Source organism: Lactuca saligna, chromosome 1, assembly GCF_052625555.1.
Source record: "Lactuca saligna cultivar CGN05327 chromosome 1, ASM5262555v1, whole genome shotgun sequence".
Classification (NCBI taxonomy): domain Eukaryota; kingdom Viridiplantae; phylum Streptophyta; class Magnoliopsida; order Asterales; family Asteraceae; genus Lactuca; species Lactuca saligna.
Window position 1 is genome coordinate 64,895,650 of NC_136417.1, and position 72,089 is coordinate 64,967,738.

Genomic DNA, 72,089 nt, shown 5'->3' on the forward strand with positions numbered 1-72,089 from the left:
TTCATAAAAACGACGGAATTCGGTTTTAAATATATGGCGAACAATGTATCAGTGTGAATGCCGACCATATATATGCTGCCGTGTGGACTTTATGATCGTCAATTATCAATAAATGCATTTTGTTTTTTCTCGAGACAAAATTGTACACCAACATGACTCACTTGCATATCTGGCAGTCGGTAGGCATAATTGAAAGAGTAAATAAATGAAAATAATAAAATATATTAGTAAAAGAAGATGACTAAATTTTTTACCAAAAATGATGATTTTAGTTTTCTATAGCAAAAGATATTGTTTTTATATCTTGATGTTTAGTATAATCAATACATTTAAGTTTTTAATATGTTTTACAAGTTTTTAATACATACATAAGGTTAAAACACCATTGCGTTTGTGGTTTGGCCGATTTTATAAGATAATTTTGTAATGATCCCCTCAGTTTTTTAAACTGCATTTTAGTAAATATGTATTCACTTATGAATAATACCTCCCCTCTCTTTGGTCTGCCACCACCTCTGACACCGCTGTCACCACCACCCCGTCAATGAGATGAAAGTGGTCCTTACCTGAACCCGAAAAACTTAGAAACCGGTTAATGGAATTTAGTAGAATCGGATGAACCGGTTACGGTTCGATTCCAGGTGTGAGAGCGGGTTTAGTGGGTCTAAAAGCGAAATATAAAGATAGGTAGGGTGGATCCGGATACAGTGGATCTAGAACAAGAAATACCGAATTTTTTTTTTTTTATACTTAATGTTTTGATATCTTATGTTTAGAGACGTGTATGTCACTCAATAAATAAGATGTTTTTGGAGTATAAAACTAAGGTCAACACTGAACTACAGTTTAATAAGTAAAAGCATCAATCCGTTTTAAAAATGGAACCATATCGCCAGTAGCGAATCTAGAACACAATATCACGTGGTTCCCAAATTAAGTACAACCGATAAAAAAATCAAATAACACTTGTGAGGGGTCGGGTCGGGTCGGCTACGATTTACTGAAATATAACTGAAAAAACCGATTAGCCACCACCAATTAAAATTTAAAAAAAAAAAAAAAAACGACTGAAATGTAATTGAAAAAACCGAACGATTTAATGAAAAGTTAGTTGATTATTACTGTATTGATACCTTATTGTTTGATAAAAACTATATCTTATATTTAACCATATATATTTAGTAGCACAAATATCTCATATAACTTATTTTTTGCCCATTTTAAAATGGTTTTTTAAGACACTTAAAAAAAAAACGAACTTAAGATAGATTCTATATTTTTTCTAAAGTAGTTCTTAATTTTTATGGTATATATAACATAAATGAAATTTAAATTTTATATAGGTCCTAAACCACTTTGTCATAAGCTAGATACGCTCTTGCATATGGCAAAGTAAATTCACTACTTTCATTCCTATAGTTTGCTATTATTTGTGATGACGATACCAACTTAGATTAATATCTATATGAGTTTTAACCCAATATGATTTTTTTTTTTTTTTTTTTTTAATTTTTACTTCAAAATTTTAAATAATTGTATATGTACAATATATATATATATATATATATATATATATATATATATATATATATATATATATATATATATATATATATTGGTAAAGTGAATATACCTAACAACCTTATATAAGTTTAAGTACCTAACCACATCATACTACGTAATTTTGTATCATATATGCATTGTAATCACCCAAAGTTCTTAAAATTCAACCTCATAACTTGATTGTTTTCAAAATCTTTGGACCTTCACCATTATCTTACTTCAAATGACGTCTTTCTATCGGAGACCCCCTGGTGGGCTTCATATACTACCGTTGCAAATCAAATGGTGTAGGAGGAATATAATGGTGAATGTTTGAAAATCTTGGAAGTAAATCAAGTTAATGGTTGAAGTTTAAGAACCTTAGACGATTGCAATGGAAATATAATGCAAAACAATGTAGTATAATATGGTTAGGTACCTAAGCTTATATAAGGTTGTTAGGTATATTCACTTTACCCTATATATATATATATATATATATATATATATATATATATATATATATATATATATATATATATATATATATATATATATATATATATATATATATATATATATATATATATATAGGGAAAGGATCAAATGAGAACGCCTAAAAGGTTGAGAACGCGAGAACAAATCTGGTACATTAAATATTTATAATATAAGGATCTCATTGTTAATTAATATAAAGAAATTAATAAATGAATTTAATTGTTTTTTTAATTAAAAAAAATATAAAAGGGTATTCAAGTAATTTTATGATGTCATCCAATTTGAATATATCAGGTAAGTTTGAAAATTAAAAGAAACCGTTCCTATGTTTTAGTAATCACAGTTAACTTCTAATGTTTTGGATGATTCGATCGTATCTTGAAAGAAAAATAGCGTCACAGATAAACGATCATACCACATTCGAGTAATACTGTTCATTCGGGAAGAGTTATTTTGCATTCTGAACTTTGTGAAGCGTCGTAGGTGGAGGAATGTCGTCGTTGATCAATCGAAGTGGAAGAAGTAAGTTTTCTAATCTTTATTGAATGTCAATTGACTGGAAAACGTGTGTATTAGTGTGTTTAGGTTTTTATAATGTGTACATTTGATGATTCTTAAAACCCTAGAAGTTGGGTGTTTCGTTTTTTCTTTATATCGTCGATTATGAACTGTAGTTATTCTTCATCTCTGATGAATGTTGTTTTAAATGTTTTGTTTCACAAATAACATGTTGGTGTATTTGATTGTTAAAATGAAAATGGTAATTATAGATGTGTTCTGAATTTACGGTATTGTGATTTTGAATGTGCTTAAAAATCAACAGTTTATGATTGTGTTTGATAGTTATAAAATGAATATACATGTGTAATCGTAGTCGACTACTTTGAACTGAAATAAGGTTACGTAAACCCAAAAATTAGGATTTTTTTACATCATAAGTAGCACAGGAAGAGTAATTGATGTTAGTATTCGATTGTGAATGTTTTTTAGTTAACAAATAATAGCGAATTGTGAGAATGTCATTCATTAATAATGATTACTTGTAAAATCCGATTGTGCGACAGAAGTACTTTTCTAGTATTAATCCTTGTTGTTGGTTTTATGTTTTGAATATAGTTAAAGTGATATTCAGTTGTGAATGGGTACTTTATTGAGTATGTATGTGGTTTTGATCATGTACATGATTTTGAATGTAAAGATTAATGATGTAGGAGTGCAAACTGTTTTATGTGGGTAAGTTAATTGCACTGTTTGTTTGTTGATGATTGTTGTAAACATTACTCTGATTTTGGGGAGAAGAGGAGTCATTGATGTTAGTATTCGATTGTGAATGGTTTTTATTAGAAAAATAATAACGAAGGGTATAAATGTGATTTATTACTACTGATTACTTGTAGAATCCGATTGTTTTTGAGACATAAGTACTTTTTCTATTATTATTCCTTGTTGTTGGTTGTATGATTTGTATATTGTTAATGACATAGTCATTTGTGAATATGTACTTTGTTGACTATGTTTTGTATGTTAAGAATAATGATCTATGAGTCCCAATTGTTTTACGTCAGTAAGTTAACTACACTGTTTGTTTATTGATGATTATTGTAAACATTCCTCTGTTTTTTGGGTATGTGTTTAATGTAGAATGTATAATGGATGATTATTTGAGTTGTTAATGTTTCAATTCTGAGTTATAAATGATTAAGGTATATTAATGCTATTATTAGGTAGAAAGAAAAGTGAGATGATATTACTAAAGACGGCATTCAGCAAATTCACTAATGAAGAATCCAATCCATTGCTTATTGATATTGAAGATGCAGACAATGAAGGAAACGAACTAGTACAACCTCAGATTAGAAGAGAAGGACAGAAGAAGTTTTCAACACCTAAGAAGAAAACTAAAAATCAAACTGGTGGTGATGATGATTATATGAAATTTAAAATTTTAAATATCAATTTGAATCTATAGTGATTATGTGTCTTATTTTTTGGACAGGTGTGGGGGAACGTGTTAATCGCACACCAGCTCATTCAATGCGAAGGGATCTTAAAGTTGTAGTTTTGAGCTCAGATTCAAGTAATGTACTTGTTTAGAAATAAATTTTTTTTATAGTTTGATGTTGTAGTTAGTTTTAATAACTTGTTTATTTTGTATTTATTAATAGAAAAAAACAGGAAACCCAAAGTCAATGTGAAGAAGGTTGATGGAGGAAATTCAAGGTTCTCTAAAGCTAAAAAAAATATATAGAAAAAAAGGTATGAATGATGATTTCATGAAATGTAACTTATATATTAAAGTATCTTCAGTGATGATTATGTTGTCTAATTATTGACAGGTTTCATTGAAAGTTATGACTTGACAGAAGACAGTGGACTAAATAGGGAAAATGAATTGAGAACAAAAAGACGTTTTGATAGATGTAAAACAAAAGGTGATGAAGTTGTTGTTATAAACTCATTTTCAGGTAGTGTTATTTTCTTTAATAAATTTAGTATAACATTGGTTTGGTAATTTATTTATAATCATTTATTGTGTTAAATTTGTCTTAATAGGAAAAGATAATGTTACTGTCAAGAACCTTGACGAAGATGAAGACTCTGATTTTGAGGCTGACATAACTGTGGTAACAAGGAAAAAGAGAAGCCATCATACTTCATTCAAAGATGATGACAAAGAAAATGTGAAGAAATTTAAAAGACAAAGGAATAAAGAAGGAAATGTGTTGAAGCCAAGAAAACATCCTAAAGTTGTAGCAAGTGGTGCAGAAGAAGCTAAGCGAATACAAGTACGGACATCTCCAAATGTTTTGTACAGTTGTATGCATAACCTTAGCAAGGAACAGGAAGCTTATATTTCTTCTATTGGTCTGGGGCATTTGTTGAAGATGAAAGTGGATGGGTGTGCATCAATTATGGGGCATTATATTGTAAGGAATTTTAACGCAGATAGGATGGTACTCAAACTTCATCATGGAGAGATACCAATCAATCGACAAGTTATTCACGAAATGTTGGGTCTGCCTCTGGGACATGTTACAATAAAGTCTATGCCTTATAGAGAAGTCACAGATGACACGATAACTATTTGGAGAAAACAATTCGAAGATGAAGATAATATTAGACCAAGGGTAGTTCAACAAGTTATTATGCAGTCAACATGTGCGGATTTAATGTTTAAAGTAAACATCTTTGTCCTGTTGTGTAATACACTAGGTCAGTCGATGAGCATGAGCACATGTGACCTGTCGATGTTATCAAAAGTGACGAAAGATCTGGATCTAAGTGACATTGATTGGTGTGGATATGTTTTTGATTGCCTTAAGGAGACAAAAAGTGCGTGGAATCCAAACAACAAAAAAGGATTCTATGTTGGGCCAATTATATTACCGCTGGTAGGATTTGTTTTAAATTAAACTGTCATTCAATATTTGTAGCCTTATGTGTGTAGATTCATTAAAGTGTATTTAAGTAAAACATTTTTTATATGTCTTTGTTGTAGTTGCTATACGTAGAAAGTGTTCGATACGATTCAGTGAAGATTGTACGATGCAGACCAGCAATATGTTGTTGGAGTTGTAACACCAATTTTTCAAACAAAATTTTCGATTTTTATAAAACATAATTCCATCAATATTCATAGAAACACCCCTTTTAATTGTTCAACAAAATAGTACAAAATCCCAAGATCAAAATGTCAAGCTCCAAACGTGTGTGTACGGATCAAGCCGGCGCCTTCCCACGGTCGTCACTAGTACCTGAAACAAATAACATCAACACTGTAAGCACAAGGCTTAGTGAGTTTCCCAAAATACTACATATAACACATATTAGCCACTCGAGGCTATAACTCTGTGGGTCCGTGCACCCAGACTCCGTGAACCCTCAGGTTCTAACTCTGTGAACCTTCCGGTTCTAACTCTGTAAACATGCACAGCATCAAACACATAAAAGTAATGCAGTACAACCCATAACATACATAGCATACAAATACTCTATCACATAACTCTGGTTACCTACTCAAGGTAAAGTATAGTGAGAAGACTCACCTCGCGTGTCTCGGTAAACCGTAACCCTGAAATCGCTAAACACTCGATCTGCCGAGCTGAAGTCCCCCTATAGCACAATACATCTCTAATTAACACTTTCCCAACTAGGGTTGACCCCACTATAACAAGACAATCTAGGTCAACGCTGGTCAACGGTCAACTTGACCGGACTCGGCGAGTGCACTATAGCGACTCGGCGAGTCTGAGCGCATTCACCAATTTCCCTGGAATCCTCTCTTGACACGTCGAGCATCCCCTCCCAACTCGACGAGTTCCACCTGGCACGAGTTGTGGGGCCACCACGACTCAACTCGCCGAGTCTCAAGAACAACTCGGCGAGTCCGGTTTGACTCAGTCCACCTGTCCATCCTGACTCCCCCTTGACCCACTGAGTTCACTCATCCCAACTCGACGAGGCCACTCGTTGAGTGGTCGTGCAACATTCAAGCTACTCGCCGAGTCTGTTCTTCGGACTCGGCGAGTCCGTGCCATGCACTGACTCAATCTTGCTCTAAAGGCCAGATCCAGTCCACTACTCCATAGATCCAGTCCCCCCATGCTTATTTAGCACGTAAAGTCATAATCTTGATGCACATATAACCTCTACATGACCATAAATGATGTTTTTGACTCAAATATTTCAACACAAGGTCAAGGACTCCATTTCCACCCATAAAGCTTGATGAGTGAGGCCCTCTGGACCTCTATGGATCCAGATCCATGGTCTCAACTCAAAGAGGGAACCAAAGGGGCACCAAATCACCCCATAAATGACCACATTAAGCCCTAAATTGCATCAAACTTCACCAAACAGAAAATGGTCCGAAAATAATACCTCTAGGTTGATGATCCAAGCTCCAAATCCACGAAATAGCAACCTCCTTTGCTTCTTCTTGCTTAGGGCCTCCTTCTTCTTGCTAAACAACACACACAAGATCAAGATTGGCTCTCCTTCCTTCACAAAACGCTCAAGAACTCTAGGGACACTCTCTGGGGTTTGGGTGAGCACAAATGACGACCATAAGGCCCCTTAAATAGGCCTCAAACCCGGAGATTTAGGGTTTCATAACACAGCGCAGACTCGCCGAGTCCATACCCTGGACTCGCCGAGTCCAAGTGCGCACCCTCGATCAATCCCGCGTCCCTACTCGGCGAGTCCGAGCTCCAACTCGCCGAGTCTCTCTCACAATATATAAAAATTCAAACTTACAAGATACCTGGTAAAAATCCGGATGTTACAACTCTCCCCCACTAGAACTGGACTTCGCCCTCGAAGTCCCGCTCTAAAACAGTTTCGGATGCTGCTCCCGCATCATACCCTCCGGCTCCCAGGTCATCTTTGATCCCTTCCGATGTTGCCACTGAACCAATACCAGAGGTACCTCCTTGTTCCTCAAAACCTTGATCTTCCGATCCCTAATAGCCACTGGTCTCTCCGCATAATTCAGGCTCGCATCAACCTGAATATCCTCAAGTGGAACCACTGCCGACTCATCGGCTATACATTTCCTCAACTGCGATACATGAAAAGTGTTGTGAATCTGCCCCAATTCTACTGGTAACTCCAGCCGATAGGCTACCCGGCCTACCCTGGCGATCACACGAAACGGGCCAATAAACCGGGGTCCCAATTTGCCCCTCTTCCTGAACCGGATCACTCCTTTCCAAGGAGAGACCTTCAGGAGAACAAAGTCGCCGACCTGAAATTCCAGCTCGGACCGGCGTCTATCCGCGTAACTCTTCTGTCGGCTCTGAGCGGTCAATAACCTCTGCCTGACCAGTTGTATCTGCTCTGACGTCTGATTCACGATCTCTGTACTGCCCATTACCCTTTGCCTAACCTCTCCCCAACATATGGGAGTCCGACATCTCCTACCATATAACAGCTCAAAGGGCGGCATACCAATGCTCGAATGATAGCTGTTATTGTACGAAAACTCCGCCAAAGGCAGATACGAGTCCCAACTACCCCCAAAGTCCAATACACAAGCTCGAAGCATGTCCTCAAGTGTCTGTATCGTCCGCTCACTCTGACCGTCGGTCTGGGGGTGGTATGCGGTACTAAAATGCAACTTAGTACCCAACTCCTCATGAAATTTCTTCCAAAAACGGGAAGTGAAACGCACATCGCGGTCTGAAACAATCGAGATCGGCACCCCATGCCGAGATACAACCTCCCTCACGTAAATCTCCGCCAACTTCTCTGATGAAGAACTCTCACTGATGGCAAGAAAGTGAGTGCTCTTTGTCAATCTATCCACAATCACCCAAATTGCATCAACTCCCCTGGCAGTCCTCGGTAATTTGGTGATAAAGTCCATAGTGATCTGTTCCCACTTCCACTCGGGAACCTCCAATGGCTGCAACTTGCCATGCGGTCTCTGGTGTTCGGCCTTTACCCTTCGACAGGTCAAACACCTCTCGACAAACCATGCTACATCCCTCTTCATGCAGGGCCACCAATACTCCTTCCTTAGGTCCAAATACATCTTCGTGGCCCCGGGGTGGATCGAAAATTTCGATCTATGAGCCTCCTCCAACAATGTGGCACGGGTACCGCCCACGAACGGTACCCAGATCCTACCCTGATAAGTCATAAGTCCTCGACTATCCGATATAAACTCCGAAACCAACCCAACAACCCGCTCTCTCTTCTGCATCTCCGGACGCACGGCCTCTGCCTGAGCCCCACGAATGGCGTCCAGAACTGGAGCTATCACGGTCAATCTCAAACATACATCTCGCAGGGGAGTACTTTTCGCCCTGCGACTCAACGCGTCGGCTACCACATTAGCCTTGCCTGGGTGGTACAAGATCTCGCAATCATAATCCTTGACCACGTCTAACAAGATCTCGCAATCATAATCCTTGACCACGTCTAACCATCTTCTCTGTCGCATATTTAGGTTAGGCTGATCCATCAAGTATTTCAAGCTCTTATGATCCGTGTAAATCGTACAACGAACCCCATACAAGTAGTGTCGCCAAATCTTGAGGGCGAACACCACTGCCCCCAATTCCAAATCATGCGTGGGGTACCTCGTATCGTGAGGCTTCAACTGCCTCGATGCATAAGCTATCACATGACCCTTCTGCATCAATACTGCTCCCAATCCTAGGATCGATGCATCACAGAATACCACGAAATCTTCCATACCTTCCGGAAGGGCTAATACTGGAGCTTCACACAACCTCTGGCGAAGCGTCTCAAAGGAGGACTGCTGCTCGGGACCCCATGCGAATGCCACACCCTTCCGGGTCAATCTGGTGAGTGGAACCGCAATCTTGGAGAAATCCTTAATAAATCTCCGATAATACCCTGCCAACCCGAGGAAACTCCGGATCTCAGAAGGTGACCTCGGCACCTCCCATCTCATCACTGCGTCAACCTTGGCCGGATCGACCAATATCCCCTTCTGGTTAACGAGATGTCCCAGGAACTGGACCTCCCGTAACCAGAAATCGCACTTGGAAAACTTTGCGTAGAGTTTCTCCGCTCTCAAAACCCCAAGCACCTCCCTCAAATGCTCCTCGTGCTGCTCGCTAGATCTCGAATATACCAGAATATCGTCAATGAAAACAATCACCGACCGATCCAACATCGGCCGACATACCCTGTTCATGAGGTCCATGAACACAGCCGGGGCATTAGTGAGCCCAAAAGGCATCACCACAAACTCATAATGCCCATAACGCGTCCTGAATGCTGTCTTCTGGACGTCCTCGTCCCGCACTCTCACCTGATGATAGCCCGACCTCAAATCAATCTTGGAGAACCAAGATGCTCCCTGTAGCTGATCGAATAAATCGTCGATCCTCGGCAGCGGGTAACGGTTCTTGACCGTCAGCTTATTCAATTCCCGGTAATCAATACACATGCGATGCGAGCCATCCTTCTTCTTCACAAACAAGATGGGTGCTCCCCACGGCGAGCTACTCGGCCGAATAAACCCCTTCCCCAGCAACTCCTGAAGTTGCGAGGATAACTCCTGCATCTCTGGAGGCGCAAGGCGATACGGAACCTTAGCAATAGGCGCGGCCCCCGGAACCAGATCGATGCCAAACTCCACTTGCCTCGCGGGAGGCACACCTGGTAACTCTTCGGGAAATACATCTGGAAACTCCCGCACCACCGGAACTTCCTCCACAGAGCTCGGTCTCTCGGAGATCACTCGCGTATCCATCACATACGCTACATAACCCTTACAGCCCTGCTGTAAACACTGCCTCGCCCTAGCAGCCGAACAAAAGGCTGATCCAGAACGTGTACCCTCGCCGTATACTGAAAGAACTCCCCTACTAGGATCTCGTATAGTCACCAGCTGTTGCTCGCAATCGATAACCGCACCGAATCGGCTCAACCAATCCATGCCCACTATAACACAGACATCACCCATCGCAATCGGAATCAGGTCGATCGGAAACTCAACCCCGAATATCTCCAATACACATCCCCTGAAGACCTCAGTAGCACAAATCACCCTGTCGGCGGCTATGGAAACCCGCAGGGGCCGACTCAATGTCCCCCGACTAACACTGATACGCTGACTAAACGCCAAAGACACAAAAGATCGACTCGCACCCGAGTCAAATAACACTAAAGCAGGTACAGAATTCACAAGGAAGGTACCAGCCACAACGTCGGGTGCAGCGCGGACCTCTTCCGCAGTCAGCTGGAAGGCTCTCCCCCGAGCCCTCGGTGCCTCGGCCTTCACGGGCCGACTCTCTGCAGCAGCAGCTCTGATGGCGGCGGGAGCAGACCCCTGAGATGCCCCGCGCAGCAGCGGACACTCCGCCTTCCGGTGTCCAGTCTGGTTGCAGTGGAAGCACACTGCAAATCCCTTGGGGCAGTCCTTAGCCATATGCCCCTCCTTGCCACATTTGTAGCAAGACCCTGCCCGACAGGCGCCATCATGACCCTTGCCGCACTTCCCACAGGTGCGGCCCTTCTGGCTCCCGGGTCTGGGATCAGCGGGCTTGGCCCGCTTGGCTGCCGGCTGGGACTGTGCCGGCCGCCGATCCCTCCCCATAGACTCCGCCTCCTCCCTGGCCTGAGTCTCAAGCTCAATCTCCCTCTTCCGAGCATTTGCCTGAAGCTCGGCAAATGTCCGGTACGAGGAGTTCGCAGCGAACTCCCGAATATCCCGCCTCAAAATGCTCAGATAATGGCTCATACGTGCCTGCTCGGTGGACACGTGCTCAGGGAAAAACATCGCCCTCTCCTGAAACATCCTCGTAATCGCTGTAACTGACTCGGTACCCTGCTTGAGGGTCAGAAACTCCTGTGCCAGACGTTCCCTCTCCACCTGAGGAACGTACTCATCTCGGAACATGGAAGTGAACCTCTCCCAGGTCACTGCCGAAAGCTCAGTCGGTGTGAAATGCGCAGTCACAAACTTCCACCAGTCCTTCGCTCCCAAGCGAAGCTGGTTCAGCGCGAACCGAACCTTCAAATGCTCAGGGGACGAGCAAGTGAAGAAGCATCCCTCCATATCAGATATCCACCTCATAGCTGCCACCGGGTCCTGCGTACCATCAAACTCTGGTGGCTTGGTGTTGCTGAACTCCCTGAACAACATCGCATCACCTCCCTGGGGTCTTGCCGCAGCAATCGCTGCGGTAGCTGCTGCAACCGCAGCCTCAGAAAGAGCGGCATAGCGCTCGTCAAACGTCTCAATCAAAGCGGTCTTAATGGACCCGAACATCTCTGATATCTCGGCTCTGATGACCGCAGCCACCTCCTCATGAATGATCTGTCGAATGTCCTCATCACTAGATCCGGCATCCTCCGGCATGTGTCGTGTCCTCACCATGATCAACCTCTGAAATACAACATGCGATAATTAGAATTCACTCGAACACTCTTACATTCAACAATCCACCCCTCCTTGATTCTTGGCATCCCCAGATTCTTATTTGAACTGTGTACCGCTCCGGTGCTTTTAGTAGTACGGGCCCAATACTACTGTCCGCACCGTCTCGGTACACACCCCAAATCGTCCTCTTCGGATCCCAGTCCCCAAGTACTCTATTATACTTAAATCTCTCTGAACAGATCTCACACAAAACCCTAGCTGCTACCTAATTACTCTCAGCGTCTCATAGCAGCTCACCATTCCCTAAGCTAAGGCATCACAAAACAGGCCACTCTAGCCCTATCAGCAATACCTAGCCTACTCTAGCATGCACACACATCACAGTAATAGTTATTACATAACAAAAGATATTTTGGGAATTCCCCGTTCGGGCGCTGACTGATCGTACACACGGAGATTTAGGGTTTCATAACACAGCGCAGACTCGCCGAGTCCATACCCTGGACTCGCCGAGTCCAAGTGCGCACCCTCGATCAATCCCGCGTCCCTACTCGGCGAGTCCGAGCTCCAACTCGCCGAGTCTCTCTCACAATATATAAAAATTCAAACTTACAAGATACCTGGTAAAAATCTGGATGTTACAGGAGTGTTGATAAACTACGTGAGCGAGAAAGAGTAGAGTGTAGGATAATTGGTCTGGGTATGGGTGAATTGCAAGATCCATTTCAATTCATCAATGAAGCATTGGGAACTGGTAATGTAGGGCAAGAAAAAGTTCAGGTAATATTTTATTGTATTGAACAATGCATATGAAATTTATTATTTGTTTATTTGGTATAGTATAAATTAATTACATTCATAAATTATTGATAGGGAAATGATGCAGGAGATGTAAGGTGTAAGGTAGTAATATAATATAATCATAACTAAATAATAAGTTATTAGTACAACAACTAATATTGTGTTGCTTTTCGTAGGGAAATCATGGAGATGATATTTTTAGTGGAAGTGGGGAAAGTATTGAGGTAGTTAACTACCTATTCACATTTGAATAATGAGTTTCTACAGTATTAATTAATACTAACTGGCATATTAATATTTTTATTTTGTTTGTAACATAATTCTATTATGGTGACCTAATTAGACAACTGTTTCAACAATAAAGGAGATGTACGACATGATATTGCAGCAAAAGAAAGTGTTGGAAGACAAAATAAATGATGTTGTCAAGAAATATCCTGATAATCAGTTGGTCAAAGAATGGAAAAACAAAGTAAATGATTTATTTACTGAAGTTTCTGCATCAGAGGAACCAGAACAATCTCAATGGTGGTATGATAACGAGGCTGAAATTGAACGTACGCTGATTCTAGCTACAACTAACAAACAGTTTGACAACTCCCCGTTAGCAAAATGTAGTATTCAAATGTCACAGGAATATGCAGATTTCGCGAATAGATCTGGAACAAAATCTTTTACGAATACACCACCATCTAAAATGGAAATGCCAATTCCTTTGTCTGTAGTACCATTCAACAAAGATGAACATTGGGTTAGTAGAAGAGGGTACAGGCCTCGCATGAAATCCGAATATCTGAAATCTCCTTACGTTATATGGGCTGTTGATATCATCAAAGGAGTTCCACGACAGGAAAAACGTGTAGCAGAATGGATATTCTCTCTCCAGGGAGATCCAAAGTAAGTTGCATTTAAAATATTTTTAAAATTACTTAATTTTATTGTTTGCTCATTAAAAATAGTATTAATTGTTCACGTCTATTGCAGTGATATAGTTTTCCACACTCTGGATGGGTTTCCTGCACAGAGGTTTCATATGGAAAGTTTTTTTCCAACATGTGAACTATTTGGCCATGTCATTGATTGTTGGAGTCAAGTGTTGAATTTTGATGAAAGTAAGCGTGCACCTGAATCGCCCCTGAGAGTTTATTGCAAGACAGATGTGACGGTATAAGTTAATATTGTTCAATGTTGATTATATTATTTTTTAAATACAAACATATAAAGAAGTTAATGAGTTTTTAAAAATCGATCACAGAATTCGTATCTAGAAAGTGGTTTAACAGAAAGTCAACGTAAAGATAAATTCATTGAGAATTTGGTGCTTTCTATTGAAGATATGGACGCAAGCCTATGTTTTGTTGGACTGGTAAGAGATATATCTCCACAGTTTACTTACATGTGTATTTATCATTGATCAAATATTAATATTAAATAAAGTGAATACAATTGTAATTAATAAACGTTGCAGCTTTTCCTACCAATCATCCGTTCCTTCCACATTTTCCTTTTTGTGATCAATCTACAACAACCAGAGTTTGTAATCGTTGACAACAGCAATGTTGATGATCCTGATGGTGAGAGATATGGTCAGTTGCCCCAAATCATTGTAAGTGATTAATAAAAATTACTTTACATACTTAATAAAATTTAATATGTGTTGACAATGTTTTTTTTTACATTTTCAGAAAGAGTACATAGTTGATTACTTAAAATCTCAGAATCATCCAAAAGCTGAGATGTTTTCACATGTGATGCCACATAGACTGGAAATGCCTTGGAGAACAATAAACAACAGCATTGATTGTGGTGTGTTTACGATGCGTCACATGGAAACATATATGGGGGGAAGTATGAATGAGTTTAAAGCTGGATTCAAGAACGAGTCCTCTGCACAAGATGATCAACTTGTTAAACTGAGGACAAAGTATTTATACAAAATACTTACTCATGAATATAATGTGCAAAAGGATTATGTGCTGCAAAAGGTTGATGAATTCCACAAGATTCCTTCAAAACAACATTCTCAAATGTTAGCCATTGCAAAGGAAGAAATTCACATGAGATTGGATGTTTTAAGTTAATTGTTTTAAAAAAGTAATTTTAGTTATGACTTTAATGGTTTCTTTTGGATGGATTAAAAACAATGCTTTTGTATGCTAAGGATGTTAACTTGGGTTGCTGTACGTACAATACTTACTTTTGGTTTGCTAATTTTAGTAATGGACTAGTGATATTTTAGTATTTATATTTTTACATTCACATTTGAATAATTAAGTTATCTTAGAAAATGATGATTAACATTGATGGTATAGTTTTACTGTATATTCAGTAATGATTCTAACTAACAAACATTTGTCAATATGCTATTATACTATGAACATACAATCAGAGTTTTTAATAGTTAAAGTGAACATATCTATATTATATAATGATTTTTGGTGGGTTTATATCTTAAAATAGGTTGTTATTTAAATATTGAATAATAGCATAAACACTTACTTGAAGTATTCCTACCATATTATACTTTAGTTCAACCTACATACTTACTTTTGGTTTGCTAATTTTAGTAATGGACTAGTGATATTTTAGTATTTTTATATTTTTACATTAACATTTGAATAATTAAGTTATCTTAGAAAATGATGATTAACATTGATGGTATAGTTTTACTGTATATTCAGTAATGATTATAACTAACAAACATTTGTTAATCTGCTATTTTACTATGAACATACAATCAGAATTTTTAATAGTTAAAGTGAACATATCTATATTATATAATGATTGTTGGTGAGTTTATATCTTAAAGTATGTTGTTATTTAAATATTGAATAATAACATAAACACTTACTTGAAGTATTCCTAACATATTTTAATTTAAATGCAAATTGTTTTATCTTAAAGAGAATAGTATTTAACAATGTTCATATCATCAATATGTTGAAAATAATTAATGTATTTATGATGTTATTCATTATTGACTACACTTAAGGGTTTAAAAGTCAACCATGGTTAAACTTATGACTAAAATTTACCCAAACGCAAACGTAAATCAATATATGATGTATAGCTATTTTAAAAGTTAATCGTACAAACATTTGGTATTAAGATATACTGCTAACAACATACAATAAACTATGAATATTGCTTGGATTGTATATGACTATAGTATATAATGATTGATGGTTTTATAATTTCAAAAAAGCACAAGTATATCTATTGTAAGTGCGAACTGTTTTAATCTAATAAAAGAGGTTTAAATACCAGATATTGTCATTAATCTGTTAGCATTACCAAATTTGGCATTGCTATTATTCATCTATGAATAAAATAAAAACGTTAAAAGTAATGAAAGTGGTTTAAGATAACATAACCTACTAAATCATAGAAACATATTCGTATTCATAAGTGTAATAGAAAAGTAAAATCTAATGGGAAAATGACTGGGCAATTTTAAGCTGCTTTTGACTCTCGTGCAAGTCTTACTTTGCAAGTCCTCCAATTACGGTTAACATATTGATTGCAACCTGTGCACATTCTGGTTTTTTTCTTTGCAGCTGCAACGGCTTTCTTAATAGCACTAACCATTCTTTTCTTAGTTCCACTACCTTTGGTATGTATAGATGCAGGTGGATGGATATTTATTTCATCAGGAATGCTGCGTATTCCAAGCATCCGAATAATTTCTTCTTCATCATTATCAGATGATGTTTGGTTGGAACTGGCAAACTCCATTGCTGCCTGCTTCAACGTACGTGTTTTTTCAACAAACTCCAACAATTTCTCTTTGCTTCTTTTGAAATGATCCAAGCAGTATTCAATATTGTTGTATGCCTTTGTTAAAAGTTTAAAGGTGTCATCTTCTATTTCCATGGCAACATGTTTCATGGCAAACAAATGGCTGGAAATTGCATCCCTTCTCCATCTTCTTAGAATATACTGCTCTGGAATCTCTTCAATATGGTTGTTTTTCAATACAGCAAAAATATGACGACACAAAATGCCAGTACGTATGAAGTGATTGCATGAACATTTAACTTCTTTTTCAGGCAGCTTTAGTTCAACCTACATTGTATAATAAAAATAATGTATGTTAGTAACTGATTGAAGTAACATATTAGTTGGTGGTTATTGCATAATAATGAAAAAAATATATGTAATTTAAAAATAATTAGATATTATACTTGTATGATGACTAATGAAAAGCATTTAAACGATGAATATAACCTTGCATTTTATCTTCAACTGTTTGCTCTTATCCGTTTGTGTAATCATAACAACTTGCCACCCATCAATCTTTTCAACACTGTCGATAGAACAGTACTAGGCTGCTTTAAATATTTCCTTTTTGACCTCATAGAAAATCTTGTTTGTGTAAACCGCAGCTGCATGTTCTAGTAAGCCCCTTGGAAGCGTCATTTCATGCTTTGCATTTTTTGTATCATGTTCTAGTTTCTGTTGAGCATTTCATTGCTTTCCAATTGTGGTGTCGTAGTTCATCATGAAATAGATAAGCAAATTACCAGAGTTAGAGTATTTATTAAAAAATGAGTTCACGCTTTCAGACCTTGAAGTAGTTTTCATCAGACCGTGTAGTGGCATGTCTTTAAAATAGGCTGGACTCCAAAGTTTTCGATCCCTGTACATGTCTTTGAACCATCTTTTGTCCTGTAGTTTGAATTTTCTCATAATTAGTTTCCACCTTGATTCAAACACTTCAGGCTCGATATAGACATTCCATACAAGCTTTGTAAAACGCTTCCGAAAATCAGTGTTTTTCAAAAAATCGGCTGAAACCTAAAAAAAATAGAAATTTATTAGATTAACTATGAATAAATAATATGTATGCTAATCGTTATTAAAAATATGTAAAACTGTGTAAATCATTGTTGAATAAAACATGTTGCGTGCTAACTTAGGCCAAAATATACACACCTTGGCTTGTAGTTTTTTCATAATATGCCACATACATAAACGATGATTAGAATTAGGAAATATTGCTTCAACGGCCTGTAGAATTACTGGATCTTGGTCTGTTAACACTAATTGAGGGTGTTTCACATGTGCTTTCAAAAACGCTTCAAGCAACCAACGATAAGATTCTATTGACTCGTTGCTTAACAAACCTGCCCCAATGTTTATTGAACGTTTGTGGTTATCAATGGCTGTAAACGGCACAAAAATCATTCCATACCTGTATCAAAAAGGTAATTAAAAACAAATTCAATATTGATTACGAAGTCAAAAAAACATCTATATTCATACTTCAAAAAAAAATGTGTAATGAGTATAAGAGCATACTTATTTGTTCGGAATGTAGCATCAAATGATATCACATCTCCAAACTCCTTGTAATATAACTTATCGGTTTCATCCGCCCAAAACATTGCGTTTAACACACTATCAGCACACTTATACTCAAATGTGTAATTATGAAACTCATCTTTCCTCATGTACATTTTGTCAACAACCAGCTGTGCATCCTTGTCACCTATAATGTTTCCCACCTTCCTTCTGAAATTTTTATAATCAATTGCTTCAGGGCCAACGTTTTCATAACCTCCTTGCAAACTAGCTTGTAACTTGTGTGCCTTTGTTGCACCAATGTTAGATGTTGAAGAACGCACTATAAACTCCTTGTCTTTATAACTAAGTCGTCGTGCACGTTTGGAATACCGTCTTTCTTCTTTAGTCTCTAGGGGGTGGTTGTGATTCTCTTCAAAGTCGTATATTTTACAAGCATTAGTTTGCATATGTAACCTTTCAAACTTTATCAATGCCTTGCAGTCCGTAATTTTGAAGTTTGAGTTTCGTTTATTCCTTCCACTCCCCTCAGGATCCAAAGTGTCAGTTGATCTGTTAGGTATTTTACCCATTTTGTTGCACACTACATACCTTTTTTTAATGGTTTTGTCACCAAACCTCGTTACTGTATTTAACCTGACACCAAAACCTGCTTTATCTGCATATAATTTATACATTTCAACCGCCTCCTCTAATGATTGATATATAGCATCTACATCTGGCATAAAATCTTTAGGAACAATAGGTTTCCACAACTTGGTTTTCCCACCAGGCGAGTAACCAACATTACTATTGAATGATTCCTCTTCAGAATCAGTTCGATTTGTACCTGTTTTTTAAGACAACAAAAAACAATAATGCGACATGAAAAACCTAATATAAATTTCTATGAATTACGTATACATAAACTAAAGAACTTTATAATCATAATAAACGTATGTGAAACAGTAACCAGAGTTGAATTGTTTACATGTTTGAGTCGTATTAACGCATAATCACCAATGATTATCAAACATAATCAACATTGTATTAAACTTAAGAAAAAATCACCAACGAGGGACTCATGTACAACGATATGTGATATAAACCATCATTACGTAATTAATACATGCAACGTATATGACTAATCATAAACAAATATGTACTCGGTCTTATTCAACATATACAAAAATTCAACAACTATTGAAAAACACGATCTGTAATTACAAGATATTGACATTGTTTTCATTAGTTACCTTCACTAGCATAATCAGAGATAGGATTTCTTCCGTCGAATTGATCATCAGACTTATAGAAATCGTCGTCGTCATATTCATTACAGTTGACGTCTTCTTCGCCATATTGATCATCATGTTCTGTATCATCGCTACTGTAATCAAAACAGTCCGACATCGATATTGATTTGAATCACGAATGGTATACTGCGTTGTTATCTTCAAACGTAAATGATTAACAATATACAACATTCGACTGAAAATCCGATTGCTATACTCGATTGCTATACACGAATGGTCCCTGGACATTGTATCTTCAATTCAATATCTCATTGAGCGATAACTATGGAATATCCCTTAATTATAGGAAAATATTAATGGATAATATATTGATTATTAATTGTATTATATTAATTAAAAAATAGATTAAATACAAATTTACTTAAATACCCTAATAAAATGATTGGCTGATAATTGTTCTCACGTTCTCAACCTTTTAGACGTTCTCATTTGATCCTACTCATATATATATATATATATATATATGGTTAGGTTCATTTGAGACCACCTATATTTTGTGAGACCGTGAGAACCATTTTTTTATTTTTATTTTTATTTTTTTTATTTTTTTTTATTTTGTTTAGTTAATTCATGTTCCGAAAATAATATTTAAAAAAAGAATTTTTTGTTTTTTCCATTTATTTTGCATTTTAAAATTATTTTTAGAATATGTACAGTGTAATATTCTATTTAGAATATTTCATGTATTTTTCAAAAAAAATAGAATTTTTTTTTTATTTTTTAAATTTTTTTTAGTTAATTCAAGTTCCGAAAATAATATTTAAAAAAAGAATTTTTAGATTTTTCCATTTATATTGCATTTTAAAATTATTTTTTAGAATATGTCAATGTAATATTCTATTTAGAATATTTCACGTATTTTTCAAAAAAAAAAACGGAATTTTTTTTATTTTATTTTATTTTTATATATTTTTATATATTTTTATATTTTTTTTAGTTAATTCAAGTTCCGAAAATAATATTTTAAAAAAGAATTTTTAGATTTTTCAATTTATTTTGCATTTTAAAATTATTTTTAGATTTGGTATCACAGTCTCACAAAATTAGAATGGTATCAAATGAACCTGAACCTATATATATAATAGAATAAAAGTAAGAATAAAACCAATTACAATTAAAATCGAGTGAAGATGGGCGCTTGGTTTCTAAGTATAAAAAAGAAGACTACAATAGTGTACATAATTTCAAAATAAGAGAAAAAACCATGTTAAAGGAACGACCGTTTTAAAGGGTAGAAAAGGAAAACTCTAAATTTATTAAGCGGATGGATCAAAAGAAGTGGAAATATCACTTCCATGAAAATCAGTTGTGTGTGAAGTCTCAACATATATTTGTTGGAAAATTGTCCTTAGGAATATGGTTGCTAAAAGTTCCCTATGGCAGGAAATTGTTTTTGGGAATATGACTTATCAAGGTAATTAACTTTTCGGTATGTTCACATCTGGGTAACTATCTTTTTTTTTGTACATATGTAGGTAACAAACTTTTTGGGAGTGTTCACATATATAACAAAATTAAAAAGCAAACTTTTTGGAACCGATAGTATGGACAAAATTAAATAGTATGGACAAAATGCAACAACAAACTGTTGCGTAAAGTTGTTAACTACACTTTTTTTTTTGGAACCGATAATAATTTATAAAAAGCAACAGCCATCATGAAACAGGCTGGGCAAAAAAAAAAAAACAATTACTTAGTGAGTAAAAGATATAATTTTCTTTATCATGATACACTCTATAATAAATCACATGAAAAACTTATATAATTTTTTTTCTTAGTAAAAACAAAACAAAATGCTTTTTTATTAGTAGAAACATTTTTAATTGATGGAGTTTTAGAAATATAAAGAAAAAAAATTGATCAAAAAATGTTTTTTTATAGGTAGAAACAGGATGAACAATTTTTGAACATATAAAAAATTTATTGTGAAATAATAAATATGCATGAGGAACTAAGTATTAAAAGTAATTATAAGGTCTAACTATTTACAAGGGATGGACTCAATATTTTTTATTTTTATTTTATTATGTGTTTTAGTTAAGTGTTATCATGCTTTTTGGAACGGAAAATAATTTTATAGAGTAAAAGCCATTGAAATAAAGATCAAATATAATTTTTTTTATTTTCTTATTTTATTAGTTTTATTTTTATTTTTTTAGAAACAACTAACGATTTTATAATTGAGTTACACCTAGCAAGAAGCTAGATGAGCCCAGCAAGAAAAGTACAAAAAAAGGTTACAGGGGAAAGAAAAAGGAACAAGAAGCAAAGAAATACACCACATTATAAAAGAGAAAAAGGATATACAATCCAATCACACCACCGAATACTTCCCATTTGATCCCCTGTGTTTTAACTAATAGAAGATCAATGCTTGAATGCCATTAATAACCTGGGTTGGACTCCTTTTCTCCTGATTGAACATCCTAGCATTTCGGGCTTTCCAAAGACTCCAGATCATCCCGTAACATATCATCGTAAGTATTCTCCTTTTCTTCAAACATTGACTCCAGTTGGCTGGAAAATATAAGAGTTTCTTTGTGCTATCAATACATCCCAGATTAATACCACACCAATTCACGATCCAGTTGAACTCTATAACTGCTAACTCACACTGAGTGAAAATATGGTCTTCTGTTTCGACACTATTCAGACAATATCCACAATTTGCTGATGATGTTTGAACCCCTCTAACTTCCAACGCCTGCGCTGATGGGATTCTACCCTATTTGGGCCTCCAGACAAAACACCGTACTTTGAGTGGGGCTTCTTTTAGCCATTCAACTTTAGGACCAGGTAAGATAGGGGTAAATTCATCCAGTTTATTCTGGAAAGCCTCCACCGTATACATCCGATTCACTCTAATTGTGCAAATCCAAGTATTTGGTGTGTTTGATATACGAGCCTGCCCCAACGACGCTTCGAGATGACCTAGGTTTCAGTTCAGATGTGGTTCCATGGGATCCGAGTTCCAGTCCCATGTGAATCCATTGTTTGATATATGTTGACTAAGTAGACATCTTTTCCTGCAATCAATGTTAAATAATTTCGGGAACCTCAATTTTAAAGTTTGATTTCCCCACCAAACATCAACCCAAAATAATGTGTCTCGTCCATTCCGAATCGCCTTTTTGAAAATATTGTTGTGTTCCAATCCAGCTTTCTGAACTTCATTTGATGCCCCTGCTATGTTATTCCACACTCCACTTATAGTCTTTCTTGAAAGTTGGTCGACTCCCCGCTTCTTAAGATTGTGTATCCCACTGATGATGTGACACTACAAGGCAGATTGGTCCACCCTTAGTCTCCACCACCACTTGACCATAAGTGCAATATTTAGATTGCAAAGCGATCCCACCCCAAGTCTACCTTTCTCAAGTGAAGTAGTGACTCTATCCTACGGTACCCAATGAATTTTGGATCTATTCTCACACCCACCCCACAAGAAATGCCTTCTGATATTTTCTAGCAATTCTTGAAGTCAAAAAATAGATGCTCCAACTAATGTCTCAACCACGAGCTGCTTCCCTTGGCGCCTTCCTCCGCTAATCAATAACGGTTACTAAAACCACTAAATCATGACAATGTTGAATAACCATCCTATGGGACCTGGTCCGCAGACCTCCAATATAATACCCTACTTCCTAAAGTGCTCCAATAAATCTCACGATATAGGCTCTAGAAATCATATCATTCAGGGTATCGCACCTGACTCACTCGCCAGCTCGATCATCCACAGCTGAACTATAGTAGCTGAAACAACCTCTACCCTAAACCGGCCACAATTACTCCCAAGATATAGTCTCCAATCCCCAAAAGTGCAATAGATCGCACAATCAATCCTTATTGTCAGATACAAGAGATTCAATGTGATTCGGGTCTTAGCTCCTATGGTCGGAATGATAATCGCGTATGCCTCACGAGATACTCATGCCACATCAACCCACTTGCGCTCACCAACACTGAAATACTGTCACCAACCCCTGCGACTAACTGACCCCGAGCTGGAATACAACATGATCTTGGGGTCACAAGTCTACTCACTCCTTCGAGCTCAAAAACAGCGAGAGAATAATCATTGCCTACAAAACGACAACCCAATCCGTCAAATAATCATTCCACTTTCAGCTGCAAAACCACGACTGAACATAATCATCTCCCCTTTACGGAGTCCCCGCGACTCACATTCCGACCTTGAGCAAACCCCCGAGCCTCAAATCTAGAAACTAATGTGCTAGCCTCTCCCACTCAACCCGTGGAATATAACGACTACAAAATATCTCCCTGATCTCAAGTAACCACAGTCCTCTGCTCATCAGAATATGTCCCAGCAACAACTCCCGATAATGGAAAGCTCGACCAGCTCGTCCCGCTGCTGTCGTTACAGTTGCTATAGCTGCCGCGACAACCGTCTCGGCAATGGTTGCATAGGATTTGTTGAAATACCTAACAATGGCAGTCTTAATAGACCCAAACATCTCTGACACCGGTCCCCACACAACCCCGATCACCTCCTCCTGGATGATCTCACTGACACGGTCCTCTTAGAATGCTGACCTATCCTGCCTGCCAGCTCCCGATCCTAACCTGGATCCGGTCTAAAGTCATCTCGTAACCACCATTCTGGTAAAACACCAGAAGGATCACTTATAACCCATATAATGATAGGGAACCAACTCCCAACCTAACCCTAGGGGTTGTGACTTCCTTGCTACGCGTATGGGTCCTATGCTTTCAGTAGTACGGACGCATACTACCTTCCAAGCCTACCCATATTTATCTCAAGTATCACCACAACACCCTAACGATATACATACACATGATGGTCGCCCAACCTCAATCCTAGAGGAATGCTAACTGTATCACAACTGACCTACCGGTCTCACACAACCCACCCATCTATGAAATTTCCACCAACCCTGCAACACCAGTGTATGCTAGTCATACATAATGCTGGACCCTATAGACTTTTGAATACTTGATCCTACCTTAACCCCTTCATCAAACAACAATACGAAATAGGGCCAAACAAAACATTCTCAATCTATAAGATCTTAGTTATGTACGACCGTGATGCATACACTAAGCAACTACAATGATGATGTTAATCTCATATAAGGAAAACCCTAGGCAACCAGGCATCATGTAATAAGGCAATTATATCATTCAATTCCTGAAGATCCCTATCCTAGCACTAGCATGCTGTTCTAAAATATCACATAATCAAATAACTGTATGGTATTTTGGGGTCAACTTACTAGCTTCGGCTGATCGTACACCCTGCATCCTCCTTCACTTATTTTGAAAACCATTTGAAAATCTTTTCCTTGATTTGAGGCAGGACTCACACGAGTGTTCCTCCAATTCACTCAAAATAAGGCTCTGATACCAACTTGTAACACCCACAAAAACCATACCAAATTTAAACTTTTAAAAACATTTCAAATATATTAACCATTACAAAACTTGTTTTCAAAATGTATCTTATCAGAGTATCCCAGAAACAAAATCATAAAAAGTGAGGAGCTGTACAACCACACATTTGCCTTGCCACAATCCCTTGATGCACCTAAAACAATAAATTAACTGAAACTGTAAGCCCGAAAGCTTAGAGATTTCCCCCAAAATATCCATACCCACAACAATACACATATAATCATAACAGCATACTATGGGTCCAGTCAACCATCAGGTTGGAATACCCCAGGCCGTTAACCATCTGGTTGGAATGCCAACACACTATGAGTCCAATCATCATCGGGATGAAATACCCTAGGCCCACAACCAACAGGTTGGAATGCCAATATACAATGAGTCCAATCATCCTCGGGATGGAATACTCACGGCCCATAACCAATAGGTTGGAATGCCCACATACTATGACTCCAATCATCCTCGTGATGGAATACTCACAGCCCATAACTAACAGGTTGGAATGCCCAAGTCTATTGGCTTTCGCATAAAGCAGATAAGCCTCAACCGCCAAACAAACATGTGCACATATAACAGATAATCACATAACAGTCTACAGACAACTACTAATCTAACCGATCATACTACATAATATTATCCTACCCTCTAGGATACCGATCTAGCAGGTCATACCACACATCACATAATATCATCCTACCCTCTAGGATACCGATCTAGTAGATCATACTAGCAAAACATAACCAAATAACAATTCAAAGGGCTGGCCTTGGTGCCTTAGACCCTTGAGTATAGTGAGGATAACTCACCTGGCGCACTGCTGAAGTCCCGCAAACAAAACTCCAGCTGCTGGTTGACAGAATACCAAGTTGCTAACATCAAACAACACCTAATTAATAATTGGGTTCCAAGCCCAAGGTCCAACTCACACTCCAAAGGCCCAATAGTCAACCAATGGGCTAAAGCCCAACATATGGACGGATTTTCCAAATTTGGCCCAACTCTCTACATGGTCTTCCCCTAAGGCCCAACCATTTAATCTAGTCCAAACAGTTGGCATTCAAATACCCAATGTCTCATAATCATAAAGGCCCAAATAATGGCCCATCTATGGCCTAAATTTCTAAATTGGGCCCAAACTCTCATATGAGTCTTACCCTAAAGCCCAACTACATATTCTAATCCATATGATTATACTTGGATGGCCGATTAATAATCCCTATCACCAAGGCCGAATGCAAAGGCCCAACTCAAGGCCCAAGTGAAATTAGGGTTTCACATAAAATGATGATTAGGGTTAAGTGTTTCCTACTTAACCCATTAAGTCCAATATTCTTAGATTAATTTTTTTTGCCAATGATTATTATTTAATATCTGTTTTTATTATATAATTCCAGTGTGTCTCGATTAATTCCCCAAATTAGGGTTTTACTGGCATTATGGTTTTTCCAACCTAAATACTAGCCCGTTTATCAATTTGTTGGGCTTTTAGGTCAATTAGGGCTTTATTGGGTCTATTAGGCCCACTAGAATATTATTAAGCCCATTAGGGTTTTCCTTACGTCAATTGGGGTCCATTAGACCCATTAGGGTTTCAAGCACCCCAAACGAATCAAACTCACAAGGCAAGTACACCGCCACCCGACACGGCCGCCGCTGGCAGCAGGAGGCGGCAGCCACCACCCTAAGATGGTGGTTTTCAATTTATTTTATTATTCCATTTTTAAATTACATTAAACAACTCAAAATAAACACACTTAAAGGGAAATGAACACACACACAACCATCTTGTGGTGGCCGGTGGTGGTGGTGGCCTTCTCCGAATTCCGGCCAAACAACACATACCCACGTGACCTACACTTGAAACACCTCCAAAGATACACACACCTACACCCATATTTGTAACACGACAACCCCCCTAGTGGTGCACGACAGTGGCGGTGGGCTGAGCTTGCGAACGGCAGCCGCTTGTGGCAAAACAACCGCATGGAGACGACGGCTACAATGAACCCTAATAGTAACCGGTTCAACCACCCCTCCCATGACCACCCTATCAGTCTAACTCTCGTCTTTTCCAGCGAAGAAAGTATTGGCTGTGGCGCATCGGCATAAGGAAGAAAAAGAACTTGTCTTCGTCGTCGGCAGTGCAACAACAATGGCGAGGTCGTCTTCGACAGCGACAATGGTCGGTCGTGATTTGCGTCCTCGATTTCACCGGTGATCGGAGTAGTGAAAGCTCATGCTAAGGCGCGGAGATGGCAGCTGCGAACGTATGAAAAAGAGGGTGACGGCTCGGAATAGTGAAAAAGGGTTAGGTTTTACGGTAGTATTATGCTTAAATACCCGGATCCTTTAAGATCTATCCCATAATCACAGAAATGGCCCCTCCTTCCATTATTCTTTCCAAATAAGGTCCAAAATTTACCTTTTAAACCCTGCCTCCTGAGATTCTTTATAAATTAAGTCTGATACTTACCAATAGCCCCTTAGCCTCCAAAATCTTTTCAAATGAAGTCCAAGAAGTTGCAATTTAGTCCCTGCCTTCATAAATATTTACAAAACTAATCCGAAGCTTACACTTTTAACCCCCGACTTCTAACATCTGATAATTATTACTAGCTTTTGGGTTATAAAATATAAAATAATAATAAAAATTACTTCTCGTGGTTTCGGGTCTATTATTTAATTATTATATTTAAATGGGATGTTACAACTCTCCCCCACTTAAATTTGATTTCGTCTTTGAAATCGTTCCTTCTTATTCCTTACACGCCAAACAACTTAAACCACAATCCCGAGCATTACCCTAGTCTTTCCAAGGCAACCGTAACCAACCCTCCCGGGGTTCTAAAACCTGAAAATAAACGAATCCCTTCCAATATGATCACATTTATTCAATCCGTAGTATGAAGTCTTGAGATGGTCTGGCTCCCTGACAGATTTCCCACACTAGATCATTGTCGAATGCATTTCACTTAGCTCCTAACTAGCTACTCGACTTCTGATAACCTGAAATTCCTATTAGAAAACAGAATAACAAATCCCACACTGTTAACTATGATCCTTTAGTTCCCGAACCACATACATATAATAACCAGCTCATAAGCACAAATACTCATACCTAGCCCAATCAGCCTCGGCTATGAATACCAGGCATGCCTAAGATAGGTCCAGTCATCCCAAGGATGGAATAACCTCGTGTCACGCACATGTTTGGTCCAATCAACCCTCGGGTTGGTGGTTGAATAATGTACCTTAATGATCGATAGATTCAAACAGATAAACAATAAACGAAACAATAAGAACACAATAATGATTTGAATGATGTCTAATGATTAAACTTTAACAGCCCAGAAGAGCTCGACAAAGAACTTTATGTTGGGTTTTAGCCATAAGAACTTTCCTATGTGCGCATGCAAAACCCTAATGCTCGGATCTAGGCTTTCTAATTAAACATGCTTTGAATCCAAGACTTCTAATGGCTAATTAGGTTAAATAACAACATTGAAATAGATCTAGAATCATACCTTTGGATTTCTTGTTGATCTTGTTGTCTTGGAGCTTCTAGAGTCACAAATGTCACTCCTCTAATGGCTTACAAACACCAATAGCAAGTAAGATGATTTAGGAGAGAGGAAAGGGGAGGAATTCGGCCAGAGTATCTCTACTTTAGATGGTGTGTCGAATTCCCTCACCCCTAGGGTCTATTTATACTTGTAGACTCCTTAAGGATTACAGCTTTAACCCTAATTGGATAACTTAGACTTTAAGTTGATCCATATCCTTTCCTTGATAACCCTATGGATGATTTTGGCTTATCCAAGCCTTAGAAATCGTCCATCCTATCATGGATAAGGATTTATAGTCTAAAGTGTAACTATCAAACAATTGATAGTTTATACCCTCTTATTTAATTAATCTCTTTAAGTCACCAAATTAATTCCGATTAATCTATGACTTATATTAATCAAATAACCATATATTATTCCTTATAATATTTACTCTCTCTTAACAAATCATCCATCAAGTTGCTATGGTGAAGGCAACCCAAAAGGACCATGCACAACCGGATCAAATACTTGCCTAATATAGTTGCAGCCTTAGACATTATTCCAACAGTCTCCCACTTGGATAAGTCTAGTAACTAGACAAGTACAATTCGGTTTGCAATCGTAGCTCTTAAAATCAAACTCTGATCTAATCAATCTTGTCCTTTAGATAAGGGATCGTACAGTCCTCTATTAGATATCATGCTGACAGTCCTATGGAATGGTTAGTCTAGCATTCGATTTCTCGATCTCCGATTTATTCGACATAGAACTTAATCAAACACATCAATTCAGTTCTGACCGGGCCCGGCACATAAGTCAAATCAAATCATCGAGTGGCCAAGATATCTCTTCTACCCTCTTAGGATAAAATTTACAGATAAACTTCGACTTATATGCATTTACTTATTCATTAACCAACTATACACAACAATGCGTTTTATAACACCAAGTTACTGATGCGTTTTCGCATTATCAATGTACAATCAATTAACAAATAATAAACCATATATCTAGGTTTTAAGACTATATGATATTATCGTCTTGCGATCACCTTTTATATCATATTCCATAAAGTGATTCCAGCAAGCGCGGGTTTGTTCCAATGCTCAAAACCAGTTCATAAGCACTCATGAACGTTGCAGCAACCCTTGCTATGTCTAACACCATTTAGACAATCTACACACCAATTCATGACAATCTTCATTCATATCTACTTCCAACATATGAACGATTGTGGACAATTTGAATAATTCGATTATTCCTAATAAACTCAATTATTCTGGAAGTCAAAACATACAAAGTGAAACAATAGTTAAACAATTAACATATGACAATAACTTTACTTATAAATAAAACTCCTTTATTTAATCATCAAATGTTAATTACATTTATCTATTATACGTTTCTAAATACTATCTAATCTATACTAATATCATCCTTCAGCCCAATACTCCTAGCATGCTGCAAGTGCTTAACCCTATTCAGTCCCTTTGTAAGCGGATCTGCTGGGTTATCTTCTGATGATATCCTCTTAACTATGAGTTATCCTTCTTCTACATGATGTCCAATGAAGTGATATTTTCTGTCGATATGTCGAGATCTACCATGATCCCTCGGTTCCTTGGTCAAGGCAACCGCACCTTCATTATCACAAAAAATCTCCATGGGCTCCTTTATGGCAGGCACAACTCCAAGATCACCAATGAAGTTCTGTAGCCATATTGCCTCCTTCGACGCTTCGCTCGTTGCGATGTACTCTGATTCGTACGTTGAATCAGCTACGGTTTCTTGCTTGGAACTCTTCCAAGTTACTGCTCCTCCGTTTAGGGTAAAGACCCAGCCCGACTGCGAACGGTAGTTGTCCCTATCGATCTGAAAACTGGCATCACTATACCCTCGCACCTTCAAGTCATCACTCCCTCCAAGGACTAAGAACCATTCTTTCGTCCTCCGAAGGTACTTAAGGATGTTCTTCACCGCAATCCAATGTGCTTTGCCAGGGTTCCCTTGATATCTGCTAACCATGCTCAAAGCGAAGGCTACATCAGGGCGAGTACAAGTCATAGCGTACATGATTGAGCCAACTGTGGAAGCATATGGTATTCGGCTCATTTATGCTATTTCAGCTTCAGTACTCGGACTTTGAGTCTTACTCAACTTGGCATTTCCTTGTATCGGTAGTTCTCCTTTCTTTGAGTTTTCCATACTAAAACGTTTTAGTACCTTCTCTAAGTAAGTATTCTGACTAAGTCCAATTAGTCTCTTACTTCTTTCTCTTACTATCCTTATTCCCAAAATGTAAGAAGGCTCTCCGAGGTCCTTCATAGCGAAACACTTCCCGAGCCAGGACTTGACTTCCTGTAGAGTCGGGATATCATTTCCTATGAGTAATATGTCATCGACATATAGAACGAGGAAGCTTACTATACTCCCACTGGCTTTGACATATACACAAGATTCGTCTTCGCTTCGTACAAATCCAAACTCTCTGACTTTCTCATCGAAGCAAAGATTCCATCTGCGAGACGCTTGCTTAAGACCATAAATGGACTTCTCAAGCTTACACACTCTATTTGGATGCTTTGGATTCACAAACCCCTCTGGCTGAGCCATGTAAACATCCTCAGCCAACTTTCCGTTAAGGAAGGCGGTCTTGACATCCATTTGCCAAATCTCATAATCATGAAATGCGGCAGTTGCTAGCATCACTCTAATAGATTTAATCTTCGCAACTGGTGAGAAGGTCTCATCATAGTCAACTCCTGGAGTTTGAGTAAAGCCCTTCGCAACCAATCGCGCTTTATACGTGTGTACATTCCCATCCACATCGGTCTTCTTCTTGAAGATCCACTTGCACCCAATGATCTTACGTCTGGGCACATAATCAACCAAATTCCAAACTTGGTTATCGTACATGGATTGGATCTCACTATCCATTGCCTCTTTCCATTTCGCAGACTCCGGGCCTGCCATGGCTTCCTTATAGCTATTAGGTTCATCAAGATTTATTAGGGTACCATCACTAATATACGTGTCCCCTTCGGTAGTAATATGAAAACCATAAAACTGGGGATGAACTCTAACTCTATCGGAATGTCTAAGAGGTAAGGATTCGTCAATCGGTTCAACCGGAGTTTCCTCCTCGGGTTGAATGCCAGCGGTAGAGGTTCCTTCATCTATCGACTCTTGAATCTCTTCAAGTTCAATTTGCCTTTCACTGTCTCCTTGGCTTATGTGTTCTCGCTCTCGGAAAACTCCTATCCTCGCAACAAAGACAACATTGTCTTTCGGTCTATAGAAGAGATATCCAAAGGATGTCTGCGGGTAGCCGATGAAAATACATCGCTCACTTCGAGGTTCAAGCTTGTCGTGAGTATCTCGTCTTACGAAAGCCTTGCAACCCCAAACCTTGATATGTGCCAACGAGGGAGCTTTCCCCGTCCACATCTCGTGAGGTGTTTTGGCAACCTTCTTAGTAGGGACTCGGTTAAGGATAAAGGCGGCAATCTCTAAGGCATACCCCCAAAAGAAGATAGGTAGTGAAGCACGACTCATCATAGAGCGAACCATATCCAATAAGGTTCAATTACGCCTTTCTGCCACACCATTCAACTGCGGTGTCCTAGGAGGCGTCAATTGCAAAAGTATTCCACACTCCTTGAGATAATCGTGGAATTCAAGACTTAGGTACTCTCCTCCTCGATCGGATCGAAGCATCTTGATTTTCCTGCCCAATTGATTCTCCACTTCATTCTTGAACTCTTTGAACTTTTCAAAGGTTTCTGACTTTTGCTTGATTAAATAGATATACCCATATCTACTATAATCATCGGTAAAAGTCACATAGAAGCGGTTCCCATCCTTCGTGGTTGATCTAAAGGGTCCACATACATCGGTATGTATTAGGTCCAATAGCCCCTCACCCCTTTCACAAGTATTCGTGAAGGGTGACTTAGTCATCTTTCCAAGTAAACAAGACTCGCATGTGTCATCTTCCCTAAGGTTGAATGACTCCAACACTCCACCCTTTTGGAGTTGGGCTATGCGTTTCTTGTTGACATGTCCAAGACGGCAATGCCACAAGGATGCTTTATCCAAACTAGTGGAAGAATCAATATTCAAAACATCATTTCCTAAGTTATCAACAATCATAATAGTTTCATATATTCCATTACATGGTATAGCTTCAAAGTAAATAACACTATTTAGATAAGCCAAAATAGAACCATTCTCATTATTAAAAGAAAATCTAAATCCTTGTATATATAAACCATGAAATGAAATGATGTTTCTAGCCATTTCTGGCGAATAGCAACAATTGTTCAAATCTAAACACAAATTATTCCTAAGCACTAAAGAATACACTCCAATCTTGGTAACAGGCGACGATCTTCTGTTCCCCATGATTAGATTGATCCTTCCTTGCTCCACATCCCTACTTCTTCTTAGTCCCTGCACATTTGAACAAATGTGATAACCACAACTGGTGTCAAGAACCCAAGAAATAGCATGATTAGAATCGTTAGATTTAATTGTGTATATACCTATGAAAGATGGCTTGATCTTTCCTTCTTTGATTGCTTGCAGGTATTCTGGGCAGCTTCTCTTCCAATGTCCTATCTTGTGGCAGTGGTGGCACTCTGCCTCCTTCGGGTTAGGATAGGGCTTAGAGGGATCAACTTTGGTCCCACTAGAAGAGGCACCATCTCGGGCTTTAACCTTGCGATAGTTCTTTGATGAAGCCTTCCTCTTCTTTCCCTTTCCTTGACCAATTGCCAAGACAGGAGCAGCAGACGGATTGGGAGTAGGTGCAACAGACTTGTCTTTGAAGTTGCTCTCAGTGACTCTCAAAAGACCTTGGAGTTTGCTTAGGGTGACCTCCTCTTTGTTCATGTGGTAGGTCATCCTAAATTGGTTGTACATCGGAGGCAAAGAGTGAAGCACCATGTCGATCGCCAAGTCTTCCCCAAAGTCAACATTTAACTTGCGAAGGAGATCGACATACCTTTGCATCTTTTGCAGGTGCATGGTAAGAGATTCTCCATGACCCACCTTAGCGGAGATCATGTTAGTGAAAATCTCATAACGCTCTTGTCTCGCGTTTTGGTGGTATCTCTCCAACAAGTCTTGATGCATCTCGTATGGATACATGTCCTCGTAGGACTTTTGGAATTCGGAGTTCATGGTGGCAATCATGATGCAATGTACCTTCGTTGCATCTCGCTCATGAGTCTCAAAAGCGGTGATTTCAGCCGGAGTAGCGATTTTGGGGTTGATCTTCTCAAGCTTTTCATCGAGGACATACTCCTTATCCTCGTAGCGAGCAATGGTGCGAATGTATCTTATCCATTCGCTAAAGTTCGTTCCATCGAAGGTGACCTTTTGACAAAGGCTCATCAACGTGAAAGAACTTGCAGCAGCGTTGTTTGTGTTCGACATCTATAGAAAGGACAAAGATAGATTAGAATAAGAATCCCTAATTATCACCCAATAAGAAAAATTAGGGTTAGGATCCAACAATAACATTTACAAATTAGAAAAGGGATTCCGTAATCTAACATGAAAATAAATTGAAGGTAAGTGAATGACGATTCACTAATTCTCCATTACAAAACCTAGACTATTAGTCCTAAGTGTGTTGAGAATTCCTAGGTTCGGATGAGATTCATTGAACTATTCAATGGCATGTTTAAATCTCGATATGCCCCTCTTGTTTGTGACTGGGATGCCGAGGATCACAAAGCGGGTGTGAATTACCATGCAAATTCACATGGTGCCATCATTGTAACGATCACCTATTCGATGTGCCGGTAAACCACACACGCTCCATCGAACTATGATAAACAATGAATCACCCTTTGCCACCTTTGCTTAGAACCAATTAGTGTGCCGGTAAACCACACACGCTCCACTAACTTCTTAGCAAGGGTGCAAAGTGTAATTTCATGGGATTGCATCAATTCACTTTTCCTAAAGTAACTAAGATTGGGAAATTTTTAAAACGTGTAGTTACTTTGTATTTCTTATTATACTTTTAATGAGAGGATGAGGTTGCCCTATCCTACCCGTTCGGCTAACGACCCTCCACCAATCAAGCAAGCGGTGGGTGTGAGTGTACACCCATTAAGCGCCATTTTATAGGCCGCAACCTTATACCCACCTTATAGATCGGCTTCGTGAATGAGGCCTACTAACGGTAAGACTAGCATTTAGTTATACATATATATATTATTCTAGTAATATCATATTAGTATAAGGTTGTGTTTTAAACCTTTTAAAACGTAGGGTTTGAAATTTAAGTTGTCTAAATTAAAACCTTTTAATCACAAATATAAATTTCAAAACTTGAGGGCAAGTTTTAAACATTTAAAACATGGAGGATCAAATAACAAATAATTCCAATTAACAATTAATATCCTAATTATCTTTATTTGATTTATCCAAGATTTCTTTTAAGATAATTATCAAAATAATTAATCAATTATCATATAAGGAAATTAAATATTTTATTAGATGATAAATATCTTTAATTAGATCAAGATTATAGTCATATATATCAAAAAATCGGATTAGGGTTGATCTAATATGATTAAGGTAAGTTTCCATAAGATAAACATGAAAAAATACCGGTTTTGCCTAATCCTGATGCCCGGACTCGCCGTGTACACAAAGGGACTCGCCGAGTCCACTTTGGAACTCGCCGAGTCCATGACTCAGAAACCCAAAAATCGGATTTTGCAGGTTTGTTTCAGTTAATCAAGCAACAATTTAAAGAAAACCAAACCAGGCTCTGATACCACTGTTGGGTTTTAGCCATAAGAACTTTCCTATGTGCGCATGCAAAACCCTAATGCTCGGATCTAGGCTTTCTAATTAAACATGCTTTGAATCCAAGACTTCTAATGGCTAATTAGGTTGAATAACAACATTGAAATAGATCTAGAATCATACCTTTGGATTTCTTGTTGATCTTGTTGTCTTGGAGCTTCTAGAGTCACAAATGTCACTCCTCTAATGGCTTACAAACACCAATAGCAAGTAAGATGATTTAGGAGAGAGGAAAGGGAGGAATTCGGCCAGAGTATCTCTACTTTAGATGGTGTGTCGAATTCCCTCACCCCTAGGGTCTATTTATACTTGTAGACTCCTTAAGGATTACAGCTTTAACCCTAATTGGATAACTTAGACTTTAAGTTGATCCATATCCTTTCCTTGATAACCCTATGGATGATTTTGGCTTATCCAAGCCTTAGAAATCGTCCATCCTATCATGGATAAGGATTTATAGTCTAAAGTGTAACTATCAAACAATTGACAGTTTATACCCTCTTATTTAATTAATCTCTTTAAGTCACCAAATTAATTCCGTTTAATCTATGACTTATATTAATCAAATAACCATATATTATTCCTTATAATATTTACTCTCTCTTAATAAATCATCTATCAAGTTGCTATGGTGAAGGCAACCCAAAAGGACCATGCACAACCGGATCAAATACTTGCCTAATATAGTTGCAGCCTTAGACACTATTCCAACACTTTAACTGTAGAGGTGTTTAAGGTTACAATACAATACGATAATCAAAACTTCTAGCATATTAAAGGCATACATGTATGCACTATTTATAATACTACATTAACCCTAATCACGGTTAGACAGGCCAAAACCGGATATTCAAAATACTAGCCCATGACGCAACACATAATACTCAACGATCTCCCCCTTTACGTCAATGGAGCCGAGAGCTCAGTTCGGTTGAGCTACTACCGACTTCTTTAGAGTCTTGAACACACCTGGTATAATTGCTAAACGAGTTTGTCTGAAAGTAATATACCACTGAAGCATGTCTGTGAAGTTTTTCTTATCTGACTTGGAGTTCACCTTGCACTGATGAATAATATTTATAATATGCTCTAGGCAATCTATAGAGAACTTGTGTTTGTCTACCAGAGCAAACATAAAATTTTCCCCTTTGGCTCTTGTAAACATCACCTTCAGGTGAGCAGAATCGATTTGACTAAGATTTATTTTGTTGACGTCTCTTGGCTTTGCAGTTGGCTTCACCGTTGGTTTCTTTCTTAGGACATTGGCCACTTCCTGATCCATTTTCGCTACCTTGTGGATATAGCAAGCTATCATTCGTTTTAGATTCTCCAAAATTGGTCCATATTCCTTTGCATTGGTAAGTAGAATATTGAAGAGTAAGATCCAATCATGTGGATTTAGGTTGGGAACGTCTGCAAGGGAGATAACCCACGCCGAGTTATGTGAACCTCAGGTTATCTTGAAAGAGATGTTGATAAATTTCCCTGCAGGTGATGGAACTTCAACAGTTGAATGAATCAGTTCACGGTGTACCTGAGGATGAGGAGAGGGAACTTCAACAGTTGAATCCAAGTAGTGAAAAACGAATGCCTTTCGGGTTATAGGCATATCGAACTGTGAATCCCTTGTATTATCATAGTCAAAAGAAGTCACATGTTCCAGCCAAAGTGTGCTTGGAGAATCTATGGCTTCTTTGATTAGTGCCTCCTTAGTCCACAGAGGGAACCACATCTTCTTGCAACTTAATGCATCATCCTCTTCTTTCTTTTTCTTCTCTCTTTCCTTAGCAACCCTAAGGCTTTCATCAATCTCCGCATCCCTCTTCTTGCGTTTCAGGATCTCGTAGATAGTTTCTTGATCCTCATCACTTTCATCGTGTTCACCAATAACACGCTTTTTCTTCTCTTTAATACCATAAACCAAAGCTAAATTATCCTTCGGATCGGTTTTGACCTTTGGTTTAAGTGGAATTGGTTGTGGCTTTTCCTCTTCTCCCCCTTGTTGCGGAGGAACAATTCTCTCTGAATCACCCTTCATTTCTCGTAAGAGTTCAAGTGAAGGAAGGAGTTAGGAGGTCAGATGATTGCAAATGGTGAGCGTTAGAATAGGATCATGAGCTTGAAGCACACTGTGTAGCTTTGTCAGAACATCACCAACACAACTGCGAAACACAGCTCTTTCGTTTTTCAGCAAGGAGATTTCGCGTTCTGCTTTGGCTAGGTCAGCTTTCTGTACCGCATTGATAGCAGTCTATTAGGAAATATCCTATCGGAGTTGCCTTTCGAGGAGAAGATCAGCTGTGAGCTTTTCGAATTGAGAGTCAATAGAAGAAAAGAAATTCTTGTTATCAGCAGAGATGTTAGAAAAAACTGTCTCAAACTTGGTCTGTTCGAAGGGATTGAGAAAGCGAACCGATTGACTCTGTGACCTTGGCAGCATTGGAATCAGCATGACCCTTGAAAGAGTCAAGAAAAACCTAGGAGTCACAGAGAAGATCTTTAACCTCAGAGGTGGCTCTTTTGCAAAATGAAGTAGAATCATCCACAACCTCGGTACATTTATCTATGGATTCGGTATACTGATGAAGGGCTGAATCCATGAATGCTTTGAGAACAACATCATTGTACTTTTTGGTGGACTCGATAAGTATATCAAGTTTTTCGTGAACACTATCGATTTGTTTCTTGGTTGCAGGAGTAGATTCATCCTCCTCACTGGGGATTCGGTAGGGGTTATAGTAAGTGGAATCAAATTCAAACTCAACTCCTCTAAGAACTGGATTAGAAACAGAAGAAAGAGTTAGGAAAATTAGCTCAGTTGTGACTTTAGGGGGTTCTTTAGTCTTGGCCCCCACACCAGATGTGTTGACGTTGACAGAATGAGAAGTAACAAGTGATGGTGAAGCAATTGTTGAAGTAGGTTGAGATACAGGTGGAGGTGGAACCGAATCTTGAAATGTTGTCTTGGGTGGAGAGGAAGGGGGTGTAGGAACAGAATCATCGACAACTTCCACCGGAGTTGGAGGCCGAGGAGGTGTATTACCCCTGGGTGAACCTTCATGTTTCTCTTCCTCTTCTTCACCTACAAACTGCTCTTGTTTCTGTTGAGAATGTGAAGGTGAAGGAGTTCGTGTTCGGCGAGCCATTTTCTTGACTTTCTTGGGTGCAGAGGAATCACCCTTGTCAGCTTTTCGTTTCTTTTCCTTAGTCGGTTTGGAAGAGGGTTCTTCAGTTGCTTCTTTCTTGACAACTGCCTTCTTTCCTCGCTTGGCAGTTTTCTCCACCTCGTCCAACGCAGCTTGCATCTCTGGAGTTAATTGACAAGGACTCTTTGGGAGGAAGCGATTTATAATCAGAGATAAGTTTGCTTTCCTCAGAGACAGGTCGGTACATGGTTTCCGAAATTGAGCCATTATGCAAAAACTTGGTTGGATCAGACATAATAATCTTTTTGGTATGAAAGGAGGAAATAGAGGAAAGTAGAGAATCCTTCATGAAGGGTAGATTGAGGGATGTTATAGCCCGTTGTGCGACGATGGTCCAAAATCGTCCACATGAAATTTCAGAGTGCCTGGTTAAAGAGGACAGAGTCTGTACCAACTGGGGCCAGATCAAAGACCCGTAGTCCAGGTTAATCCCATTGTAGATGCCATACATGATCTTCATAAAACACTTGTATGACCCATCAGAACCACCAACACGTTCAGCCAAACCTTTGTGATGAAGGGTGCGCAACCCATTCTATTGTAGAGGTAGGCACGACTTCTTGAACTTGGTGAAGGATGTAAGGACCTCTGTGTAGCCCATCTCGTAGAATATCGAGAATAGTTGAGTTGTTGTGATGAAGTCCAGTGAGATGACGGAGGCATCGACCGCAAGCCCTAAAAGAGAGCAAAACCGTCCTTTTGAAATCGAAGCTTTGTGAGAATGAATCTGAAAGTAGATGCGCTCCTTGATTTTATCGTAAGTTGCAGTGGAGTAAACTTGAGACAAGAGGGACATGGGAACAGATTCTACTTGAGTTAGAGTGATGATGAGAGGGGAATACTTTAGACATTCGACTACTTGAAGCATGTAATGATCATACAGGAATGGAGTCATCTGAATGATCATATTCTGGTTGGGCTTGATCGAAAGCAGGGATGCCGATGCGATTTGATCCTGAAGAGATGAAGAATCCGCCATTGTAGAGCTTTGTAGAGAAGATGAACAGTTTAACAAGCGCCAGTTTGGTTGAGAGAAGTGGAGTGTGATAAATGGTATAGTGAACTAGAATCCCTTTATATATGATTGCCATGAGAGAGAGAGAGAGAGAATCGTATAAAATGATGAAACGATCTCTGAAAAAAGTGCTTGGAAAAGTGGGATTTGACAGCTTGGTTGTAACATACACGTTCAGTTAACATGTATTGTAAAATATAAAAGAGAATAATATTATGTGAAATTGAGTGTTGAGTTCTAATAGATAGTTTTTACTAATAATGAAGTAAAACTGTGTCTAGAATCACTCAGAAAATATTAGAAGTCTTATGAGATTCCAATTAAAAGTCAAATAATGAAATTTAGCGAAAATATAAATTTTAAATAAGTAAAATTTAATTATTGAAAGTCGTAAATAATCTCGTTAGAAATGTTTAGGCGAAAACCTCGACGAAATCCGAGTTATAACGAAGAAGTTATGACGAATCGAAGATCCGCAACAAAACTAGCATGATGCCGAATGACGTAAAAAGTAAGTTTTTGATAAACTACTTTTTAGCCATAGTAATCTAAAAGAAAGCCGTAGTATTCGTTAAACCGAGAAGTTCGATAAAAAGAACGCCAAAATCTGACTTTGTCTGAGGAAGTTATGATTTTTCTAAGTTTCGTATTAGCAGTAGAAAGCTAAAAACTCGAATTTTAGATCGACCGATATTCAGCCGATACAACCTGAACGAGAATTGAAGATCTCGTCATTTGTAGTACAACGGCAAAAAGTCTGACGAAAACGAACATCGGATGAATAAGTTATGAATTTTTGACGGACTTTTCCTATCCCGGTCTGTTAAACATATAATAATAAAAATGAAGTCAAAATTAGCTGATGAAGTCTAAACGAAAGTTGTAGAGTATATTCTCACCTACGCGTGCATATAAAGAGCGTCTAAAAACAGAGTTGATATGTGAAAGATATGAATTTTTGAACTTATTAAATAAATATAAATGAAAAATCAAAGTATTATTCGGAGCCGTATGCCCCGCGTACACGAGGTTACGCCTAGCGTACCTCGCACTTATCCGGTATGGAGTCAGCCACGTTTACTGTCTTCACATGATCGCCACGTATAGCCACGTCCGATGCTCGGGAACCGAGCTGCTGCCACGCCTCGTACGCCCTGCGTACCGATGTTGTACTCCCAACGTAGTAAGGTGCTTCGCACCCTATAAAAGGGATGCGAAGGTCTTCGGAAATGTTTGTTCATTGTCATTCTTTTACACCCTCTACACCCATTTTTAGCCACTTTGAACCCCCATAAGTCCCGTTATCATCCCCGACATCTAAAGCAAGCCCCGACGCCTGAAGTTCCCGAGAAAATCTTATTTTCAAGTCGAACTCTGCCCGAGTGAAGTCGGGTTTTCAACTGAAAACCCCGGTTTCGCCCCAGAAATTCATATTTGGAGCCGAAGTGCTGCCCAAATTATTATTTTAACCCTGGTTATTTCAAGGTGAGTTCAATATATAGGAACAATTGTATGTTATGTGTTATACGTGCTATGTGCTTTTCAGTGTTATTATTCCGGGTTATTTTCCCGTGTTATTTTTATTCGCTATTTTTAATAGCAAAGTTATACCTTTGACCATGTGATCAGTGAAAGGACTTAGATTTACGGTGGTACTAGTATATAGCCTCTTGCCATTTAGAACATGTCTCGTAAGAGAATGACTTCTATTCTATGGCATTGACAGAAGGTTAAATAGGAATGGTATGTAGCCTCTGACCATGTAGAGCATGACTCCGTAAGAGAATGAACTCTATTCTATGCTCTTGGAAAATGGTTAGACAGGGCTATAAGCCTGAAATCTACCAAAATGTTAATAAGAAATTATATGTCTTCTATGCCATTTAGGCCAATGCTTTATTGATGCATATCAAGTATTGAAATCGTTATATCTCATTGATCATAAATCTTTGAATCTAATCTTGTGTTGATATTGAAAGTCTGACATATGATACACATATGCTAGTGTTGTTCTTGTTCCCTTTTGCTTCTGTCATATTGGTATATATAAGGCATAAGATTATATTGTACTATTTATTGAATTCACTAAACATTATCGCTTATCCCTCTCAATATTCAACAATTGCAGGTGATGAGTATCCAATATAGTTTTATACTGCTGAAAGATTTAGAATAGTTAATACTATTTCTCTGTATTTTAATGTTCATGTATGTATATGAATAGTAGATTCCTGGGTAGACATGAAATGTAATAAAACTTATTCGGTTTGTATCCAATATTTTGTAATCACTTTATCAATATAAAATATTGTTTTATAAATATGCATGTAGCATGTTTTGAGTAAGTAACTTAAGAATAATGTTGGAATAGTATAAAAGTTTGGGTCTTTCATAAATACGAAAGTTGGGCTCTTTCAATCATGGTATCAGAGTAATGGTTTAAGTGAACTAAATATCGTAGATTGGTATTTAGACTTAAACTATTGGAAGCTCAATATATGAGCTGATTCATAATACGTATATGGATACAAACCATAGGAAATATTTAAGTGGGGGATTGGGTAGTGATAAACCCTAGTATTCTAAGATATTAAGTTACTTCAAAATTTTAATTAGTTTAAGTGAACTAGGAATGTTGAGAATTTATAAGCTTAAACAAGAATTGTTAAGTAAAGATGATACGATATGTATCTGGTATATTTTTGGCTGAATACCTAATGGAGTCAAGCACTAGAATATTAAGAGGAGATATGCCTTATATTCTAATATGTGCTAAATGATAAATGAATATACCATGCCTTAGAGTGCTTCTCTATAATTGCTATTATTTGAGAAAGCTTAAGGTATGTTGTTGACGTTGGTTTAGAAAATTTTTTGTTCATAATTCTAAGAATTTTCGTAATAGAATTTTTCGAAGTGATAAAGAGACTGAAGATAGTTGACATCGATAAGTTTATAAATAAACGATCGCGAGATATCGTAAAATAATAAATATGAATTGTTATCATAATAAGTGTATTAATACCAATAGAGTGGTAATATACATTTAAAGTATGTTTGATATATAATAACATCTTTGTAAGAAAGATGTGCGTTTGAAACACGTTTGGGCAAAATAAATGTGTTGGTGTAAATCCACGAAGTTGTTCTACCGCTGTTCAGATTGAAGCGGTGATTGTTTAGAGAGTCGGAAGAACCGAAGATGGCGATCAATACTTTCATAGTATCTCAATTGATGTGGTACAAGATTAGAAGAAATACACCCATAGTATCGTATGAGAAGAGATGTTGTAGTCAGGAACGACAGAGAACCAAGTTGAAGCTAGTAGAGCTTGCTGAGACGCAGCTATGATGCAGACTTTTTAGGATAGACTCCTATGAAGTAGACTTAGACTTACTCAGATACAAGAATAACGATTTCAAGGAAGAATAATGAAATGAACAAATGTGCATGATGGTTTGCATGAGTTAGAAGATGATGTAAGTAGTGGAAGACCGTTTGTCTCCATGCTGCTAGAGTAAATTGTGGAATAGTGTGTCTTGTAGAGTAGACACTAGTCGAGAAAGAATTTATATGAAGAAATGGAAATAAAATTTCTATTGACCTATGGAAAAGTATTAGGATATATTAAAGCGAGCATATGCATGAGAAGAATCCTAGAAGGCGAGTATAGGTACTCCAATATATGTTTGATAGAAACGTGAAAACCCTAGTTGAGTCTAGGAGAAACTGTTGTATGTATTTGTTTAAACACATTCATGTGTGATAAGTTGCTTTCAGAAAACTTTTGAATGGTGACTTGGGAACTATAAGACAATTCTTGGGACGAGTATGAGTAGGTGTGAATAGTAGTAGAGGCCTATACTAGTGGAAGCACAGGACTCACACTTGGATCAGGAAAAAGTAACAAGGTTACCAAGAAGCTAGTAAATGATTCCGTTTTATTCATGTGTGTCGTTACCTTCGATTCGGTAATGACTAAGAAGATAAGTATTGTTAAACTCATAATGTCATAAAGAATTGAGTCCGATTAGTATAAATCCGCGAAAGGAGTTGATTGGTTCAAAGAACCATGTCTTATATAGTGACAAAACTTCAGTAGGAATACTGAAGAAGTAAATGGTCGAGGTAGTCGATAAAAATATAACGATCTTCATTAAAGGATTGAGCAATCATTAGCCAGATATGTGACTTGCTATGTGGTGTTAGCGGCCACAAGAAATGTTTCTGCCCTACTCTTACTAGTCAAATGGCGGGGAGTCAAGTTTCCGTTTAACAATCAAAGAGTACTCCAACTAAAAAGGAGGAGGTGCCAAAAGCTAAAAGAAGTGTAGGTCCGAAAGTACGAATTAGAGATACATGGTGCTATTCTTTCTGTTCCAAAGCATCTACGTGTTGATCAAACTCTTTTCATTTTCTTTATTCCATCAGCTTGATTTATTTGATCTAATTCTAATACAGGAGTTTGGTTCGTTATGTGTCTTGTGTGTTATAAATACAAATGTCATTAGAATAAAACCATTCGAGTTGCTGTTATAGAAAAAGTAAAGACCTTATCGTGGGTTTAGTCTATAAACCAAGAAGGAGTAGGAGTCTACAATGAGAATTGAGTTTTAACTCAAAGATTAGGATCGAAAGCCCAATAGAGAATGATGAGCGGGTACAGGTTTGAGCACCACTAGTAATTAATAAGTTTGAAGAGTTTGACAATCATTTGGCAAACTAAAAGTTAAATATCGTAAATTTCAGATTACCACAGAGGAAGTAAGATAGGACTCGGATGCTGTGACTAGTAATTTTCTAGTAAACTTTAGATCTTCTCACATCTTATTTGATTATGATGCCTCAAATTTTTTTTTCGTGTCTTATAAATTCACACATTCTTTTCAAATTGCTTGTTACGCAATTTTCCAATCATTTCATATCGATAACATAGGAAATATATCATTACTTGTTAATAAAGCCTTTAGAATTAGTGTTATAGGAATTGAAAGTTATAATCTTCCTGCTAACCTAATTCCTATCTTTGATATTATTCTCGACATGGAATGGTTGTTAAAGAACCATGCAAAGTTCTTGTGCTACAAATAGATGATATGTATCCCAATCGAAAGGGAAGATTCTATTCATGTCTACATTGAAAATACTAAAGTTTATTTCTTAAAAACTCGTAAATTATGTCGAAGGGATATTCTAGTTTTTCGGCTTATATATTTAATACCTTGAAAGAGGAGTAGAAAACTACGAATGATAACCTTTGGATAATTATCGACCGACTGATGAAGAGTGCATATATTCTTGCCATACATGAAACGATGCCATTGGAGAAATACGCACGATAATGAAGCATGAACTAGGATCTCGAGTTGCTCTTAGTACAACTTGTCATCCTCAGACAAATGGCCAGAAGAAGAGAGCAATCCAAATAGTAGAAAATATAATAAAGGTATATAAAGTACTGTATGAGCGTAAGTGTCATACTCAAATATGTTGGCATGACGTAGGACAGAAGATCCTTGAAGGATCTTAAATGATTCAAGACATCATTGACAAGCTACAAATTTTCCGAGAAAGAATGAAAGTAGCCCAGGATCGACAAATGTGCTATGCAGAATAGAGGAGATGACCCGTAGAATTCCGGGTGGATGATTTAGTAATACTGAAGGTATTTCATGAAAAGGTGTTATGCGACTTTGGAAGAAATAACGATTAGTAAGCAAGCATACTGCTTAGAATTTCCTGAAGACTTGGAAGATATACATGATATATTTCATGTAAGACATCTATGTAAATGGTGAAGCATATATGATGAAACGATTCCATTATCCGAGGTGAAACTGGATAATAAGTTAAGATATGTAGAAGATATCGTAAATGAAAGAAAGACTAATATGTGTAATAAAGAAGTGAAGTTGGTACTTGTCAAGTGGAAACACCATCAAAGCCCAAATTAAACTTAAGAGAATAAGAATGAGATAAGAGTAAAATATCATCATTTTAATCATTATGATTTTGGGGACGAAATCCTCAAAAGGAGGAGGTATTTGTAACATACACATTCAGTTAACGTGTATTGTAAAATATAAAAGAGAATAATATTTTGTGAAATTGAGTGTTGAGTTCTAACAGATAGTTTTTACTAATAATGAAGTAAAAATGTGTTTAGAATCACTCAGAAAATATTAAATGTCTTATGAGATTCCAGTTAAAAGTCAAATAATGAAATTTAGCGAAAATATAAAATTTGAAATAAGAAAAATTTTATTATTGAAAGTTATAAATAATCTCGTTAGAAATGTTTAGGCAAAAACCTTGTCGAAATCCGAGTTACAACGAAGAAGTTATGACCAATCGAAGATCCGCGACAAAACCGGCACGATGCCGAATGACGTAAAAAGTGAGTTTTTGATAAACTAATTTTTAGCCTTAGTAATCTAAATGAAAGTCGTAGTATTCGTTAAACCGAGAAGTTCGATAAAAAGAACGCCAAAATCTGACTTCGTGTGAGGAAGTTATGACTTTTCTAAGTTTCGGATTAGCAGTAGACAGCTAAAAACTCGAAGTTTAGATCGACCGATATTCAGCTGATACAACCTGAACGAGAATTGAAGATCTCGCCATTTGTAGCACAACGGTAAAATGTCTGACGAAAACAGACATCGGCTGAAGAAGTTATGAATTTTTAACGGACTTTTTCTGTCCCGTCTATTAAACATATAATAATAAAAATGAAGTCAAAATTAGCCGATGAAGTCTAAAAGAAAGTTGTAGAGTATATTCTCACCTACGCGTGCATATAAAGAGCGTCTAAAAACAGAGTTCATATGTGAAAGATATGAATTTTTGAACTTATTAAATAAATATAAATGAAAAATCAAAGTAATATTCGGAGCCGTACGCCCCGCGTACATGAGGTTACGCCCAGCGTACCTCGCACTTATCCGGTCTAGAGTCAGCCACGTCTACCGTCTTCGCATTATCGCCACATGGAGCCACGTCCGGTTTTCAACTAAAAACCCCGGTTTCACACCAGAAATTCATATTTGGAGCCGAAGTGCTGCCCAAATTATTATTTTAACCCCGATTATTTCAAGGTGAGTTCAATATATAGGAACAATTGTATGTTATGTGTTATAAGTGCTACGTGCTTTTCAGTGTTATTATTCCGGATTATTTTCCCGTGTTATATTTATTCGCAATTTTTAATAGCAAAGTTATACCTTTGACCATGTGATCAGTGAAAGGACTTTGATTTACGGTGGTACTAGTATATAGCCTCTGGCCATGTAGAACATGTCTCGTAAGAGAATGACTTCTATTTTATGGCATTAGCAGAAGGTTAATTAGGAATGGGATGTAGCCTCTGACCATGTAGAGCATGACTCCGTAAGAGAATGAACTCTATTCTATGGTATTGACAAATGGTTAGACATGGCTATAAGCCTGAAATCTACCAAAATGTTAATCATAAATTATATGTCTTCTTTTCCATTTAGGCCAAAACTTTATTGATGCATATCAAGTATTAAAATCGTTATGGCTCATTGATCTTAAATCTTTGAATCAAATCTTGAGTTGATATTGAAAGCCTGACATATGATACACATTTGATATTGTGGTTCTTGTTCCCTTTTGCTTCTGTCATATTGGTATATATAAGACATAAGATTATATTGTATCTATTTATTGAATTCACCAAGCGTTATCGCTTATCCCTCTTAATATTTAACAATTGCAGGTGATGAGTATCCAATATATAGTTTTATAATGCTGAAAGATTTAGAATACTTAATACTATTTCTCTATATTTTAATGTTCATGTATGTATATGCATAGTAGATTCCTGGGTAGACATGAAATGTAATAAAACTTAGTCGGTTTGTATCCAATCTTTTGTAATCACTTTATCAATATAAAATATTGTTTTATAAATATGCATGTAGCATGTTTTGAGGAAGTAAGTTAAGAATAATGTTGGAATAGTATGAAAGTTTGGGTAGTGGTGCAAACGAGCCGAGCCGAGTCTGAGCCTGGCCAGGCTCGGCTCGGGCTCGTTTAAGTTATATGAGGCTCGAGCTCGAGCTCGGATCGATTTGATCTTTCTTGTACTAAGCTCTACTCGAGCTCGTAAAGAATTATCCAAGCTCGGCTCGGGCTCGGGCTCGACTCGTTTTTTATTTGACATGACTAAATAGGGTTAAGCTCGACTCAAGCTCGTTAAGAAGCTCGTTTACTAATACCCTAAATCCGTAATTCCTCTAATATATTTTTATCTTAATATATATAAATAATAATAAATTATATTATGTAAAGGTTCGTTTAGGCTCACGATCCTAATCCAGCTTAATTACATAGGCTCGAGCTCGAGCTTGTTTAATAAACGAGCTTAATGTTAAGCTTGACCTCGGCTCGGGCTCGTTTAAAATCGATTTCGAGTCGAGCTTTTAACGGTTCGATCCCGAGTAGCTCGCAAGTAGCTTGGCTCGTTTGAACCCCTATGTTTGGGTCTTTCCTATATACGAAAGTTGGTGTCTTTCATTGGTTTTCCCTAGATACATAGCATGCGGCGAGGGTTTAGGAGCGGTTTCAACTTCACGCGCCCAATTTTGAACTTATCCACAGACACGTTGGAACGTCGCATCCATTCAACTTCTTCAATCCATTACTCATTTAAAATACAGAGTCCATTATCACTTTCATAAAACTGTTTAATTTTTAGAACCGAAAGTGAAATCACGCATAATTGTCATGAACTAGAGTTTTGGATAATCAGAAAGATTTTCGTACATTAGTGTGCCAACAGATAAGAAATAAAGCAAACAAGTGTATGGGATGTGAGTGATGTCAAATGTGACATAAAGATAAGGATCCCGAGCACGGATCTTTTCCTTCAAAGTCAAGAGAGGCTTGAAGTGCTTGTGTGGTTTCGCGTGGGAATACGATCAAATGTTTGTTAAGAAACATTGAAAGGCTTCTTTTTTAATCACAAGCTTTAGAGGTGGCTAAGCTTCAACTGAACTTCAATGCTTAATATAGGACCGAACGTTGGAAGAAGTACTTGTGAGACCGATGTGGTATGTTGAACAAGTAGGTTGGATAGGTTGGAAGTAATAGTATTTAGAGTATAAATCTCAAAAACAAAAACTAAACTAGATCTTTTGGGAAGAAATGTCTTGGTGTTAGACAATTTCCTAAAGATCACGCAAGAAAATAAAATGAGACTTCTATAGATAACAAGGTAAAGCTTGAATATTAAAATTTACCGTCAATTCAGTATTGGTGTTGGATTTAGGGTCTCACTTAGCACGTGGTGTACGTATCTAAGATTATAAACACCGATTTTGTGTAACCGTAAACCTCAGTGGTAATTCCTAAGAGTCTCAAGGGTTACATTGATGAAACAAAAGTAGATGGAAAATATAGAGGATGTGATTAAAGAGCTGAATGTACCCCTGCTTTTACAGAGTGACATAGCAGAAAAACTCTTGACTCCTTTGAGAAGAGTAGGGTAGCTCGGGACATGAGTGAATGGTACAACCTAATTGGGAAGAAATGATAGGTATAAATCGAATCATTAAGGCCCCACTTAAAGTTTTTAAGAGGCTTTAGACTACATGCAACAGCATGCTCATAGGGACACCTAGCTAGTTTATAGTGAAGATTGACATACCTGTCCCTGTACGAGTTCATAAGCTTTCTTGGCCCTTAACACCTAGTAAGGAAGAAGAGAGAAACAAATGACACAAAAAAAAAAGATAAAACAAAAATAATTTTTTTTTGTATGTTCTAATAAATAAGGAAAATAATAGAAGAAAAAAAACTTTAAAACATCTTAGAAAAAGAAATTACGAACGAAAAAAAATGAAGTGAAAAAATATACAACCGAACCTTCACCTTAAATAATAGAAGCCAAATAAACCAAGCGATCATTTCATTTCAGTCCCTAAAAGTTAAGGAGCCGAAATAAGCAGAGTGTTCGGTTCATTTCGATTCCCTAAAATTCCAGAGCCGAAATAGACCGAGCGATCGGTTCATTTCGCTTGGTTAATTTTTCAGAGAGAGGTTTGAGGATTCGGTACCTTCTCTGCTTCCATCATCCCAAAGCTTGAATTTTTTTTATTGAAGCTTGCTTTTGGTAATGCTTTAGTGAAAATATCTGCAAGTTGATCTGAGGACCGTACGAAATGAACTTCCACGTTGCCATCTTCAACATGGTCCATGATGAAGTGGTACCTGAGTGCAATATGCTTTGTATTTGAGTGTTTTACCGGATTGTGACAAATTCTTATCGCGCTTTCAAAATCACAATAAATTGGAATCTTCTTCATACTCAGTCCATAGTCTCTAAGTTGACTTTGTATCCAGACCACTTGTGAAGTACATGAAGCGGCAGCTATGTATTCTGCTTCGGCTGTTGGGAGAGACACACTAGTTTGCTTCTTGGACTGCCAGTTGTGCTCTTTCTACCTAGACCACAGCCACCCAGATCACCATCAGAAAAGGCTTGAACAAAGAATCAAGATTTAGCTGGATACCAAAGACCTAGCGATGAGGTATGCTTCAAATATCGAAAAATATTTTTCACTGCCATCATGTGAGGTTCTCTAGGATTAGCTTGAAACCTGGCACAATAACAGATAGAAAACCTAATGTCTGGTCTACTTGTAGTTAGATACATGAGAGAGCCTATCATTTGACGATAGAGAGTCATATCTACAACAGGCTTTTCCAGAGATGGTGTTAACTTGGTGCCAAACGCTATAGGAACCTTCACCTTCGAGTCTCCTATCATTCCAAATTTTGCCAACAGATTCTTCGTGTAAGCCTCCTGGTTAATAAAAATGCCTTCTCGTCCCTGTCTTATATTCAACCCAAGAAAAAAGTTAATTGGAACCATTGCGCTCATTTCAAATTTAGTCTCCATTAGTTTCCTGAATTTAGCCGTTAAGCTGGGATTCGTGGAGCCAAAGATGATATCATCGACATAAATTTGAACTATCATTAGATGTTCTCCTTCTTTCTTAAGAAAGAAGGTTGGGTCAACTGAACCTTGCTTGAATTTAGAAAATTTTAGAAACCGAGTTAAAGTTTCATACCAGGCCCTTGGTGCTTCTTTTAGTCCATACATAGGTTTATCTAACACATAGCAATGATTGGGGTATTTCTCATTCACGAACCCTGGTGGTTGCTCAACATACACCGTTTCTTCTATTTCTCCATTCAGAAAGGCACATTTCACGTCCATTTGAAAAACTTTGAAGTTTTTATGAGCACCATACGCTACAAGAGCGAAAGGTCTCCTCATATTCTATTTCTTCATCTTGGCAATATCCCTTTACCACCAGTCGGGCCTTATTGCTTATAACATTGCCTTCTTTATTCATCTTGTTTCTAAAGACCTACTTTATTGCAATGACACAATATCCAAACACAATTATAACATATGCTACAAACACATAGCCTGTACCCCATCAACATGATCAAGTGCAGTTTTGATTGTCTTTGGTTCGATTTTAGAGAAGAATGAATTAAACATGTAGAATTCAACTTGAGAAAATAATGCAGTTTGCTTCGCTTTCAACTAAGATCGTGTGAGAACCCGTTCGAATGATTCACTAATTATCTGTGTTTGAGGATGATCCTTAGTCCATTTTGTGAGAGGAGGGTAGGTCGGGTCATAAACAGGGTCCAACTGTGCATTAATCTCTTCTTCAAATTCTGATTGATCATCTTCGTCGTTTGTATTTGCATTCTCCCCCTCAAATGGAGAAGTGTGTTCCTTGTCAGGTTCGGGATCGTCCGCCTCAAATGGCGAAGTGTGTTATCATTCCATATTCTTTGATTGTTCCATAAGAGTTGTTGCCATACTTCACGCATCCATCATTCTTAAGGGACCGAAACTCCCTTAGCTCTTCCTTTCTCCCTATCATGTGACATGAGCAGCCACTGTCTATGTACCATTCATCATCGAATTGCTCGTCAATGATAACCTGCAATGTTAAGCAGATTTAGGAATCCAAAGTCTCGTGGGCCCAGGTAAGTTTTTCACAGAAAAAGGAACAACAACAAATATATAAACAAGATAGGTTCTTTTTATAACTGTTGTTTCGTCTTTTCTTTTCATGGTGTACACTTTTATTTTATTTTTTTCTTGTTTAAATTGAAATTTGTTACATGGTGTTGTGACAGTTGGAGTCCTTCTTGGATCCTTAGCGTTAGCTTCCTTTTTATTATGATTGACTTCTACTTTAGAATCAAGCTTTCCTTTCCCTTTAACATCCTTTGTTGAGTTATGGTTCCATTGGGAAGAACCAAGACTTGATCTTCGATTCTCAGTTTTGGTGTTGGGGCGGAACCATGAAGTTCGGTTCTGAACTCTGTTATTGAAACCGAAACCGGATGTTCAGTTCTGTCCTTTGGAGTCGTAATAGAGACTGGATGTTTGGTTTTGAGATTTAGAGTAGTAAGAACTAGGACTAAAATTATTCTTTCTTTTGATCTCCGGTTTTTCATTTTCTATGACATTTGCTTCTTTCTTTAAGGGAATATAGTTTAGATTTTGAGATTGGCAAAAGATTTTTCGCTCATTCAAATTCTTCATGTACCTCTGATTTCTTTGGCGTTTCTGTTCAGCCAACTCCTTCTGCGATTTATGAATGTTGAAGCTTGATTTCTGCTTCTCTTTTTGAGCTTTGGTTGAATTGGAAGACATATTCGAAGTCTTCTTTGACTCTTCCAGTTTCTTTCCTGGTTCTTCAGGTATATCTTTGGTTCCACTTGTGCTTGGTTTATCACAGCTTGAGGGGTTGTTTATTGGTTCAGCAAAAGATCTGCCCTTTACCCTCAAAGAGGTGTGCTCTGACAAACCCACTGTCTCATCTGCATTATCGATATGAGCAGACCAAAAATAGTTGTCACAACCTTTAGCATTGTCTTTGTCAACCAAGATTTTTCGTTCAGCTATTTTTTTTTCCAGTGACCCCTGTGACAGCGTAAACCTGATTTGGCACAGTTTGAACCTTCTGGTAAACCACTGCTTTTTCTTTGAGTTTCTTTCACCCTTGAAAAATGTGCATATTCAACAAAATTTACGGATATTAGAGGTTTCTCGTTTTCGCTTTTCATGAACTCAGAGCAATGAACTTCGTCTTCCACCGAAATTTCACTTATCTCACTATCCTCATCAAATTCAGACGTATTTTCTACATTCATTTTATTTTCGGTCATTAATTTTGAGTTTGAAGAATCAAACGATTGTAAGATCTCTGTCTTGATTTCCAACTTATTATTTTCGTCTAAATGCCTTTTAAGCATGCATTTGTGTTCTTTTGAGTCAACGAAATAATCAATTTTGTCCAGACCAATTTTATAAGTGACAGAAGTCTCATCTAAGGACATTATGGATTCACATTCAACAATGACCTGATCCTCCTTAAACTCAAGGAAGGGTAAGATCATCTTATGAATCTTTTTCCATATTTCATAGTCTAAATGTAATTGACTAATGTTTGTATATAAGCGTTTAGCAACTAAGCAAAAAATGTTTCCTTGTTTTAAAAACTTCAAGTTGTCTCTTTGGAAATAGATAATCTCATCCCTAGCCCTAATTAACTCTGTCTCCTTCCGCTCAATCCACGTGCATTGCTCCTCAGTCTTCGATGATTCCCTGATCTGTTGGTCAGTTAAGTTAGAGTTCGTTAAGCGAGTTTGCATGAGACTACTACTGAGATTAGCGAATTTAAATTTTAGTTCGTTTAATTTTTCTTCTTAATTTGTGATAGCAACTTTAAGAAATTCGAGGATGGAATGTACCTTTTTGATCAACCGATCGTAGTCGTTAGGCTCCTTATGATCATCTTCTGTTGGTACACCCGCAGTCACCATCAAGCACTTCCCAGTCGAACTGTGAACTTCCTCTCTTGCCACCTATGCTCTGTCATGTGTAGGCTTCCTCACTTCTTCATCGTCAGAGTCTGTTGACTAGAATTCAACACCTCCGAACTCATCATATACTATATTCTCTTGCACAATTAGGACATTCATAGAATTGTTAGCTGACTTCCTTTTCTTTATCTCTTCCAGCTTTCGCTAATGATAAGCCTCATGACCGTCACCATCCCTTTTCTCTACCATCTTTCGTAACATGCAATCTTTGGCAAAGTGATTCTTTCCGTGACAATAATTGTAGTCATATCCAAAATCTCCTACTAGTTTGCTTTCCTTCTTATCATCATCCTTTTGTGAAACGTTCTTCGATTCTTCTTTCACCATCTCAGAGCTGGAACTTCCTTGCCAGTTTCGGTGTTTATTGGCAGGAAATTTCCTTCTTGCAAACTTCTTAGGATTGGAGACCATCATTGCATATTCTTCACCTGTCAAGTCACAATCAGACAGATTTGAGTCATCTTCTTCTTCCATTGCATTCTTCCCTTTTGAGATACTGGCTAACGAGCCCATGCTAGACACCACCTTCGCTTCTTTTGTCACTGTGATTTCATGGGATTTTAAAATTCCCATTAGCATCGCCAACGAGTAACACTTGAATTGTTCACGAGCCTTTACAGTTAAGACCACTGCCATCCACTCAGGTCTCAGGCCATTCATAAACATGACCTTCTGCTCAATCTCCTTTCTTTCAATACCATGTTTCATCATCTTGCTAAGTAGAATATTATAGCAATCAATTGTCTGAAGAAGAGTCTCATCAGGTTTTTGAGCAAAAACACCGAACTCAGAGAGTAGCAACATTTGTATCAAGTGCTATTGATCTTCATCAGTCGAATACAATTCTTTTAGTCTGTCCCATATCTCCTTTGCGGTAGTGCATGAACTCACCAGATGGAAGGTATTGGCTTGTAGGGAAAATATGATCATTCTTAAGGCTTTAAGATTGCACTGCTGCTTTTCTTTTTCATCTTATGGAATCTTCTCCACGTCCACTAAGAGCTGATTATACTCTTTTTGAGTCTTCACTAGCCTACTTGTTATAGCATGAACAAACGGACCGACTGTAATAGCTTCCCAGATGAGATACCCATTGTCTTCAGATCTGACCACGTAATCTTCAAAGTGATGCGCGCACACTTCATAGTCTTGATTGTAAAGAATGGGAACTATTTTGGATGATCCAATGCTATTCGAGATGTTGATGGGATTGATTTGAGAGTCTTCGTGCAACATAATGATCTTGTGTTCTGGATCTGCTAGAATCGGACTTGTAAACTTGAGATTAGGGTTTTATCAAACACTAAAGTTACTGTCGATAGGTAGAAGATGAACTTTATATATTAGATAAAAGCGGAAACCCTAATGATACTACACACAGAAGGAATGAGTATTAGTAACACAATCTCCTGCTCTGATACCAATTGTTGGAATAATGTACCTTAATGATCGATAGATTCAAACAGATAAACAATAAACGAAACAATAAGAACACAAAAATAACTTGAATGATGTCGAATGATTAAACTTTAACACCCCAGAAGAGCTTGACAAAGAACTTCGACTGTAGAGGTGTTTAGGGTTACAATACAATACGATAATTAAAACTTGTAGCGTATTAAAGGCATACATGCATGCACTATTTATAATACTACATTAACCCTAATCACGGTTGGACAGGCCTAAACTGGATATACAAAATACTAGCCCGTGATGCAACACATAATACTTAATAATTGGAATACCAAACACGTCAGTTCCACTCAATCGTAGGTTCCGGTCATCCTCATGATGGAATACCCTAGATTGGAATACCACTATATACAGAACTCGGTCTAACCAATAACTTGAAATCCAAGGACCTATCCTTGCATCTCATCCAAAATCTTATGATTTGTCACAACCAAGTAACACTCATTTGAAATACCAGGTTCTGGCTCGGTTGCGTAGCTAAAGGACTCCCACATAGTGGCCTCACACAATTTTCGAATGAAATCCTTTCCTGGAACTAGTTTCCACTATTTATCATGCCTCTGCGACTTTAACAACCTTCTGATCCAACTAATCGGATTCATGCGTCAAATCCTGACATCACCAAATCCAAGGCTAAAAGTGATTGCTACCTGACCAACGATAGACTTATATCACAAACGACCTTAAGCAATTCCTTGCTTCCTTGATCTCTTATTTGTAGTGGCGTTCCTACAGTCTTATCGTTCACTTTACTAGATCTAATCCCTCTGGGGAAACCTATAAACCCATCTGTGGATTTCCATATCCTTACTGCTACACCCAAACTGGTAGTTACTACTGTCCCTTCCACGTCGCTCACACTATCTACCAACCTAGTGAATGTTGTGGCTACACCCACAGACTTACATCACTCTAGCACTATCTGCTTCTAGTGAATGCTATGACTACCCCTGCAGTCTTACAAAACTTTCCATACTACCTACTTGCTAGTGAATGTTACGGCTACCCCTGCAGTCTTACAACACTTTCCATACTACATGATCGCTAGTGAATGTTACGGCTACCCCCGCAGTCTTACAACACTTTATATACTACCTTATCGCTAGTGAATGCTACGGATAGCCCACAGTCTTACAACACTTTCCATACTACCTGATCGCTAGTGAATGCTACAGCAAACCTCGCAGTCTTAAAACACTTTCCATACTACCTGATCGCTAGTGAATGCTACAGCAAACCTCGCAGTCTTAAAACACTTTCCATACCGGTCGAAACGCACTCGATCTAACATACAACTGAACTTAATTCATGGCTAGAATCGCAACCTGATTTCCAAATTCTGCTATCCAGCACCGAGAAGATGCGGTTCCCATGCTGGGGAGTTTTACCGAACTCCTAACTCACACAACCCTCAAACCAAACAACCACATGGGTTGTCTTCCTTCCTGACAACGATGTGAAACTTTTCCAATTTCAAAACTGATCCTACTTCTGCATTCAAAGACGATTCTCCCCCACTTAGATTTAACTAATACTTTACAGTACATGAGAATTTGAAAATTTTCCAATCCTTCTCACTTTCCAACGATCGATCTGATGACAACCAAACCTTTCCAACTAGTACTCCTTTACTAGCCAACCCCATATGATCGCACGCTTCTAATAACCAGATGAAAACTTTTTGAATCCCAGGGAAACCAACTGTCCCTAATTCTTGAATGATCCCACCCCCAAATCTTGAAGTCCAAAGATCTGGCGCCTTCCTCCGCCTATCAATAACGATTACTAAAACCACTAAATCCTGACAATGCTGAATAACCATCCTACGGGACCCTGTCCATATACCTCCCATATAATACCCTTCGTCCCAAAGGGCTCCAACAAATCTCTCGCTATCGGCTCTAGAAATCATATCATTCAGGGTCTTGCACCTGACTCACTCGCCAGCTCGATCATCCACAGTTGAACTGTAATAGCTAAAACAACCTCTGCCATAAACCGACCACAACTACTCCCAAGACATAGTTTCCACTCCCCAGAAGTGCAATAGATCTCACAATCAATCCTTATTGTCAGATACAAGAGATTCAAGGTGATTCGTATCTTAGCTCCTATGGTCGGAATGGTAATCGCGTATGCGTCACGAGATACTCATGCCACATTGACCCACCTGCGCTCACCATTGCTGAAATACTATCGCCAACCCCTGTGACTAATTGACCCCGAGCTGGAATACAACCTGATCTTTGGGTCACAAGTCTGCTCAGTCCTTCGAGCTCGAAAACATCAAGGGAAAAATCATTGCCCTACAAAACGACAACTCAATCCATCAAATAACCATTACACTTTCAGCTGCAAAACCCCGACTGAACACAATCATCTCTCCTTTCCAGAGTCCACGTGACTCACATTCTGGCCTCGAGCAAACCCCCGACCTCAAATCTATAAACTCATGTGCTAGCCTCTCCCGCTCAACCTGTGGAATACAATGATTACAAAATATCTCCTTGATCTTATGTATGCATAGTCCTCTGCTCATCAAAATATGTCCCAGCAACAACTCCCGATAATGGAAAGCTCAACCAGCTCGTCCCTCTATCGTCGTTACAACTGCTATAGGTGCCGCGACAATCGTCTCAGCAATGGTTGCATTGCGTTCATTGAAATACTTAACCATGTCGGTCTTAATAGAACCAAACATCTCCGACAACTATCCCTAGCCAACCCCGATCACCTCCTCCCGGATGATCTCACTGACACGGTTCTCTGACAATGCTGACCTATCCGGGATGCTAGCTCCCGATCCTAACCTAGATCCGGTATCAAGACGTCTCGTAACCACCATTCTGGTAAAACACCAGAAGGATCACTAATAACCCATATAATGATAGGGAACCAACTCCCAACCAAACCCTAGGGGTTGTGACTTCCTTGGTACACGTATAGGTCCTATGCTTTCAGTAGTACGGTCCCATACTACCTTCCACACCTACCCATACTTGTCTCAAGTATCACCATAACACCCTAACAATATACATACACATGATGGTTGCCCAACCTCACTCCTAGAGGAATGATAACTCTCTCACAACTGACTTACCGATCTCACACAACCCACCCACCTATGAAATTTCCACCAACCTTGCAGCACCAGTGTATGATAGTCATACATAACGCTGAACCCTATAGACTTTTGAATACTTGATCCTACCCTAATCCCTTCATCAAACAACAACATAAAATAAGGCCAAACAAAACATTCTTAGTCTATAAAATCTTAGCTATGTACGACCGTGATGCATACACTAAGAAACTACAGTAATGATGTTAATCTCATATAAGGAAAACCCCAGGCTACCAGGCATCATGTAATAAGGCACTTCTATCATTCAATTCTTGAAGATCCCTAGCCTAGCATTAGCATGTTGTTCTAAAATATCACATAATCAAATAACTTTATGGTATTTTGGGGTCAAGTTACTAGGTTCAGCTGATTGTACACCCTGCATCCTTGTTTACTTATTTTGAAAACCATTTGAAAATCATTTTGAATTTTTTTTCCTTGATTTGAGACTGGAGTCACACGAGCGTTCCTCTAATTCACTCAAACCAATGCTCTGATACCAACTTGTAACATCCATAAAAACCATGCCAAATTTAAACTTTTAAAAACATTTGAAATCTATCAGCCATTACAAAACTTGTTTTCAAAAATGTGTCATATCAGAGTATCCCAGAAATAAAGTCATAAAAACTTAGGAGTTGTACGATCATGCCTTTGCCTTGCCACGATCCCCCGATGCACGTGAAACAATAAACTGAAATTGTAATCCCGAAAGCTTAGTGAGTTCCGCCAAAATACCCATACCCGCAACAATACACACATAATCATAATAACATACTATGGGTCCAGTCAACCATCGGGTTGGAATACCCCAGGCCCTCAACCATCCGGTTGGAATTCCAACACACTATGGGTCCAATCATCCTCGGGATAGAATACCCCATGCCCACAACCAACAGGTTGGAATGCCCACATACTATGAGTCCAATCATCCTTGGGATGGAATACTCACGGCCCACAACCAACAGGTTGGAATGCCCACATACTATGACTCCAATCATCCTCGGGATGGAATACTCACGACCCACAACCAACAGGTTGGAATGCCTAGGTGTATTGATTTTTGCATAAAGTAGATAAGCCTCAATCGCCAAACAAACATGTGCACATATAATAGATAATCACATAATAGTATATAGACAACAACTGATCTAATGGATCATACCACATACCACATAATATTATCCTACCCTCTAGGATACCGATCTAGCAGGTCATAACACACATCGCATAATATCATCCTACCCTTTAGGATACCAATCTAGTAGATCATACTAGCATAACATAACCAACTAACAATTCAAAGGGCCGACCTTGGTGCCGTAGACCCTTGAGTATAGTGAGGATAACTCACCTGGCGCACTACTGAAGTCCCGTAGACAAAACTCTAGCTACTGATTGACAGCTTCCCAAGCTGTTAACATTAAACAACATCCAATTAATAATTGGGTTCCAAGCCCAAGGTCCACCTCACACTCCAGAGGCCCAATAGTCAACTAATGGGCTAAGCCCAACATATGGCCGAATTTTCCAAATTGGGCCTAACTCTCTACATGGTCTTCCCCTAAGGCCCAACCATTTAATCTAGTCCAAACAATTGGAATTCAAATTCCTAATGTCTTATAATCATCAAGGCCCAAATAATGGCCCATCTATGGCCCAATTTTCCAAATTCGGCCCAAAATCTCATATGGCTCTTACCCTAAAGCTGAATAACATATTCTAATCCATATTTGTTATTCTTCGATGGCCCATTAATAATCCCATCACCAAGGCCCAATGGAAAGGCCCAAGTGAAATTAGGGTTTCACATAAAATGATGATTAGGGTTAAGTGTTTCTCGCTTAACCCATTAAGGACTTAATCAATTAAGGACTTAATCTATTAAGTTCAGTATTGCTTAGATTAATTTTTTTGCCAATGATTATTATTTAATATCTCCTTTTATTAAATAATTCCTGTGTGTCCCGATTTGTTCCCCAAATTAGGGTTTTATTGGCATTATGGTTTTTCTAACCCAAATACTAGCTCGTTTATCAATTTCTTGGGCTTTTAGGTCAATTAGGGCTTTATTGGGCCTATTAGGACCACTAGAATAATATTAAGCCCATTAGGGTTTTCCTTAGGTCAATTAGGATGCATTAGACCCATTAGTGTTTCAAGCACCCCAAACGAATCAAACTCACAAGGCAAGTATACCGCCACCCGACATGGCGGCCGATTGCGGTAGCCACCACACTAAGGTGGTGGTTTTCAATTTCTTTTATTATTCCATTTTTAAATTACATTTTACAACTCAAAATAAACACACTAGAAGGGAAATGAACACACACACACAACCACCTTGTGGTGGCCGGCGGTGGCTAGTGGTTGTAGTCACCACCTCTCTGTGGTGGTGGTGGTGGCCTTCTCCGAATTCCGGCTAAACAACACATACCCACATGGCCTACACTTGAAACACCTCCAAAGACACACACAACCAGATTTAGAACAGTAACACCACATTTCACCTAGCGGCACACGACGGTGGCGGTGGGCTGAGCTTGCGAATGACAGCAGCTTGTGGCGAAACAACCACATGGAGATGACGGCTACAGTGAACTCCAATAGCAGCTGATTCAACCGCCCCTCCCATGGCTACCCCATCAATCTAACTCTCGTCTTTCTAGCAAAGAGAGTAGTGGCTCTGGAGCGTCGGCATAAGGAAGAAAGAGAACTCATCTTCGTCGTTGGTAGTGCAACAACGGTGGCGAGGTCGTCTTCGACAGCGACAACGGTCGGTCGTGATTTGCGTCCTTGAGTTCGCTGGTGACCGGAGCAGTGAAAGCTCACGCTAAGGCGTAGAGATGGCGGCTGAAGGTATGAAGAAGAGGGTGACGGCTGGGAATAGTGAAATAGTGTTAGGGTTTACGATGGTATTATGCTTAAATACCCAAATCCTTTAAGACCTATCCCATAATCACAGAAATGGCCCCTCCTTCCATTATTCTTTCCAAATAAGGTCCGGAATTTACCTTTTAAACCTAGCCTCCTGAGATTCTTTACAAGTTAAGTATGATACTTACCAATAGCCCGTTAGCCTCCAAAATCTTTTCAAATAAAGTCCTAAAAGTTACCATATAGTCTCTGCCTTCACAAATGTTTACAAAACTAATCTGAAACATACACTTTTAACCCCCGACTTCTAACATCTGATAATTATTACTTGCTTTTGGGCCATAATAATATAAAATAATAATAATAATAATAATAATAATAATAATAATAATAATAATAATAATAATAATTACTTCTCAAGGTTTCGGGTCTATTATTTAATTATTATATTTAAATTGGATGTTACATGTGGGAGCAGGTACATCCATATGCAAATTTTCCATATCTCTCGAAATGCTTGACAAAAGCCATGATATCCAATTTCATGATGTCCCAGTAAGTCTTTATAAATTGGAAGGTGAAGCCATCGGGGCCCGGGGCACAGTCACTTCCACAGGTCCATACAGCCTCCTTAACTTCCTTACATGTAATGGGCGCCTCAATAAGATTCTCCTTTTCTGGTAAGGGTGAGCTAAACAAGGAATTTATAAGTTTTAGTCTCGTGGTCCGGTGCTCATGGAACTTATTTTTGTAGAATTGGAATACTTCTTGTTTGATTTTTCCAGCCTCCGTGCACCATTGTTCATTAATTGTTGGACCATTTAGCCTTGTGTACCTGTTTTTGTTGTTAATTCAGCCAAGAAATAACTTAGTGTTCTCGTCCCCATATACAGTCCATTTAGTTCGACTTTTCTATTTCAAGTCATTTGCTGCCAACCGCTCCGCTTCAACGATTTTTTGGAAATTTGTCTTTCTTTTTATACGTTCCGCCTCCAAGAGGGGCCTCACTTTGGCTAACCTATCAAGTTCTTCCACATTCTTTTTCAGATTATTAACAAAGTCTTGTTCAGCGAGGTAGATCAAGTTCCGCCATTTCCGAATAGCTTCCTTAAGATTTTTGAGTTTTGCCACAACATATGCGTCTGGAGGTCCATAGCCACAAAATTCCTTCCAAGCTGTATGCACGATGTTATCGATACCAACAATCATAAGCCAGGAATTGAAGAGTTTAAATGGAGGAGGACCAAAGTCAATATATTGAGAGATAAGAGTGAGCGGACTATGATCGGAGAGTTCTTGGGGAGGGCCATTACAGCAGCTGTTGGGAATGAATGGAGGAAGTTTTGGCACACCAAGAACCTGTCTAGTTTACTCAATTTGACCCCATCATGACAGTAGGTGAACCTTAGTCCACCCATGTTTAATTCGTGTAATCCTACTTCCTGTATAAAGCTGTTGAAATCCGTTGCTGTTCACTAACAATAAACGGAGTTGAGTCTCTCTACCGGCCAGTTGACATCATTGAAATCACCGAATATAACCCATGTACCAGGCTTGGATCGAATGATGCGGTAACTCTTCACATATTTTGACCTATCGCAGGATGCCTGAGGGGCATATATGTTGGGAAAGATTGTATATCCATTCTGACCCATCCAACGTCCGATAATTGTTAGGTAGTTCTTGGATCAAGGAACAAGGAATGAGGCAAAAGTCACACATCCCATTGTTTGTTACATCTTCATTGTATATAACCCTGGTGTATTCATTGTTACTCACAGAGTTAAATGTAATAGTGTCTTTATATTTGACGAAAACATTCTTTAAGAAAAACCCTTATTTCCTTTAGTAAAAATGCTAACCATAGTAGTTCCTTCTATAATCACTTAGTTTATACAAGCTATATATAATCTAATATCGAATGGATAGTTAATTGTGTGAATCAGCCCTAAGCCCACAACCAAACAAGGAACATGAAGTAAGGCGGAAAGCATATATCCAACTGTCTATCAGATATTAATTATATATAACCCTGATTTATAAACTAAGGTATTCTAGAATTAACCACCAAAGGCCCTTTAAGCTATACTGGTTTAATAAAATGGATTAAACCCTTTACTGATAAGTTTCTAGTTTAGCCTACTAAATGTTCTATCTAGAAAAAGTAATTTTTGAACTAGAAAACGGTGTATTGGGTTTTTATACTATGACCTGACCCATACCTGGTACTCCTTGTGATTACTTGGTGTATACAAAATATATATGTAGCTAAGATCGAATAGATAGTACACTAGGTGCATCTGCTCTAAGCCCACAACCAAACTTGGAACAGAAAATGAAGTGGAAAGCACACATCCTACTATCTGTTGGACCCGATTAATATATATCCCTAATGTATCTACCAAGGAATCATAAAGTTAGCATTATAGGCCCTTTTTTAATTGAATGTAATAAGACTCGATTGTCCTGTTTTCCCTTTTTAAAATGATGAAAGTCTTCAATAATGTTGTAAAAAGTGACTACTGAAGAACTAACTACCTAAAACCAGTTTGTTAATTTAGGTTTAAAATGTGATGTGGTTATAACCATACTGATATGACACGTGATAACAGGACGACCTAATGGCGCCGAAATGGTGTGATATCTTTCACCCGTAGACTTGCAAGTCCCACTGTAGCTAGCATCAAGGTGTGGGGTGTCAATCACTTATAGATCTATACATAAACTGTGACAACCCGATATTTCAACTCTATGTAAACGACTTAAAAAGTCAAGTATTGTAACCGCGTTCGTTATAATGAAATTAACTTCGAAAATAAAATATCCAAAAATCACTAATTAAATTACCTATTATGTTAGATGTCAATAAACCGTGATCGTACGTAAAAAGAACGCCCAAATCTGACTTCGTATAAGAATGTTATGAATTTTCCAAGTTCGGCTTAGCAACGGACAGCTAAAAACTCGAAACAGAGATCGAGCAACTGATGACCAGAATGACCTAAACGAGAATCGAAGGTCTTGACAATGGTTTTTCAATGGTAAAATGTCTGGCAAAAACAGATGTCAGATAATGAAGTTATGAATTTTTAAAGAAATTTTCTTACCGCGACCTTTTAAAAATAAATAATAAAAATAATTTCAAAATTTGCCAAGGAAATCTAAACAAAAGTTGTAGAGTATAGTCTCACCTACGCGTGTATATAAAGAACGTCAAAAACGTAGTTCGTATCAAGAACATATGAATTTTTGAAGTTTATTAAATATTAAATATATAATTTTTAATGAAAACTTCGGTATTATCCGAAGGCTGAGTCACACGGTTACGCCCAGCGTACACGGGTACGCCCAACGTACTCAAGGCCTTGGCCTCGGATCATCCACATCGCACCCTATGCGAGCTATGTCACGTCCCATCCGGAGTCCGAAGCAGTTGAGGATGCACGCATGTGTGACGCACGGGTACGCCCAGCGTACGCCCGTACGCCCCGCATACGGAGGCGGTTCACACCCCCTATTAGATGGATGCGAGGGTTCCGAAGAAAAAGTCCATTCTCTCTCATATCCCTTGCACTTTTGCCTCGTTTTCCGTACCCGTGCTGTCCCGAAGTCCCGGTCGCATTGCTCAAGTCCCGAGGGTCATTTGTGCTCCCGAGATTCCCGAGAATCCCGAGAAAATCCGCTTTCTCGAGTCGAAATTCTATCCGGTTTTCATCCCACCTTCTCCGATCTTTCAAGTGAGTTCATACCCCTGTAATTCACTTTTAAACGTTTTATAAGTACTTTTATATGCTTTTTAAGGGGGGGGGGGGAATACAAGTAAAACACTCGACTATTATTGTGTGTTATATAAAGTTTCATTATTCGCTTTTCATCAACAGAATCATATGTGATTTATAACTATTATAGGGAAACTTTCATATGCAAATTATACCACGATAACATCTTATCTTTTGAAATAAAAAATGAATTATGTATTTATGTAAATCAGACACCCTGCTTATACTATATTTATGTGTGTCGGTTTTGGCACTACAAAAACTATACTTTCTATAACAAGTGAACATTTTCACTAGGAATTTCTATACTAACGAAACGCAATTTTAGAAAACTATAATAGGTATAGTTTTACGAGGATACTACGAACTTTTACATACATGGAAATACTATTTCAAGAATTTACTTTCATATACAGGAACAAACGAACATTTTCACACGTAAATCTGTTTTATACTAAGTACACATTTCAAGTCCTGTATTATATACCAGAATCCCTTGGAGGGGGAGCATGGTGTTTGTGTATAGATCTATACGGGATTGACAACCCCGCACCCTGACTGTTAGCTACATTACACCATTTGGGTTGACAAACGTCAGAACATTTCAATGCCTGAAGAACGTTGTGTATAGGCATTCCTTGTCAATAGCATGGTTATAAAACTCACATAGAGTATTAAAAACACAATGATTTACGGGGTTTTTCAGATGTAATAGAGGCTTTATACGTACATAAATTCATTTACTTTATGCATGAAAAACCCAATTGTTATATAATATTGGAACTTCTAACCACTACTCGTAGATGGGAAAACACCAACTTTTTAATGTATATTTCATTTAAGGCTACGCTTATACCAGTAGGAAATATGGGATTTTCTAGAGACTAACAGACAAAAACAAACCATTTCATTTTCATACAAATACTATCATTAAATGCTTATGAAACTCACCAGCTTAAATGCTGATCTACTCTTTCAAAACTACTTGTATGTCTCAGGGACTCAGTAATTACTAGTACTAAACAGCTTTTGAAGAAGGAACGTTGCGGCACAAGTTTAAATTCACATTTTGGCATCATATTGTAATTGGTTTTGAACATGTACTCTTTTAAACAATGTAAACTTTCAATTATATATATGATGGTTGTATTGCTTTCTTTACTATGTATTCATTTGTTACATTACCACATGAAGTCATCCGCCCATGAACGTTTCCGCCGTTCCGATTTGGCGGTGTGACAGATTGGTATCAAAGTAACGTTTATAGTGAACTAAGTATATCGAACCTCATAAGATATAAAAACTATAAATGCTTAGGGACTCAAAGTCTCTGACAAAAGGTTTTCACACTTAAAATCCTTATTTTATTTCAATAGATTATTTTAAGTCATGAAAATACAAAATACATGCATACAACGACATATTTTCACGATGAGAACTATACAAAAAGTAATAAGACGAGTTGGACACTACGATTAGTTCTCGAGATATGTAATCAAATTTGGGACGAATATAGCCTGATCAACTATATTTTCCGAAATTAGACTAACGTATATCGAGGAATGATCGTAGTGAGCAACAAGTTAAAACTTACCAAAATGGACACTAGTATCAAACGCACAATTTAAGTACTATAGGAGTATTTGGTGCATACAATAAATTAATTAGTGTTACATGTTATGAAGTTTTGTTCAAATCTTATAACCCTATTCTCGTATAGTCAAATGGCTGGATTTCACCCACAAAGGGACCCCTACTACCCGAACCAGGGCAACGGAGGATGGGTAGAGGAGGATCCGGAAGAGGACGAAGAACCTATCGAGTTGGAAGAAGGGGAAGACTTTGGTATAGACTCGGAACTAGAAGTGGTCGACCCTCCAGCCATTAGGAGGAACTTCCAGGGACCGACCCCCATTTGTGGCAGTCACCTCACCCATTGGAGCCAACAACAAGGGATACGCTCTCCCTACGATATGTGTCGAAACTTCTACAACATCAGGGACGGATGTTCAGCCGACCGAGCACTTCCAGTCATGGTAGGTAAACTGGCCAACCAGTCCTATCAATCGGGGGTCCAAGCAAATCGAATCTTCGAAGTCAACATAGAAGTACAAGTTCACACGGCCGACCACCGTCGTCTGGATATGTTGTAGAATGACACCCACCTCCGCGCCGATACATTCCAAACACAAATGAATGCAGCCCTCGCAGAGTTGAGGGAACAACAAGCCGCCTTCGATAGGCGTCTTATGGAGTCAAAGCAATCGGATGCGGAGTCATGCTCCAAGCACAACACCCGTCGCAAGTATTACTTGCGAAAACCTCAAATTTTGTTATAAGTTAGGACCTCGGCTAAAAGTTTTTACTTTCTTAAAATTCTTGTAATCGGAGACCCTTTTAAGGGTCAAATTTTCGTGATCGTTGTATCATCTATTATATTAATATAATTCGGACGCTATTAGTACTACGCTGAGTATCTCATTCAATCTTTAAAATAATATGGAAAAACCATACGCTTGTTTGTATATTCGGATTTACAAATAACCTTCGTTCTTTTATCTTTGAGACTAATACTATCATCTGTTGTAGAACTATAGCGATTTAGTTCATGAGACACATACATTTTGTATACTATGGACTTCTTACCCTTGTCTTTTCAATCTTTAGTTGAAGAATGCCTCCGCGTAGAAATCTGAGATGAAACAACGGTGGGGAAGCACCGATGCCACCACCACCTCCACCTCCTCAATTTGATGTTGTCATGTTCCAGGTAGCAGTCACTGCAGCTGTAGCAACTGCCACATCACAGATCAATACCCCTACTACTACTGGTTCAGGAGTTGGGATACATCCTTCAAACCATGGCGATAGTCACGGGCAACCCCGGGAGTGCACCTATAAAGACTTTACGAATGCTAAACCCCAGATGTTTAATGGAACGGGTGGTGTGATGGTTTTAAGGTAGTGGATTGAAAGAACGGAATCAGTATTTGAAATCTACTCCTGCCCCGAGCACAACAAATTCAAGTTTGCAACTTACACACTTACTGATAGGGCTTTAACTTGGTGGAATGGCCACGTTAAGGTACTTACCCTGATAGTGGCAAACTCAATAAGCTGGGAGAGCTTGAAAATCATGCTGATGAGGGAGTACTGTCCACGAGGAGAGATTCAAAAACTCGAGCACGAACTCTAGACTCTGGGAATGATTGGTACCGACATAGCAACCTATACCAACAGATTCTGCGATCTGGCAATCCTTTGCCCATATATGATTGCTCCCGAGAGCAAGAAAATAGAGCGATACATTTGGGGACTGTCACCCCAAATTCAGTCAAGCGTGTTAGCTTCAAAACCTGACACTTTTGAAAGTGCCAAAGAGTTGGCACAATCGCTTGTTGACCACGAAAATCCTCAAAACTCAACAACTTCTGCAGCAGAACCACAAAAGGGAAACAATAATAACAACAACAACAAGAAGAGAGGGTGGAATAAGGGGAAAGGTGGGTCTTTCCAAGAATCCTCAAAGAAACAACAACTGGTTGTAGTAAACCCTGCGACTATACCTACTACCGTTCCTACAAATCTCTACCCAACAAAGCCTTATGTGGGAAATTTCCTAAAGTGCACCAAATGCAATTACCACCACCATGGACCTTGTCGGGAAATGCAATGCTCCAACTGCAACAGAAAGGGACACACTGTCTGTTTCTGCAAGGCCCCCGTAAAGTCGATCACTCAAGTTCCCAATATTGGTGTAGGCCAAGCATGCTACGGTTGTGGTGAGGTGGGCCCCTACAAAAGAAACTGCCCAAGGGTAGCGAATACCGACATAGTGAGATGAGTATTAGCTATTGGTCACGAGGAAGCCGTAGCTGATCCTACAGTAGTTGCTGGTACGTTTCTTCTCTATAATTCATATGCATGCATCCTATTCGATAGTGGAGCAGAGAGAAGCTTCATGAGCCAAAAATTTATTCACTTACTTAAACATAAACCTAGCATGTTAGAAGAATCATTCACTATAAAAATGGTAAACGGAAAAACAGAAAACACTAACTGCATATACATGGGTTGTACATTAACTTTAGACGGTCACTCTTTCCCAATCAACCTCATGCCAGTCCAAATCAAAAGTTTTGACGTCATAGTTGGTATGGATTGGGTAAGTCCTCTTCGCGTCGACATCATGTGCTTTGAAAAATCCGTTCGTCTAAATCTCCCGAACGATGAAACATTAGTGATTTACGGCGAAAAATCAAGTACAAACCTTCGCATCATTTCGTGCATCCAATCTCGAAAGTGTTTGCGGAAGGATTATCTGGAATTTCTTGCACACATCGTTGATACGAGTCGGGAAGTAAAGGATATTAACAGCATTCCAGAGGTACGTGACTTCCCCAATATCTTTCCAGAAGAACTATCGGGATTACCACCACAACGCCAAGTCGAGTTCAGAATCGATTTAGTTCTATGGGCTACCCCTGTAGCAAAATCACTTTATCGTCTGGAACCAACATAGATGCAAGAACTTTCCAGTCAGCTTAACGAACTCCACTAAAGAGGATTCATTAGACCAAGTTTCTCACCTTGGGGAGCACCAATCTTGTTTGTGAAGAAGAAAGACGGATCGTTCCGAATGTGAATCGACTATCGAGAACTCAACAAACTCACTATCAAAAATCGCTACCCTCTGCTCGCATTGATGACCTATTTGATCAACTTCAAGGAGCGAGCTACTTCTCGAAGATAGACCTACGATCCGGATATCACCAACTACGAGTGCTAGAGGAAGACATTCCCAAAATAGCCTTCCGAACCCGTTATGGACACTACGAATTTGTGGTGATGCCGTTCGGATTAACCAACACACCAGCAGTATTCATGGACCTAATGAATAGAGTGTGTCGTCCTTACTTGGATCAGTTCATTATCGTATTCATCAATGATATACTTATCTACTCCTGAAGTCAGGAAGAACATAGTCAGCACCTACGAAGAGTCTTAGAAACACGACGATCAGAGAAGCTCTATGCAAAGTTCTCTAAATGTGAATTTTGGATTTGAAGAGTCGAATTTTTGGGCCACGTTGTTAGCGAAAAAGGGATACATGTGGACCCCTCGAAAATTAAGGCCATTAAGAACTGGTTGGCACCAAAAACACCTACGGAGATTCGTTAATTTCTAGGTCTAGGCGGCTACTATCACAGATTCATAAAGAACTTCTCTAGCATCACGAAACCTCTTACTACATTAACCCAGAAAGGCGTGGTCTTTGACTGGGAAGCAAAACAAGAGAAGGCGTTCCAAACACTGAAACAAGCCTTGTGCACTGCACCAATACTATCCATCCCCGAAGGCATAGAAGATTTTGTAGTGTATTGCGATGCATCAAAACAAGGGCTTGGTTGTGTTCTTATGTAACGAGTGAAGGTTATTGCCTATGCCTCCCATCAGCTTAAGACACACGAAGTAAAGTATACAACACACGATATTGAGTTAGGAGCAGTGGTATTTGCTTTAAAGATCTGGAGACACTACCTGTACGGAACGAAGAGTACTATTTACACTGACCACAGGAGCCTTCAACATATTTTCGATCAGAAGGAGCTCAACATGCGACAACGACGATGGGTCAAGTTACTCAATGATTACGAATGCGAGATTCGTTGTCATCCTGGCGAGGCCAACGTAGTAGTGACGCCTTTAGTCGAAAAGAATACACTGGTCGGAGAGTCAAATCTCTAAATATGACCATCCATTCCCAGTTATCCACACAAATTAAGGAGGCTCAACTGGAAGCTTTACAACCCGAGCATGTGACGGGTGAATCCCTGAGAGGAATGGAAAAGAATCTAGAAATCAAGGGTGGCGGAGCCTATTATCTCATGGACCGTGTTTGGACACCGAGACATGGTGGTTTCAGAGACGTGGTTATGACCGAAGCACACAACACGAGGTATTCCGTTCACCCAAGTTCAGATAAAATGTATCTGGATCTTAAGAAACTGTGTTGGTGGCCTAACATGAAAGCAGAGATTGCTACCTTTGTAAGTAAATGTCTTACTTGCGCTAAGGTTAAGGTTGAGTACCAGAAACCTTCAGGATTACTACAACAACCAGAGATACCTGAATGGAAATGGGAACAGATTACTATGGATTTCATAACCAAGTTGCCCAAGACAAGGGGTGGACTTGATACCATATGGGTCATCGTCGACAGATTGACTAAATCCGTGCATTTTCTACCAATCAAGGAAACTGACAAGATGGAAAGACTTACAAGAACCTACATAAGGGAAATAGTGCGATTGCATGGGGTTCCGATTTCCATTATCTTCGATAGAGATAGTAGATTTACATCAAGATTCTGGCAGTCACTACAAATTTCCCTAGGGACTAGACTAGAGATGAGTACAGCCTACCATCCACAAACAGATGGGCAAAGTGAAAGAACGATACAAACTTTGGAAGATATGTTGAGAGCCTGTGTGATTCACTTTGGAAAGGCATGGGATATCCATTTACCACTTGTCGAATTTTCATACAACAATAGTTATCATACGAGCATAAAGGCTGCTCCATTTGAAGCCCTCTATGGCCGCAAGTGCAGATCCCCTCTGTGTTGGACCGAAGTTAGCGACACACAATTAGCTAAAGGACGAGATAGTGAAAACACTCTCACCGGTCCGGAAATCATACGAGAAACGACAGAGAAGATCGTTCAAATTCGTGAACGGTTGAAAGCATCTAGAGACCGAAAGAAAAGCTACGCTGACCAACGGAGAAAACCTTTGAAATTCCAAGTAGGAGACCGCGTTCTATTGAAAGTCTCGTCGTGGAAAGGTCTAATACGCTTTGGAAAGCGTGGAAAGCTAAATCCAAGGTACATAGGGCCATTCGAGATTCTCTCCATAATCGGCCCTGTAGCTTACAAACTTAATCTACTACGTGAACTTAGTAACATACACTCAACCTTCCACGTATCGAACTTCAAAAAGTGTCTGTCCAATGAGACTCTTATTATCCCACTCGACGAGATCGAGATCAACAAGTGCGTCAACTTCGTGGAAGAACCGATAGAAATCATGGACCGAGAGGTCAAACAAACAAAACAAAGTCACATACCCATTGTGAAAGTCCGTTGGAAAGCCAAGCGAGGACCTAAATTCACATGGGAACGCGAAGATCAGATGAAACAAAAGTACCCACAACTTTTTCTCTGATTCACTTGTATCTTTCTTACTTTAAATTTCGGGATGAAATTCCCTCTAACAGGGGAATGATGTGACAACCCGATATTTCAACTCTATGTAAACGACTTAAAAAGTCAAATATTGTAATCGCATTCGTTATAATGAAATTAACTTCGAAAATAAAATATCCAAAAATCACTAATTAAATTACCTATTATGTTAGATGTCAATAAATCGTGATCGTACGTAAAAAGAACACCCAAATCTGACTTCGTATAAGAAAGTAATGAATTTTCCAAGTTCGGCTTAGCAACGGACAACTAAAAACTCGAAACAGAGATCGAGCAACTTTTGACCAGAATG

At 38.4% G+C, this 72,089-nt stretch overlaps 1 protein-coding gene across 1 annotated transcript; it reads right to left on the reverse strand.

Moving 5' to 3' along the window:
• Nucleotides 1-16,156: 16,156 nt before the first annotated feature.
• Nucleotides 16,157-19,399, reverse strand: LOC145007378 (protein FAR1-RELATED SEQUENCE 5-like). The gene is made up of 6 exons (XM_078966326.1): nucleotides 19,243-19,399; nucleotides 18,005-18,836; nucleotides 17,639-17,897; nucleotides 17,271-17,500; nucleotides 16,931-17,009; nucleotides 16,157-16,768 (listed from the first exon to the last, which is right to left on the reverse strand). The coding sequence occupies exons 1-6, from the start codon at nucleotides 19,397-19,399 to the stop codon at nucleotides 16,157-16,159; spliced, it is 2,169 nt and encodes a 722-aa protein (XP_078822452.1).
• Nucleotides 19,400-72,089: the final 52,690 nt, after the last annotated feature.

Coding starts and splice junctions, on each gene's coding strand:
- LOC145007378 (XM_078966326.1), bottom strand. CDS start 19,399: ATGTCGGACTGTTTTGATTACAGTAGCGATGATACAGAACATGATGAT. Junction 18,837..19,242: donor CTCTGATTATGCTAGTGAAG/GTAACTAATGAA, acceptor CTTAAAAAACAG/GTACAAATCGAACTGATTCT. Junction 17,501..17,638: donor TGAAAAAACTACAAGCCAAG/GTGTGTATATTT, acceptor TATTTTTTTTAG/GTTTCAGCCGATTTTTTGAA.